Here is a 72089-nt window from a genome sequence, read left to right as displayed (position 1 = left end):
ATCAAAGCTATCAGTGCACAAACCCATACCAAGTGATAACAGGGATTAACATACATGAATACAATGTCTATTGCTCACTGAGGGAACATAGGCTCATTTTAAATCACCACATGTGTGATTTGGCATAGCTTTGTTACACATTCCACATTATGTTGATATTGTGACATGTCTTGCTACTGTATGCTGTGGGAGTTGGAGTCTTGGGAGAAAGCGCTTTGTGAGGGCTCAGGGCACCTCTCTGGAGGGAGCTTATTAACAGGATCAGAGTGAGAGGGGATTGAATTGGAAAAAGAGAAGGCAGAGGCAGAAAAGCGAACCACTACCTTTTTTTTTTGTGTTGACCCAAATCAAGAGCAGTAGTGCACCGTTAATAGCATGGCACATCAAATAAAAAGCCAGTCAACATTTTGAAGATTCTCCCATAGAAGTGACTCCTGTGTGTGTGTCTAACTCGTCAGGTTGTTACTGTATCATAGACAACTACCACCACTTCTAGACACACAACAACGAGCTGCATTGTGGGTTGAACACTGCTAGGCTACATGGAGTGCTGCATTCATGGTCTGTACTGCTGCTGGAATTTATGTAGGAATTTCTGAAGGTTCGTGAAATGTTTTTTCTTGGTTTTTCTTTGCATTTTTGTCAGAACCATGGGCTGGGCCACTTGGCTGCAAGTGGCCCATGGGCTGCAATTTCAATAGGCAGGCCCTAGACTATGTACTACGGTACCATCACAAAACTTTTATTACTAAATGCAACAGTAAAGGCTATAGAGTAATACTTTCCGATAGTTGGTCATCATATTCTGGTTGGAGCTGAGGAAATGTCAGTCAGTCAGTCATTATCCAACCCGCTATACAGTAATCCCTCCTCCATCGCAGGGGTTGCGTTCCAGAGCCACCCGCGAAATAAGAAAATCCGCGAAGTAGAAACCATATGTTTATATGGTTATTTTTATATTGTCATGCTTGGGTCACAGATTTGCGCAGAAACACAGGAGGTTGTAGAGAGACAGGAACGTTATTCAAACACTGCAAACAAACATTTGTCTCTTTTTCAAAAGTTTAAACTGTGCTCCATGACAAGACAGAGCTGACAGTTCCATCTCACAATTAAAAGAATGCAAACATTTCTTCCTCTTCAAAGGAGTGCGTGTCAGGAGCACAGAATGTCACATAGATAGAGAAAACAATCTCTAGCAAACAAATCAATAGGGCTGTTTGGCTTTTAAGTATGCGAAGCACCGCGGCACAAAGCTGTTGAAGGCGGCAGCTCACACCCCCTCCGTCAGGAGCAGGGAGAGAGAGAGAGAGAGAGATAGAGAGAGACAGAGTTTGTTTTTCAGTCAAAAATCAATACGTGCCCTTCGAGCTTTTAAGTATGCAAAGCACCGTGCAGCATGTCATTTCAGGAAGCAGCTGCACAAAAGATAGCAACGTGAAGATAATCTTTCAGCATTTTTAGACGAGCGTCCGTATCGCCTAGGTGTGCGAACAGCCCCCCTGCTCAATCCCCCTAAGTCAGGATCAGAGAAAGTCAGCGCAAGAAAGACAGAGGAAAGTAAGCCGGGTAGCTTCTCAGCCATCTGCCAATAGCATCCCTTGTATGAAATCAACTGGGCAAACCAACTGAGGAAGCATGTACCAGAAATTAAAAGACCCATTGTCCGCAGAAATCCGCGAACCAGCAAAAAATCCGCAATATATATTTAAATATGCTTACATATAAAATCCGCGATGGAGTGAAGCCGTGAAAGGCGAAGCGCGATATAGCGAGGGATCACTGTATTCTAACATAGGGATCTGCTGGAGCCAATCCCAGCCAACACGGGGCAGGGCAGGGCACCAGCCCACCACAGGGCACACACACCAGGGACAATTTAGGATTGCCAATGCACCTAACCTGCATGTCTTTGGACTGTGGGAGGAAACCCACACAGACAAGAGGAGAACATGCAAACTCCATGCAGGGAAGACCCGGGAAGCAAACCCAGGTCTCCTTACTGCGAGGCAGCAGCGCTACCACTGCGCCACTGTGCCGCCCTGAGGAAATGTGCATTGGCCAATTGATTACGTTCTATGAAAGTGAAACCAATATATATATACGTCAGCAATCCAATGAATGCGCTAGCAAACTAATTGATTTGTGCTGAATCCAGTATATTATTTAGTGCATCAGATCAGAAGTAAAGGAAAAAGAAGAGTTGTTTATTTCTGATTGTTTGGTCATTATAAAGTGTACTAGCAGGTTGCTAAAATTTCAATTCCTCAAAACTGATAGGCAAAATGAAAGAAAATGTACATTTTTAGTAAGTTTCCAAACATTTGCAAAGTCATGATAAGTTATCCATTGATGTTTTTCGTTTTAATAAATGGACAATGCTACTTTTGGCAAGCAAGCAGACAAGTATTTGTTTGTTATGAGATGCTGTTTAGGAAAAAAAGTTTATGTTTTTAGTTCAGCTAAATTATAATGCTGGCACATGTATTGGTTTCAACGTAAATCTATCAGATTGCCTGCACATATAGGGATTGTATTTCCGCACAACTCTATCAAATTGTGTGTGCACATATTCGATTAGTTTTTAACATGGCTTTCTCATAACTTCAATTTAGTTTAATCCTGATACTCTGTATATTCAATTAATTATCATAACTATTCATGGTGGCTCTAAAATCCATACTAACCCCTACTCTCTCTTCTGTTTCTTTTCCCGGTTTTCTGTGGTGGCGACCTGCGCCACCACCACCTAATCAACGCACCATGATGTTCCTACATTGATAGATTAAAAGCCAGAAGTCTACATGACCACCATCATCACGTCCTTCCATGAGAACCCTAAATACAAAGAGGACTGATCATTTATGTTAGGTAGACTGCCCAGAGGGGGCTGGGCGGTCTCATGGTCTGGAACCCCTGCAGAATTAAATTTTTTTCTCCAGTCGTCTGGAGTTTTTTTGTTTTTTCTGTCCTCCCTGGCCATCAGACCTTACTCTTATTCTATGTTAATTAGTGATGTCTTATTTTAATTCTTACCTTGTCTTTTTTCTCTTTCTTCATCATGTAAAGCACTTTGAGCTACATTATTTGTATGAAAATGTGCTATATAAATAAATGTTGTTGTTGTTGTTGTTGATTTAGCACAACTTGATCAGTTTATTAGTGCACAAATTGGTTTCCTGGCGCATATACTGGTTTCACTTCAATACAACTTAATCGGCTTGTCAAAGTACATATTGTTTAGTTGGATTCAGCACAATTTTAACAGTTAGCTGGTGCATACGCTGAATTCAGTATGGCCTATGTGGTTTGCTGTCGCACACACTGGTTTAAGTACAGCTCAATCAGTTATCTGGTGCAGGTAATGGATTCAGGACAAGTCTAGCATTTTGCATATGTACATACTACTTTGCTGCCACACATATTGGATACAGTATAACTTGGATGGTTTGTTAGCACATGCACCGAATTCAGGCAGATGCATTGAATTCGGTACAGCTCGATCGGTTAGCTGGTGCAAGCACTGGATTGCTAGTACAGCATTTGATTCATGGCAACTCTTGTCGATTTTCTTGACACAAATACCTGTTTGCTGGCACATTCATTAGATTCAGTACAGCTCGATCTGGAAAACTGTTGGTTTGCTGGCAGATTTATTGGAAAGTAATTTCAGCTTTAGATGGCCTAGATGTGTATAAGACAATAAAAGAATATACAGTAAGTATGAAATGTAAATATTTATTTTATATAAAATAATTAAAAATGCCAAGGCTACTTATGATAATTAATTTTTTTTTCATATCTTAAATGACTACTCAAGAGTGACTTACTAAAATGAATGCTTTTGGACCCCATTGCTTCTGGTCTATGGGTTGTACAGCAAAGGCTGAATTACTTATTTTTATTTCAAACAAGTTTATTAAAAGGAATGGATTTTCTCCCTCAGGTGCTTATTTTTAAATACACTATGTCTTATACGATTATTAGAGTTTAATAGTCACACAGAACAAATCTTTTTGTAAAAATGAAACTATAATTGCTGTAGCAATGTACAATTTACCACTAACCTCTGATTTTTAAAATGATTCAGTGATTTCAGTCTTTACTCATGGCCCATGCCATGTAGGGTTACCAAATGTATTGAGCCAATAAAAAAAGATTGCTTGGCCCCCTTGTCGTTTTTCTTTCTGTGTAAGAGTGGCAGGGGGATCAGTGTCCCACTTGGAATTTGTCTCATTGTGAGACCGGGGAGGGGGTGTTTTTAATTACTTCCATAATGTACATGGCACACTGTTTGAGAACCACTCATCTACAGCATCCATGTGGATTCATCTGATGTTTTTTAAATATAATATACCGTATTAAATAAAAATTAAAAAAGGACATGACTTGAAATAAATAAATCTGGTTGGGAAGGATGAGCCTTATTGTGAAAAATCTAAACCTTAAATAACAGACTCTTCCATGTACAGAGTTTAACAGTGAAGAAGCAATTAAGAAGGTCATTAGGATATTGCATTACATAGCATGATGTGTCAAGAACAAATAAAAAGAAACCATTCTTAAACTATACAAAGCAGCAATTAAATCTCCTCTAGAATACTGTGTTAATTTATGGTCTTTGTATATAACAAAAAACATAATAATCATATAAAGCATAAACTATTTAAAAATTTAGCATCTGATGAAAAAAGATACTTCTTTTGAGTTGATAAACACTTTCAAAATAAAACAACTGATATAAAACTCATACTTTTACTTAAAAACTTTTTATAGAGTGTAAAATAAAGACACAAATCCGCATAAAGCTTTGGGGTTTCCAGCCCCGTATACTGTACAGTTTGCACCAAATTCAATTACAGTCCAGAGAATCATTTACAGATTAACAACCAAACGCCAGTATGGCGGGATGGGGAAAGATTTATAGTGGGGACCGGAATTAATCAGAGGAATGCTGGGTAGGGAGTAGCAATGGACGCTGGGAGTCCTGACGTCATCAGGGGGGAAGGAGAATGCGGAAGTGGCAAGACGTTAGAAGAGTCATGGTGTCGTCGTTTCCTTCTTTCTGGGAAAAAAGAGAGAGAGAGGTTAGTTGCCTACCATTCCCTTTTAGCTGTAGACTTCACGCTACTCCCTGGGTCGTTCTGCGGCTCCCTATGCGCGCATGCGTGACAAGAGAGAGCTGTGCTGAATCCAATATATGCAGCAGTAATCCGACATTTGTGCCTGCAAATTGATAGGGTTGGCCTGAACGTAATATGTGCACCAGCTAACCGATCAGCTGTACTAAATCCAATGCGTGTGCCAATGCATGCTCCAGCAATCTGTTCAAGCTGTCCTGAATCCAGTATGTGTCCGTAAACCAACACGTGTGCCCACAAACCAATAGACTTGCCCTGAATCCAATATATGTTACAGCTAAATGATCGAGCTGTAATCCAAAATGTGTGTCAACTGAATCCAAAGTGTGCACCAGCAATCCAATGTGTGTGCCAACAAATCATTTGAGTTTTCCTGAATCTAATGTATACGCCAGAATACCAAATGAGCTGTGCAGAATCCGATGCATGTGTCAGCTAACTAATAAAGTTATGCTGAATGCAATGTGTGTGTCAGCAAACCAACAAAGTTGTATTGTAGACAAAGCAATATATGGCCCAGCAAACCAATATATGCACCCACAATTCCATCGAGTTGTGCTGAATCCTATATGTACACACTGTGGCAGGCGGCTGGGGGTGGTACCCAGCCAGGACACCCAGAAGGACTGGAGGAGGGCTTACACCTCCTCCAGACCACGAGGGGGCGACCGCCCTGGTGGCTTTGGGGACCACGGGAACAGAGCTTAGAAGCTTAACCCTATAGGGGCCTGTGGTCACCACCAGGGGGCACCCCAATGCCTATAGAGCCCTGGCCCTCTGCACTTCCACCACACCCGGAAGTGCTTGGGGGAAGAAGACCAGGGACACCTGGAGTGCTTCCGGGTACGCAGCCGGTACTTCCGCCACACCAGGAAGGGCCGGCGGAAGCTTATCGGGAGGCACCAGGAGCACGTCTGGGTGAGCATAAAAGGGGCTGCCTCCCTCCATTCGATGGCTGGAGTCGGAAGAGTAGCAGAACAGAGCTCGGAACGAGAGGAGTGGAGGCAGACCTAAGGAGAAAGGCAGTGTGCAAGGAGGCCTGGACTTTGGGGTAGAGTGGTTTGTGTGTGCACTTATTTGTAAATATTACTTGTAAATAACGTGTTGTGGTGCTTTAAATGATGTCTGCCTGTCTGTGTCTGGGCTGTTCCCCACAACCCACAATTTGAGTTGTGCTGAAGTAAAATCCATATATGTGCATACAAACCAATAGAGTTACCCTGAAATTGATACATGTGCCAGCATTTCAGCATAGTCACACTAAAAACATATTCTTTTTTCCTAAGCAGCACCTCATAATTTGGTATGACTCTACTGGTAGATGTGACTTCGTCAGTTCTGTTCATAGTAAGGTTTTCAAACTCTCCCAGGCAACATGTAACCATTAGTTTGCAAAGGCTTACAGTACTGGTTCTATGAAAACAAGAGAAGGAATAACATGTTGTATACTTTAGGTGGTAGTACAGTACTACTGGTTTGTTTCATTTTTTCATTTTAGTTGCCTTTATCTTTTCAGTCTTGCCCATTAACAACACAATGCATCTGAAATGAGAAATACAGGTAACACACATGCATAACTGTAAAGAAAAAACAAAGCAAAGATATTCATTGAGTAACAAAGATGCAACTCACAAGTCTTAAGATTAGTCAGCAGTTTCAAACTACATACTGTACATAGCACCTTCATGAACCTGCTTCATCATAATCAGGTTCACAAGGGCTGGGCCTATCCTGGAAGCAAACGGCACAAGGCAGAAAACAGCCCAGGATACACACATACACACTCTCATTCATACTTCAACCAATTGAGAGCTGCCAGATAAACTAACTTACACATCTTTGGAGATGTAGAAGGAAAACCAGTGAACTTAGAGAGAACCAACATTAACACAGGGAAACATACAGACTGCACACTGACAATAACCAGGTACAGAATTCAAACCCAAGAACGCAGGCTTTATGAGACTGTCCAGTTATTTAAAGCAATAGTTATACACAAAAGGAATAGAAAAAGAAAAATCCATAATACATCTATAAACACATATATCTAATCACATTCAAATCAGGTTTTATGCCGTGAATCAAATTGAAATTAACAGTCAATTTGAACCCTGCAACTTCAGATGGTAGAACAATGTGTAGAAGGGATGAACAGCTTTGACCAGATTGGAAAAAGTGGCAAGAAAGACCAGTATGTGCTGCTGGAGGTATCTGAGGAACATGCCCTACAAAAAATGAAATATAAGCAAGTGGAAAAATACTTCTATCATGACATGAAACCTTGTTCTCCTTTTTGTAAGAATTATTGACATCAAAAAATTTGTATTTACGAATATTTAGCTTATTTTAAGATAACTTGTCAAGCATATTTTGCTTACCCCATTGGCAGATTTCTTTTCTAAATAAAAGCAAACCAACTCCCATTTAAAGTTTTTTGTCAATTTTTCGCATATGCAATTTTTCCAGTGTGCTGCTTTAGATTTTTCTCTTTAGGAGCCACTTTTGTCACAGCACACATGTTAGTGAGTTCTTCTATTTTTGAGGGAAAAAAAACAGAATGTCTCAACTAAAAGAATTGATCTTTTCAGGGATGTTAAAAAGTGATATTCTTGAAGTCAGCTTATTTAAGTGAAGTAGCAGATTGGCTGAACAACTTAAAGAAAAATATGAAATTTATAATATAAAATGCTAAGCTTCTGCTAGGAAGGAAAGTTTTCTCAAAATGAAGTTGGCAATAAGCAAACTTAAATGCATGCCAAAGTGGACAACTTTTTTTTGGTACAGTGATGCATTATTTCACTTTAGGGTAAGCAGCAAATGAGGTTTCATCTTTACTAAGTCATATCTCTTTTCTCTATCTTTTCAGTGGAATATGTGTAAAAGGAAGGGTTTTACCTGCATAATAGGCTAGGTTAGTTGGGGACTCTAAAAAAGGCATTGAAAGAATGGGGAAATGCTTGAGTATGCCCTGAGATAAACTGGCACCCCACTCAGGGATGATACCAGCCTTGCACCAACCAATGTGATTTAAACTGGATGGATGGATAATAAATAACTTTATACTAAATACACAATAGGTTGCATAAATAAAGGAATCTAGTTTCAAATGATTTGTTGAAAATGCTATGAAATGGTGCCTTTATGCTCACTGATGGATTAATACAATTTTTGGCTGTGGAAAGACAATAGATTGTGAGAAATGATATGCTTAAGAAATGCAGATTTTGTGAGTTAAGTGTTACTTCATGACAATGATGAATACTTGAAATTCATAAATAAGTCTAAAGAATGTTTGTTAAATGATTACATTGATTGACACCAAGGTTTTCAAATGTAAATATAAGAAAAATAAAGGGCATGATCTTCAAGTGCAAGAAAACAAAAGGATGATTGTCAATGTAAGGGAAAACAGTAATTAAAGTGAAATAAGAAATGACTGTAACGCATTCTACAGGATGATGGACAAGAGGAAGATGGTAAAGTAGCAAGAATAAGCAATGAAAGTGACAGAAAGAAAGGCAAAGAACTGTGCCTTTGAAAAGAGCAGAGAGAAGGGTCATATGTAAGAAAAATCTTTGACAAGCACAGGTCATCGAGGCCATCCAAAGCTGTCAGAGTCTGTTTTCTAAACTTTTCTAGACATAACTAAGACACATTTAAAAATCTCACAATAACTTAATTTACACGAAAAAACATTGTATACATTGATAAGTGTGTGCCAAACACATCAATTGAATAATTCTGTTATTTCAGGCCAGCATTTGTCAGAAAGTATTTTATCTATTTTGAAAATATCTTCCAGTACTTCGGTTATTCTGTATTTGTAGACTTCAGGCTGTTTATAGCCACTTGGCAATTTGGCCTGCTGGTTAAGGCACTGGATGTAAAACAAAATGTTCACCTCTTACTCATTCTATTACCATTATTCAAGCCACTAAATCTGCAAATTCTTCAACTGAAGCAAATAGTACAGTACATATAAACAATTAGATGTATATCTGTACTTGTGAAACACAATAGAATGGCATTCACTACATAAAAACCATCTGTACATTTTCTCAACCTGCCTCTCTTTGCAGTGAACAAAAGCCTGTCCCAGTAGTGTCAGGTACAAGTTGGTGACCAGTCCCGGACAGGGTATTAGTCTATTGAAGAGCCCTCTCATACGGTACACACAGTCATTTAGCCAATCAAGGCTTAATAATAAACCTACATTTCACATGTTTGAGATGGTGGTTTTCTTGCTGAAAATGCATGTGGACACATAGAATAATTGACACAGACAACAGACAGAAATGTATAACAGAACATACAGAAATGTAAACATATAGAGTGAGGGGATACACATACAGCAAAAGATTGTCAAGAGCAAGGACACCACTAGGATGACACAGGGAAGAGTAGGCATGGTCTCCTAGATAACCTTTGGAGGAGAGAGATTGATGGACAGAGAGAGAAAGAGAAAGAGGGGTTGTGCCTCATGATGGGCACCAGCATGAGAGGGGGGAGAAAGAAAGAAACATGTCCAAAGTGGCAGCACAAGATCGCTCACAGTTCCAGAAGGGAACACATGGGACAGTGATGTTCATCATGTAGAGCAGGCAGCTGTGCTACAGTCTCAGACAACTAGGCCCTTTAAGGCCAATGAAAAGCTTAGGGGGGCAGAGACATTCCTGATTCTGAGGCTTCTGGGGATTCACAGGCAGGGCTTTAAAGCTGTCTGCATACCATCTTGACCATTTAAATGCAGGCTTAGGAATACAAATGAAAATAGAAAACTGGGCTGTTAGAGAGGTTAGGTCCAAAAAGCGAGACAGTCTGGTACTAAACTGGTGGGTAAGTACATATGTCAAACCATACATTAGTCAGGAGTTCAAGACCTGTTTAGCCTGGCATAGTTGGGCATCAGATTTGTTATTTTACTGTAGTTGTTTTTGTTTAATAATAAAGACACCATTTTTGTTAACATTTTTGTTTCCTGTGCCGTCTTCTGAGTATGGAGGTTCTGCCACAGGTACCCCCTCCTATTTATACATATTATATATGTATATGTATATATACTGGAGGACAAAAATGAAATAACCAAGAGATGGAAAGAGTACTTTAGGGAGTTGTACAACAAGCAAAACCCAAGTAACAATTCACTACTTGCAGAGCTAGAAGCACAAAACCAAAACGTAAAGATGGAACATTTCTTGGAAGAGGAAGTCAAGGCATCAGTTAAAGCACTGAAGCAGAGGAAGGCACCAGGAATAGACAACATCACAGCCGAGATGATTCAAGCTGGCAGAGAAAACTCAGTGCTTATGATGCACACACTATGCAATGCGATATATGCAGAGAAAAAGTGCCCAGAGGATTGGGGTAAAGCGATCATAGTACCAATCTACAAGAAAGGTGACAAAAAAAGAGTGTGGCAACTACAGAGGCATCAGTCTACTTAGCATACTAGGAAAAGTTTACACCAAATTGCTACAGCAACGACTTAAACAGCATGTGGAAAATGTTATGTTAGAAGAACAAGTGGGATTCAGAATGGGAAGAAGTACTATAGACCAACTATTTGTGGTCCAACGTCTAGCAGAAAAATTTTGTGAACAAAACCGCACACTATATAATCATTTAATCGATTTTAAGCAGGCGTTTGACAGCGTGTGGCAGGAGGGGCTATGGCATATGCTCAAAACATATGGTATACCAGAACATCTGATCCAACTACTAGAAGACCTATAAAGTAAATCATTTAGTGCAGTTCGTGTGGATGCTGAACTAACGGAATGGTTCAGAGTGACAGTAGGAGTGAGACAAGGCTGCAACTTGTCCCCATACCTATTCAACCTACTACTGGAAGCAGTCATCCAGGAGGCTATTGAAGGAATTGAGGCAGTTGTAAAGACCAATGGTGAAATGGTAAATAACGTTAGATTCGCTGATGACATCGATCTCATTGATGAGACAGATGAACAGTTGCAATTGCTCACTGACAAAATTGACACCACTAGCAGGAGATATGGGCTACTCATCAACAACTCAAAAACAAAAACAATGACAATAAGTAAGTCAAATGCTCAACAACTGAAAATACAGCTTGGAGGAGAAGATCTAGAACAGGTGAAAGAATTTATCTACCTGGGAAGCCTGATATCTCAAGAAGGAAGTTGTACATTGGATATCAAGAAAAGAATCGGACTAGCTTCTTCAGCATTTGGAAAACTAAACAAATTGTGGAAATCCAAGAATATAGCAATCAGTACAAAAGTAACAATGTATGAAACATTGGTTATTCCAGTTTTGTTGTACAGATCAGAATGCTGGTGCCTAAGAAAGGAAGATGAAAGAAGAATAGAAGTCACAGAAATGAGCTCGCTACGGAGGCTTCTTAAAGTAACTAGAATGTACCGAATAAGAAACAAAGACATAAGAAACAGACTACAGCAGGTACAAATGCTAAGTGAACGAATTCGCAAGCGATGACTCCTGTGGTTTGAACATGTCAATAGAAGACGACTACCACAAAGATTCAGGCACTGACACATAATAGGAAGAAGATCTAGAGGACGACAACGAAAACGCTGGATTGATAACATCATTGAAGACCTTGAATCACGGCACATTAGTCTGTGGCAAGCAGTTGATTTAACAGCAGACAGGGCTAGATGGCGACATCTGGTGACCTCATCATTGGCGACAAGCTGATGGAAGGAAAAAAAAAAAAAAAAATATCTATATGTAGCAGTAAAAGTATCCAGTTTTAGTTTTCTATGACTTGTAATGAAAAGCTATTTCAATTTTTGAAATGTGCTTATCAATCCCTGATCAAATACCTTTAGTTTTGTGAAACAATGAATTAAATTTTAACATGGATTGAAAATAACATAGTCAGTTAGGGTTGGTTTTGGCTTTAACATCATGATTCCAGATGGCAGTACTTTTACAGTATGAATATTTATCTCTTAAAGTAGTTTAAGATTGTAGACAAACTCTTTTGTATGATGTATGAATACTAAGAATGAGAAATAAAACACAGATTTTTACTTTTTTTCTCTGTGTTCCATTATGTGTATAGTTACAGCCCTAGCAGGTTAAGTGACTTGGCCAGGGTCACAGAGTGAGCCAGTCGTGGAGATTATACCTGTAATTGCAGTTTACACAGTTTCAGTCCTGACAATGCATTGGTGAATGTAGCACAAAGCTGTTAAATAATGCAATATCTACTCAAAGTAGCCTAAATATTAATGCTCTGGTCTTTTGTGAAAAAGTGTTGTTACATGTTCATCACCTACAGACAAGCATCTTGCAAGGTTTTATGTTGTCCAATATTTCACAGATGGCTGAGTTTGCCCTTTTCTTTAATACGTTTTTATTTTTTGAAGCTTAGCATTGTGTGCTGGTTAGCTCTACTGTTATCCCATACAGTAGTTAAAATTCTTTGTCTGGGTTTAAGCCTTATACAAGTGAGCCTGTGCCATAAGTTGACAAAATTGCTTTGATTAATTTTTTTGGCTATATCTGTTGTCGTTCCTCCCTACGTAGAGTTTGCATGTTCTCCCCATGTCTGCGTGGCTTTTCTCTGGGTGCTCCGTGTGTGTGTGTGTGTGTGTGCGCGCACCCTGCGGTGGGCTGGCGCCCTGCCCACGGTTTGTTTCCTGCCATGCGCCCTGTGTTGGCTGGGATTGGCTCCAGCAGACCCCTGTGACCCTGTAGTTAGAATATAGCGGGTTGGATAATGAATGGATATTGCATTTTTTAGTGACTAGGTGCTATATTTTTTCAGTTGGTTTTCACAAATGATTAGTGCTATTATGCAACATAGTTGTATCAGTTTGACAATGTGATTTCTTTATAATCGTATATAAACGTCTACGCGTAGAAGTGTATGTGTCTGTCCGTCCCAGAAGTGAGAGGTGGAGTAAGGGCTCCACCTCCAGGGATACATAAGTGAGGCCAGCATGTCGGCAAAACGAAACCTCCGAAGAAAGAGTCACTCGCTTAGCGGCAAATACAGAAGCGAGACAAGCACATCAACAAAACGGTATCCCTTTTACTTTTCCTTTCGCCACTAATACACAAGCGAGGAGAGCACGTCGGCAAAACGAAACCACAGAACAAAGACAGTCGATTAGCTGATAATGCTCAAAGGATGCGAGCACGTCAGAAAACGAATCCTCCTCGGAGAGAGATGCCCAGAGTAGTTCCTTTCAATTACCTGACATCTCTAAATTTAAATTTTTACAGCATGGACTTACACAGCTAGTGTCATATAATAATTTGCCACATGAAATTGTGTTCCAAAGTGAAGCATTTTTATAAATCTAAATAAAATATCTTTGTTGTTCTTGTATTTTGAAATGGATCTTACAGTAAGTGGCAACATTCCAAAAATTGCAACAAAGGCTTAAAACAAACCGAGTATGTCCTCTTTGAAGCAGGACAGATTACAATAAGATAATGTGCCTTATATATTTCTAAGCCATGATTTTGACAATGAAGGTAAATTGGAAATAATACATTATATCACATATTTTTAGTAATATTTTGCTTGTAAGGGTATGTTTCCTGTTTGATTGTTAGTGTACAGTGGCCATTGTGAATGGGGTTTTGACATTTTCCACGATGCACCATCGATTGATATTTTTTCTATGTTTTTCAGAAGCTTTGAGCTGCATATGTTTCTCTTTTTGTCTGTCCAATTCAGTTTCATCTATGATTATGTTATGTCATAGCTTGAAACAAATAAGGTTTTTCAAAAAAAGTGTGCAGTGGCAAAGCAGTCAAACCTCTGTGACTGGACATGATTTAAAATGTATACCAGCACCAGTAGCCACATGCATACTCAAATCACAATGTTTTCTTCTGCAATGTATACTAATATGCTGTGCTGATGCATATGTTGAATCACAAATTGACACAGTAGTTTGATGGCAGATGCACACTCAGATAACAAGATTTATTTTTTTCTAAACACCTCATCATACAATATACATAAGGGATGTTTTATAGCCACAGTGTAGTCTCAGACATATTATTTTTTTGAGTGAGTAAAAGTAATTAGTAACTTTTGCTGTTTCTTGTCGGTAGACATTTTTCTCAAGGCCACATTAGATACTTCTGAGTAATGATTTGTAAGAATTTTAAATCAATTTTAAATTATTTTAATAATCACTATAGCATTACTTAATACCACTGCTAGTGCTGTCCTATGTTAATTTGGACTCCAGCAGCATGCATCCATAATCTCCCCCTTGCTTGAAATTGTTTTCATGGTCCATGGCTGAAGTAACTGAAGTGCCAACAGTATTCCAGACTTGTCCTTGATCTTTTACATCACACTTAGTGAAAGACTGTAAGTGTGAAGTTTGTCAGTTTTTATTGTCTAGTTGTCTACAGAACAGAGGCAGCATTTTACATCAGGGTGTGAATATTCAATGATGCCAATAACAGCGGTTGGAAATGATTTTTCAAGAAGAGTGCCACGTAGGCATGTAGGGAGACGAACAGTGAGATGATGTCTGTCTCATTTTAATTTAATTTTTATAATCTTTTTTCTTTTTAAAGCAGTATTTATTTTTGTTTTTGTGTGCAGATCACTATTCAGAAATAATCCTGATGGAAAAAAATTATGTATTCAATAAGTTTTAAAGCCTGTATTTTCATGTTTGGACTTGTACACCTTGAAACCCACCAGAAGAACCAGGCATATTATTTTAAATTTATTAACAAATACTTTACATTTCACAGCACAACTGTGTTGCAAATTAATATATACCTCAATTGTGAAGAAATAACTTTGACTTCAAAATTATTGAACTTATCCTTTAAGAGTATTGTATGAAATTGTGAATGAGAATACAGCCTAAAAGATTTAGCTGCAATAGAATATATTATGAAAGATGGGCAGTCTTGCTGAAACATTTTCTGGAAACCACATCTTATCAGTCTTAAGCAGAAAAGATTTTGATCTATTCAATGCACATTTAACAATATCTAAAGAAATAATAACATACATCAAAAACAACTAAATTGAGATGGACTTCTAAATATTCCATAGCAACATGTGAATTTAAGATATAAAAGAAGAACAATTCTTTAGTCTAGGGGTGTTGGAGTCTGAAATCTACAGACCATACTGTTGAAGCCTGCAGCAAGAAAAGATAATTAGTCAATAAATATTCATGGGATAAACAAAAGATCACTAGCCCATGAAGTATGTTGGTCAATCCTCCATGACACTTTCTAAAAGCTGCTAAAAAATATATAAAACCCTGCATACAAGTATAATCTCATTATCCTATACTCTATAATAATTGTCTGCATTCCCAAGGCAGAACCTATATCACAACTTTTATTTTCTATCTTTTATCTTCTATTTTCTACCTGTTTATTTCAGTCAGGAATCTTTTCGAGATCCCTTAACTGATGAAACACCCTAAGGAAACATCTCAAAGTACTGTACAAATATTTAACTGGCCATTAAAGTTTTGCTACTGTACATGCTGAAAGTTTAGCACAGAATCTCTGTGTTTAGCATCGCTACCTGTCATCTCAAGGAGACTGAGCTATTACTTCAGCCACCAATCCTGCTTAAACACAGACAGAATTTAAGGGGGATGGCAGGGAGTCATAGCCCCCACAACAGATAGACTAAGTTACTAAAATAAATCTCCAATAAAGGCGTTGATTTTTCACTCACATGCTTACGTTTTAAGTTTTATATTTTTTTTAAGAAACGGGCAATGTAAAATATGTTGATAATCTACAAATATGATAATTAAATCCATCCTAAGCAATATCACCAAACCAATCAACATTCTGAACTACATAAATTACGGATTACTCGAGAGAGGTCACTTTAACTTGCATATTTAGTATTCAAAAATTTCCTCTTTTAAATGTTGCATAGCCACTCCCATTGACAAACAAGTCCTCAAGTGGCTATTTAGAAGCTATATAAGGTCATGTGCAGCTGCCTCTGTGCACCCATGTCTTATGGTTGAATATGCTGCCTATGCAAGTGGCAGTCTGAGCAAAACACTGAAACTAAATATTTGGTAACAGTTTTGTTTAGGTAAAAAATAATGCATCTATTACTCATTTATTCTTATGTAACAAGACCTTCACAAAGGCTTCTTTTGGTCTTTGTGACACAAAAAATCAGTAGACTAGTTATTCATCTCAGTACTGTGTGGCATATTGACATGATGGTTCTTTCTTCTTCTTCTTCTTCTTCTTCTTTCGGCTGCTCCCATTAGGGGTTGCCACAGCGGATCAACAAATGAATGAATGATGAATAAACACTTTACTTATGTTTTATAAGTGTTATGAAGACCCAAGAAGTCTTTGGTAAAGTACAAAATAATAAATGAGTAATAGATGCATTTTTGCAGCACCTACATTAAACGGTTACCAAATATTTGATAAACAAAAATGTCTCTCGGATGTAGGTAATACAAACATTAATAGTGCTTCAATATTCCATTAAACGATCCATTTTGTGAACATATTTATCCAGAGCAGGGATGCAGGGAAGGTCATCAGGTACATTTTAGGACCAATTCCTGGACAGGACAACAGCTCATCAAAGGGTGTGAACAGACACACACACATCAAGGGCAAATTTAGCATTGACAACCCACCTAAACTACATGTTTCTGAAAAAAGTAAACCCAATCCTAGAACACTCAATTTGTGAATTTCCCCTTGGGATTAATAAAGTATCTATCTATCTATCTATCTATCTATCTATCTATCTATCTATCTATCTATCTATCTATCTATCTATCTATCTATCTATCTATCTATCTATCTCTATGCCATGCAAGCATTTTCTAACTTGATTAAAAAGCAACATGTTTATTTTGCCATAAGAGCAATAAGCAGACAAAACAAAACAAAAAAAGTTTTCTGCTATTTCAATATCATGAGCAGAAAAGGTGAGCTTTCCAGAATCAAAGTTTTAAACGTGTCATTTCTAGTGTGATTTAGGTTATATTGTAACTTTGTATTACGAACGGTTTATGATATGTGACTTGTGATACGATGTAAATAAGTAGCAGTATGGTTGTGACTTCAAAAAATGCCATTTTTTTATGGTTCATCCACCCTCCAAGACTAAATGTCAAACCCATCCCATTGTTGCAATACTTTATGACTAGCTTACTCTCTGCATACACACTCTTAGGTTAGTTATAAATTGCCCAACATGACTAAACAAATGGGTGTGAATGTTTGACTGTCTGCTGTGATAGTTCCTGTCCTGGATAGGTTTCTGTACCTGGCACTGATGATGCAGATGTTGGCTCCACACAATCATGAAGGAGTGAAAAAGAGACAGCATGGGAAAAAGAAGAGAATATGAAAAAAAGACAGCATTTTGAAAAGCATACATATTATATCAGATAACCAACTTTTTAATTATGTTCAGTATTTATTTAATATAAATGTGAATTCAGCTAGTACAGCAAGTGACAACAAATACACAACCTAAAATTTTTATAATATTTTAGTGTCTACTGCAATTTTTCTTTTTTGTTTGTGTATTTCAAAAGACTTTGGTTACATCTTTGAGGTGTCATTCACTATGTTCATTTTACAGAACATCAGAAAAATGCATCTAAGAGGGTTTTTTATCATTCATGAAGCAGACGTGACATGGGCATGCTATTCTCTGTGTCCCTTGCCTGGCAAAACATCACATAATGTTGGTATTAGCATGAGCTGTCCAGGTGTTTTCCACTAGCCTTCTTTGCCAGAAGCTGGCTTTACAGTACAGTACTTGCAATACAAGTTTCCTTTTTTTTATTGAGGACCATGGAAAACGTAGCAACTTGAAAAGCAAGGACCTGTCATGATGTCTTCCATACGTCTTATTAAGATATTAGTGTGCATTGGGGGGGATACGGAGTCGGGCTGAGGGATTCAGTTGTGATTATCTGCCATCTGTTGTTTTCACTGTCTCCAATTGCATCAGCGTTATGTGAGAAAAGCTCATTCGCCATGGAGTGCAGAATATATATTAAGAGATGGCTTCAACTGAGCAAGTACCCAGATAATCCCTTTAGCACACAGGACAAGACTGCCACCAGCTCTAATTGATTTTGAAATGACTTGCGCTGAATCAGTATAGAAAATGAAAGGTTTTGGATTCCCATGTGCTTTGCAATAAAGGAGCCAGGATGTAAGTCTGATAGCTGATGGTATTGTGGAAAATCTGATAAGAGGCTTAAATCCGTACTAAGGTTCAAAACTAATTTTAATTCCACTGTTAATAGAACACAGTGGATTGTCACCTGGTTAATTATCTCCTGAGATGAGTTTTTGCAAAATGAAAAGTATGATACAGTTTTTTAGGTGTTTTTCTCATCCTATTATTTATTAAATCTCTTTTCTGTAGCTGGAAGGCAGGAAAAAATGGATTATTTCAGTTCCACTGTGGCTATCATTCTGACGTGCCAAATGTTTTTTTTTTCCTTCTTCTTAACACGCCACTGATTATGCTGTCAAAAATATTTTCTTACATCTCAATTTGCAAATGAGGTGACATTTTCATTTTGCAGTCGTAGTTGCACAAGAACTCTTACATTGTACCTATTAGCCTTTTTTTCTTAATGTTTCAAAATTTATTATGGTCCAGTATTTAAAAATAGAAAGCATCTGTTTAAAAACATCTTTAATAAAATATTTTTTCTTACAGCCATATGTTCTTCTTATTGAAATATCCTTGTGTTTTTTTTTGTATTGGATTTTTTTTTACAAATTTGCTGTATGGACCCTGCTGTATAAACCCTATCCTTAAAGTCTTTCTTGAAAGATATTTTTTTTATTTTTAACCTGAAATAACATATTTCTAAATCTCTCTAATGGTTTAGCAGGTGTCATAAACTAGTTACCGTATTTTTCGCACCATAAGACGCACTTTTTTTTCCCCAAAAGAAGGTTGGAAATGTCTGTGCGTCTTATGGTGCGAATATTGTATCACAGACCATGATGTGTATTACCTGACAAAAGTCGACATCCAGGGCTACAGGGCGACAAAACTCACTGTTACGTTACAGGCATTCCCTCTGTGCTTGGAGGAATGTTAGACTCATTGACTCGGCATCTAATCCTTGCGTGTGCGTGAGTTGCGAATATAAACAAAGGCAAGATAGCGTCTACATCTCATGAGGGAGCGCAGCGCATTATCACTGAGTTGGACTCTGGACTCGATAGATTACCAGCCGCTGGACTACTTTAGGCTGTTCTTTCCTGAAGCTGCCTTTCAGCTACTGTCAAACGAGACAAACAGGTATGCAGAGCAATTTTTTGAATCGAGGGCTGTGCTTGCACCGCATTCTCATTTTTCAAACTGGAAACCCACAACAAAACACGAGATGAAGGGCTTTGTGGCATTACAAATATAGATGGGACTAGACTGGCGATATAACTTCAGGGAGCATTGGTCCAAACGTGCTTTGTCTCCTGGTGGTTTTGGACAGGTTATGTCGCGTGATGATAGGTACGTGGTGCTGCAAAGTGATTGTGAGCAACTGAGCTTAATAAATTCTGACACTAGCGATGTGGAGTTCTTGGGGTTTCCATAAAACTAGAAGAATGCTTGAACCTTAAAGTCTCTCCTTATTTGTTAATGACAGTGATGATGTTTCTTAATACCGCTGTTGAATTTACATGGTTGAAATATTATTCTGCTATATTTTATTAAACATATTAGTGCACCATTTGGTTCAGAATATTTTTTTTCTTGTTTTCCTCCTCTAAACCTAGGTGCGTCTAATGGTCAGGTGCGTCTTATGGTGCAAAAAATACGGTATATAATACTTTGATGCACTTGGCATAGTGGTTACTCAAGTCTAATATTTAAATAGAAAAAAGATACATATTTTGCCTGTTTCCTATTCAGCTGCTGTGCTGTTTTCAAATGTTTGGTGTCTGACCATATAATGTATTTATAACAAAGAGAAATGCCATGACAAATTAAAAGTGGTAGGGTAAAAACTTATCAGTGCCCTTTCACAGTGGATAACATAGTCCATACAAGTTGCAAAGCACTGCCTGTGAATAAGTGATGATGTAATTCTCACACATATATATACACAGGTTGTGTTTATACAATTCTAGCATTAGTATAATAACTCAGTTAATTTAAATTATTACTGGATCTAAACCTGTACTATTTGGTTAATAATGTCTGACTATGCATCACTGATAGGTATTGTTCCTTGTAGGAAAAAAGTATGCCCTTAAAGTACAAAATCAGATGGTCAAGGAGGCAAGAGGCAAGGGTAATAAGGTCTGAGAGCTAGCAAAGTCATTATGGGTGGCGGGGGGTGGAAGAAGAGTCAAAAATGTATGTTACTGTCGATCAAAGAGAAGATTTCAAAAAGCAAATAAATTGCAAGGAGTCATGAGTAAATGAAAAATACAAAATCTTGGATGATGATCATTAAGCACTGCCAAATTTTCTACTGGCAGTGCCATGATTTCAGGCGTCAAGTCAAGTTTATACTGTATATAGTGTACACTTGTGTATAATGCACATTCTGATTTAGCCCAAAAATTTCATGTAAAAAAAAATTCATATATAATGCACCCCCTTAAATTTTTAACATACAGCAATAGCGCACTGCATGCAGCAATATTCATTTTTTGTTGATTTATGGCTGAAACCATTGCTTTGTGTGCTTTTCAGAAAGTACCCTGGTAGCCGCTCACTACTCAGTCCCCCACTGACCCCTGCTGCCGGCGCTGCAACAACCAGAGATGGTTAACACATGGCGACAGCAAATTGCATGCAGAAACAGACATTTTATGTTAATTTATGTGAAAACTATTGCTTCAAAATTATGTATAATGAGCACCCAATTTTTAGTGAACTAAAATGAGCGACAATTGTGTGCATTATATGTGAGATTTTACGGTAGTTCAATGACATTTACTTGTGTGAGGTGTGCCAGGATTATATAAATTGCAAGGGATATGGCATTTGTCATAAACCACTTTTGACAATGCGGTGATAATGACTGGAGTAAGTGCCTCCAGCCTGTAGTTACTTAGACAGTCCACGTTTGTTTGCATAGGGATAATCGTTGTCCTTTTGAAGCAGGTAGGAACAACAGATTCTTTCAGAGTCACTGCTAATTGGTTGCTGCATGTTTTTCAAAACGCCCTGAAATTCCATCCAAAACAGGGGCCTCATGTATAAATGGTGCATATGCATGTTTCCATGTTTACTTCGAGATGTATAAAAACTAAACTTGGCCTAAAGCCACACACATTTTCACAGTAGCCTTACACCATACATACGCACTTTTCTGCTTGGGTTTGCAAACCGGAAGCACCCAACATCAAAGCAGTGCTACTGTTGCTGTGTCATTTCCTTTTCTTTTTCAAATTTGCATCCATGACGCAGGTGTTATTAAATACACTGTCGTACATGGCTGGGGGTCAGACCCGGCCGGTACGCCTGGAAGGACTGGGTTGTGGCATATTTGTCCTCCGCGCAACGAGGGGGCAACCGCCCTGGAGTAGAAGAGGCCCACGGAACGGGAGCAGGGAGGCTCAAGACCGTTGGGGCCTCTGGTCACAGCCAGGGGGCGCCCCGAGCCTCATGGAGCCCAGGACTTATTTACTTCCACCACACCCATGGAGGACGATCCTTCCAGGGTCACCCAGAGTGCTTCCGGGTGCTCTCCTGACACTTTCGCCACAAAAGGACGTGACGTCAGGTAGAGCAGCTGGAGCTCATTCCGGGTGAGGATAAGAGGGGCCGCCTCCCTCCAATTAATGAGCTGGAGTCGGGAGCAGGAGCAGGACAAAGCTCCTGGAGAGAGAGAGTACAGGTGGCCCAGGGACAAGGAGAGAGAAGGCCCAGGAGAAGGGAGACTGGGGCTAGAAGCACTGTGTGAGTTGTGCGGGACTGAGTTGTGTTGTTGTGTGGAAGACAATAAACAAGAATTTGGATAAAGATGTGGTCTCCGACTGGTGGTGTCCGGGCAAACTTCACAATGGCGCCCAACATGGGGCCTTCTGCCTGTTCCAAGGCAGGGGATCCATTATCTAAATATTTTGTGTGCTGCCTGGCACCTCAGTCCACCACACACACGCGTCGCATGGATGCGGCCCGCAGACACACTGCGGACGGCTCGCGGATCACCCAGGGGCCACGAGAGATTCGCCACAGCATCGTCTCCCACCTGGGGGGGTATATAGCAGACAGAAAAAACCCGAGCACTGTGGACTTACCAGTAGTCGCTGTTCCCGTGAGAATCGGGGTTGGCACAGCCACGGATACGGCCGGCAGGCTCCGTAGTATTCCAAGAGATGGGATCCAGGAGGTATGTCCAAGGCCCATCGACAGTCGGCCCGTGAGGGTCGGATGTGCCGAGGCCAGCCTTTGTAGTACAGCTGGGGGCTGCCTGGGTCTGTGTCGCTGGCCAGGCTGTGTCGATCTGCACAGCGAGACTGGGACAGCGACGCTGGAGGGAAAGGAGGATCCGCAGCGTCTCAAGAGGCCGCGACAGAGGAGTGGTAGCGGGTGTCGCTACCTGATCTGCGGTACCTACCCAATTTGCGCACGCATGCGCAGAGTTTTACTATTACGACCCTGTCCGATCTGCGTTTTTTTTGCTTTGCGACACGAGTCCCCATCCGATTTGTCTCGCGTATACGCTCTCTGCTTAATTAAAATTCATTTCACAATGCTGCCCGATTTGTTCTGCGCATGTTGAATGTTTTACGACACACGAGAAAAAAAGTTACCACGGGATTTTAATTTCTCGGTCTGCATTAACAAATAGAACTTCCGCCATTCGAGTGAGAAGGAGAAAGAAGAACGCCATAAAGAATAGGAGCATATTGAATTTTTCTCCGGGAAGAAGAATATTTTTCACTTCTTGAAAAAATGAAGACTTTTCAATTTTACAACGACTTGAAAGAATATCTTTTACGGGAAGAATTTAGCAACAATTTAACGGTCAGAGAGCGAAGTGAAATACGACGTGTGTCCGTGAATTTTATGATTAAAGGTACTGTATGTAATGTTTATTGAATGCTTTTCAGTTTTTGAGAATACAGTATATACTGTAATATAATCTAGATATATTTAGAATTATCTGACGTTTTGTTTAATAATTGGAATATTACAAAATTTACCATTTTAAATAGGCTGGTGATTTCAATGAACGCGCATGAATATTTTGAAATATGCAAAACTTTTAATAAATTGTATTATTAAAAAAAACTGCTCAGGTGGACTTTCCTGTTATTTACTGATTTATACTTGATTAATGGATTAGTAGGTTTTCTCTTTTTGGGAATATTAAAATCTGAACTGCCTAGATGTATCTCAGATCAGGTGTCTAAATTTTACAGTTCTTTTAAACAGAGAAGTAAATTGGTATCCACTAACGAATGTTAAAAGTTTTCTAAAGAATTAATTGTTGCTAAGAAGCCTTATATTTACTTTTTAGTGCAGTGTTTATGCAGTATTTTGTGTAGCTAAGTAATTCTTTGTGACCTATAGTTGTGGTTTTATTCATTAAACCCCTCTCCCTGCTGCAACCCTCCACAGAGTGTTAATAAAGGTAAACATAGCAGGAAAATTAATTCATAGATTAGATTTATCCTTCTAAGTCTAGTGACCTAAATTTATGTCACAGTATTCATCAGTGTTAAGAGTAATGACTGAATATATCATTTTGTTCTCTGACAGACCACCAACTTTTTTACACTGGGCCAAACCAACAATACTTTCGTCTCGTTATGAGTGAAGAACAAAAGAGAGCTGTCCTAATGGAGTGTCATGATAATCCTGGAACCGGCAACCATAACGGTGTGAGAGGAACCAGAAACAGAGCTATTGCTGGCTATTTCTGACCAACTCTTACACACGATGTAGCTAATTGGGTAAGTTTTACAAATACTCCAGTGTGAATCTTGAGATACATTGAACGATTCTGCCTCAAGTTGTAGATTATCATGACTTGTGCTAAGAAACAGTAATTGGCTCATATTAAAATGTTGGTCATATGTTTTTGCAAGACCCCTAGAGCTGAGATGTAATTACCAGGCCATTCATACAATTTCCTTAAAGTATCTGATTCTGTGCTTCAATTTTTCTTTTGAGGACTGGTGCAGTTTGTTCTGTCTTTTCAAAATAGATGCCCAATTTTACAGTTCTTCCATAAACCCTTAGTGTGTCAAGAAGGATCACGTGGGCAGGTAACTGTGTGTGTTAAATTTTTTCTAGTAATCCAAAGAGTAGACTAGGTGGTCCTCTGTTCCTTCCTTGCCAAGAGACCAATCGAGTAATAATTATGATGTCACCCTCACAAAGTTGGTTTTGCACCATAGCAAGATTTAGTTGTCAATAGCCCTGTTTTATCATCCTCTGGTAACTAGTTGTTTAGGATGATTTTCCTTCGTAATATGCTTGTTTTTTTGTAGTATTCTTTTCTTCTTGTTATCCTTGCTGCTGTCCCTAATTTCTTTGTGAGTTACTAAAGTTATTTCCAAATCTATTGTAGCTTTACAAGTGTTAAATTATTTCTTATCTACAAAGTAAGCATATGATGCAAAATTTCATTCAGTTTGTATCTCTTGTTTTAGGTGAGATGTTGTCACCGCTGTCAGCTGAATGATCCCATCAAGGCACCAGTCTTGCTTTCTATCAAAGTAATGGCTGGCTTCCGGTTTGTGAAATAAAATCAAATGAGGGTAATGATTTAATGGCAAACATTTTATCAGGTGAAAGAAGCTTGGGAGGTGGTAGGTCTGGATCTCTTTGGCCCAATGTGTGAAACTGCCAGAAGAAACAAGTATGTGTTGACCATGACTGACCTCTACACAAAGTGGATCGTTGCTGAGCCTCTACAAACTAAATCAGTGAGTGAAGTGTCTGCAGCCATTATATGGAAGCTGTACACATTTGGCCTGGTTAGGAAGATCATTACTGACCAAGGAAAAGAGTTTGTCAACAAGGTACTGTTGAAAAAAATGCTTTTTATTTTTAAATTGAAACATTTCTTGAAAAAGTCCATTATTTATAAACCCATTTTTTATCCCTTGTGTGAACTACTGAAGCAATTCTGTTGATTCTTCGTCCACAGTTAAATGAGAATATCTTTGGAGTCCTAAAAATAAAGCATGCTGTCTCCAGTGCTTACCATCCTCAGACAAATGGGCAGGTAATTGTGTGTGTTTAATTTTTCAATTCATGTTGGATGTTGTTGGTAACTGAAAAAAGATTATTTGTTAAATGTTTGTAAATAATTTTGAAATAAACAGGATGAAAGAACAAATCAAAATATCAAACGTGCACTGAGAAAATATGTTAATGAGAGCCACAATGATTGGGACCTCCATCTTCCTACAGTTGTATATGGCATCAATACGGCTAGGCAGGTGGGTACACATGTCCCGGTTGACAATCTTCTAATGCGTTTGACCTTTCATTTGTCCTAATGCAGTGTGCTAATGGTGAACTTTTTATAACCAGTCTTCAACAAGGTACACTCCATATTTCTTGCTTTTTCACCGACATCCACGCTTACCAGAAGTTTCAAACGCCTGTCCAATGGGAGAAACTATTGACATTGGAGATCCAGAAGAAGACATTGACACCAGAGTTAAAGAAATGAAAGCTTTGAATGAAAAGGTCCGTGCCCTAAAAAAGACTTAATCAATATAGCCTATGAAATATTACAGAATTTAAAGTTTAATGCTTGCTTTTGCAGATTATCAAGAATATTGAGAAGGCGCAGACAAGACAACAGAGGTCTTATGGAAACTGTAAAAGGAAGTTGGTGAAAATGTGTACAATCAATGTTGGGGATCCTGTCCATGTTTCTGAAAACCCAAAAAAGCAGTGTCTGAAACCGAGCCTTGCCAGCCGTCATCAAGGGCCTTTTACTGTATCCAGCATCTCTTCAAAAGGTGTCGCTACAGTCATGAAAGACGACGGAAAGCACCATTAGCTCAATGTCTCACGTCTGAGGCCGTACTACAGTTTGGAAAGTAAGGGTGTTACCTGAGTTTCTGATCTGGATAAATGTTTTAACTTCAATGAATGTTGCTGTAGAAACTGGTCCAAAAGAACAGAAATTTTAAATTCCTGCTATTTGTAACAAACAGAATGAAATTTTAAGTTTGTTTTTTAATCTATTATATCAGATCGTGGGCCAACTAAGGATTACTGTCTTCAGGACCATCGATATTGGATATCTTCTCAAGCGAATGATCATCCCTATGCTTGCTTAGGAGATAAGTGGGAGAAGGATTTGAAACCTTTTCAGGATGAATTGGAAAGTGACCTGTCACCTTTGCATTATTGCTTGGTTAACGGAAATGTAATTGTGGTTTTACAGCCAGCTTGCAGAGTGTTTTTATGAACATCTTTTATTAACTTCTACAATAATTACTTCTGTGTTTAGCTGAAGTATGTCCTGGACTCACATCGTCCCTCAGCAGAACTGATTGTCAAGGATGGAAATATCTGCCTTACACGTGAGGACTTCTGGAGTCTTGGGTTAAACTGGTGCATAGATTCCAATGTAAGTGTATTCACTTTTTGGTATTTTTACTCATTAATAGAACCCTCTAAGAAAACTTGAATTAAATATTACTTACTTGCATAATTGATTTATTTAATCCGTTAATTTGTTCTAGATTGGAAATGCCTGCTTCAAGATAGTACAAGAAGCAGCCCAAACACATGTAATTTATTTTTGTGTCTCATTCACTGACCTTTGTTGGATAAAATATTGTTTCTATATTGGTTTATTTCTTTATAATTCTTTAATTCTGTTTTTAACAGGGGAAAGATATTCACATTGTGGATATATATGTGGTGCCCACATGGAAAACCAAGAATGTGGACCCACTTGTTGGTTTGCCAGTAAGTTTCGAGTTCAGTATTTATTTGTTCATTTATATTCATAATTGTGTGTTAATATTTATATCTCAATAATTACAGGACAACCTGGGTTCAAAAGATGCCATATTGTTTCCTGCTTGGAGCAGGCAACAAGATCAAGTGGATCACTATTTGCTATGTGTTGAGTTTCAATTTCTTACATGCAACTACAATAATTTTTATTATATTATTTTGACAAATCATAGCACTGTTAACCATGTATTCATATGGAAACATTTCAGGTTTTACTGGTAGCTGAAAGGGAGATATTATTTTTAGATTCTCTTCGCCCTGATGGTTTTGGAGATGAGACCTACAGAACCATATTTAGGTTTGGAAATAATTGCCATTCTTGTTTAATGATGGCCCTTGTTCAATGGGTACAAGTTCCAGTCATGGCCTTGTTCTATGGCCAGATGTTCTAGTTGTAGTCTTGTTCTATGACTACAGGTTTTGGTTGTGATTTTGTTCTGTGGTTACAGGTTAAGGTTGTGGCCTTGTTTTATGGTCTGAGGTTCCAGTTCTGACCTCTTATTATAGTTACAGGTTCCCATTTTGGCCTTGTTCTTTGGTCAGCGGTTTTACTTGCTGTCTTATTCTAAGGCTGCAGGTTATATTTCAGATTTGATCTGTGGTTACAGGTTTGGGTTGCACCCTTGTTCTATGGTTACAGGTTACAGTTGCGGCCTTGTTCTTTGGCCAGAGGTGTCCAGTTTTGGCCACATTCTTTGGGTACAAGTTTCTTTTAAGGTTTGACCTAGAGACAGTTGTTTAATCAACAGCAGGATTATAATATTGTGTTTTCATTTAATTTTTCAGACAAATTGCAACCCGTATTGACCCAGGACCTTGGAGTGAGAAGCTGGGCAGACATTTAGAAGTAAATGCTTTTATTCTTTTAGAGCAGGGGTACTCAATCACGGTCCTGGAGGTCCGCAGTGGCTGCAGGTTTTTGTTCTAACCCGGTTGCTTAACTAGAAAGCAATTCTTGCCAATAATTTAATTTCATGGCTCGTTAGTGCTTTAACTCTACTATGTCAGGTCATTCTCATATCCTGGATTTTCTTCCTCTTTCTAAGGATATCATCCGAATGATCTGAACGCTAAAATGGACAAGTGATTCTTAGTCCTTCACTTTTTTCTCTTCACTTTCCTTCCAAATATTTAATTAAACCAATTAGTGTACGATAAATACAGAGGTGTAAATGGTAACAAGCTAAATGGAGAAATGCTGGTCTCTTTTGTCATTTGCATGTTACTGCTAATAAGGAGCAAATAAAAACCAAGACTACAGCTGTTTAAGACTAAAATAAGCAATAAGGGTTCAAAATCTTAACGAGCGAGACAACTAAACTGAAGCAGAAGTGTTACTTGAGCAGTAAGTGCTTCTTATTAAGCAACTGGGTTGGAGCAAAAACCTGCAGCCACTGCGGACCTCCAGGACCATGATTGAGTACCCCTGTTTTAGAGTGTTGTCTGTTGACTGCTTAACGTTGTACATCATCTGTCACATTGATTGGCATTCTTCACAACATTCACTTATGACCTCTATAGATATTCAATAATGTGTATTTTCCAGGACTTTCCTCAGCAGACCTCTGGAAACTATTGTGGCATCCTCATGGTTAGTGTCTGCTTTTCGCAAACATTTTCATCTTTCAAAATCTCTTTCAAAGTCTGAGAAAATGATTTAGACTGTTTGTATTTTACAGTATGCCCTTTGCCTCTGCACACGTACTAGATTTACGTTCACTAAGGTAAATTATTTCTTATTATAAAGAAAAGCTCAGGTATTTGTCCCATTTGTCTAATTATTGCACTATTTATTTTCTTTTCCTTTTTCAAAGTGACATACCATTGATCCGCCATTAGTGGTGCATCCTACTGATGGAGAGGTTTCAGATAGAGGGGTATGACATTTCTGCAATGTTTTAGTGTCTCATTGCATTATCGCAATTAAACACACAAAAAAATAACATCTTCATTGTTTACAAGACATGGCCAACGGTTTGCTTACTGGAGCGATGAGGCTGTTGAGTTGTTGCAAGGCACTCTTCAGCCTCTTTTTAGAGTGTCTGGGCGAATCTCTTCAACTGTCCCATCTCACATGCAAGCTGTGAGTGACCGGGTGGCAGATGAGAAGAAGCTGGTAGACTTCATTGTAGAAGCACAAGGCTCCCAGCAGCATTTGTCGGTATGTTATTGAATTATTAGCAAAGTCCATGGTTCAGATTTTATAGAGTTACTACATGTCAATAAATATGCCAAACTATAATTTAAGGATTGTGTTGGAAGTGGACACCTCACGCTGGACTGCCATTGCCCAAAGCCATCAGTAAAGGTGTGGTGTGCTACTCATGTAGTACAGGGACAGAACTTGGTACCTGGTCTTGTAATATTTCATTCACTTTTTACTTAAGTGATTGGTGTGAGACCATTTAAGGGTAGATAAAGTTAACTTAAATATAAGGGGAGAAAGGGTGCTCTTTAATAATAACCTATCACTTAATGCATTTACAAGCAACATTGGCCTTTTTTTGTTTGTTTCTTGAACACAAAGGATACTCCATGGTAATGAGCTTTCCAAGTGGCTGGATAGATTCCAGGAAAAGTCGTCATCTTTCCGAGTGCCTGTGTACCTGGAGTCTGACGAACAACAGGATGCCCTTTTCTCATATATTGAGAGATTTCTGAGAACTGTACAAACAGCATTCCCTATTAGAGATTGTGTGCAGTTCATTCTGGATGTCTTATTCCCTGAGGTAAGACTGCTGGGGTGGCCTGTTATGTAAATAATTAGTGCACCAGATGATCTGTAGTCTTCTGCCCACTTCAATATAGCAATGTGTTTTTTCTTATGCAACTATGCAATTTTTTTTTCTCCCCAACATTAGACCACAATATCTTAGTCTGTGTGTGAATCCTCGCAATCACAGTAACTGTTGTTTTTCTCATTGTATGAGTTTCAATAGAAACAAAACCAGGCTGTTTCATTTGCAAAATAAAGCACATATTCTTAGGGGTATTATGCTTTGTTACTGGGTAATTGGTGTATGCCTTCACTTATAATGTGATGTGGTCACATTTCAGTTACATGCAAGCAACTTTTGTATTCTGTTCTTTCTTACTTTTGGATAGTCCATCATCCATGCCCTGGCTACTCTACAGGGTGTATCAGGACAGGAGGCAGAAGTCTTATTTCTTGGTGGCCCAGAATACAGTATCAGGTAAAAGTCAAGTCTATGAATGTATGAAGTAAGTGTTTAAACATTTCTTGTTTATTATTTTTATATTTTACTTGCCCTAGTGAAGTGGAAGAATTTAACCGAAAGATAGGGCAGCAATTAAAGAAGGAGAGAATGCTGTGATATCTTTTGGAATAGAAGATGATGCTACTGCCCAGTGCTTACAGAATCCTTCATTTGAGTCTTGGGTCTGAATCTACTGCGTCATTGCCAAGTATTCTGGGGTAATGTATCTTGTTTTGTTTACATTTTGTTTTTCTCCATATTCCAAGCTCATTTACTTGACCTTAGCTTTAATAAACTAGATGGCTGTCTCCTTCACAATTGATTTTAAAGTACTATACTATTCATTACATAAAAAGCTCTGAACAATTTAGTCCCTTCCTGTATTTGGTACTGTCTCTCCCCCAACAGTCAGTGTAATCTTTAATCCACAACCACTAATTTCCTTATAAAAGAACTGGTGAAGCAGCTTGCACATGTATACCAAAAATATAGAATGCCAGCTATAAATGAAAATCCATCCATTCATCCACCCTCTTCCGCTTATCCGAAGTCGGGTCACAGGGGCAGCAGCTTGAGCAGAGATGCCCAGACTTCCCTCTCCCCGGCCACTTCTTCTAGCTCTTCCGGGAGAATCCCGAGGCGTTCCCAGGCCAGCAGGGAGACAGTCCCTCCAGCGTGTCCTGGGTTTTCCCCGGGGCCTCCTCCCAGTTGGACGTGCCCAGAACACCTCACCAGGGAGGCGTCCAGGAGGCATCCTGATCAGATGCCCGAGCCACTATAAATGAAAAACCTTTCAAAATACTTTTAAAACTCCATTTTTAAACTTAACCTCTGCTTAATTCCCACTTCTATAAGTTTATGATTTACTTCTGGTTTATGAATGAAACTTCATACACTAATAATGTAATAACCATTGTTTTTTTGCTGTTTTCTTTTTTTTGTCCGGTGATGCCCTTTGCCATGCACCCTGGTCAAGTCTTGTGCAACTGACTGTGGTGCTGAAGAGAGAAGATTTCTGAAGACCCTCTTGAAATGGAGCTGCAATTAGATTAACACTACAACAGTATGCTTGCTGAGAATGTCCACAGGGGCCTGGGGAGGCTGTGACCTTGTGACCCTGAGACGTTGTTTTGTCAAGCATCCTGACCAACTAGACCTTTTTGTGTTCTTCAACAGGGCCATCTGACCATCAGATATATTTAAGGAGAAGGACCTTTCAATTTTCCTCATGTACTTTTTAATTGTATATATATTTTTTCATTTTCATAAAGTTATATATATTTGTTAAGCAGTTTAGCAGTTTGGGCTTTATTAGTATTAAAATATGTTAGAGAAGTTATTTGTGGAATAATTTTAATAATCAAAATAGCAAAACAATGTAATTTAAAATGTTCTGTGCTCTGGGTAAAATATGTTAAAGCTATGTGGTGATTTTTTACTTTTTTTATTTTTGTACATTTGACAAATGGTTTTTTTAGGTGCATTGTTCTCACATTGTTCACTTTGTTGTTCTCATAACATTTATTCAATAAAATTTGCATGAAAAGTGTGTTTCCTTTTTCATTATTCAGTTATTAACTCACATTTAAGACACTATATGGGTGAATAAAAGCCATTTAAATTTCAGTTCAAGACGAGCAATAGTATCACAGAAGATGGTGCTGGGGTTGTGCTTTATGTGGATTAGACATGAAATGAAGATTTCTTTTTCTTGAAAAAGACTGTTTAAGCAATCCACTAGTATCACCGCAACAAAGTTTTGTAAACCATGATGCCCTATGACATGTGTAGTTCATTAATAATAATATGTAAAGTTATTATTAAAGAGTTTTTCCAGGGATGAAAAGTGCATCAACAGTTAATTTTTACATATATACACACTTATTTTGACTAACTGCATGACAGCCTGGTACAACAGCTGCACCAAACCTGCCAAAAAAGCCCTGTAATGGATCATAAAAACATCACAAGACGTTCAATGGAACTGAACTGCAATCACTTGATCATCGATACAAGATTCCCTGTGTAAGAAGGGCTAAAAACATCATCAAGGAGAACACTCATCTTGGACAGAACTTGTTTGAGCTTCTCCCATCTGGCAGGCATTTCAGATATATAAATGCAAATAATTATTATTATTATTATTATCAATCTGTATGCTACAAATAGACAAAAAAAAAAACTTTTTTCCAACTGCTATAAACTTATTGAACTCGTATATCTCCTCAATCTGAAATTGTTTTCATTGATCATGTACAATTAATGTAGGTAGTGTAGGTAATGTGTAATCTATACTGCTGTGCATTTATGCAATAATAATCCATCCTGGTTACTTTAATATTATGTATGGCATCTTGCCAATATTTTCAACATATTTTGTATGATTACTCAGTTTTTAGTTCATTATTTATTTATTGTATTGTTATATATCTGAACTATTTGACATTGGAATTTAAATGCAACGTGAAGTTGATACGAGTAATTTCGTTGCATTACTCAATGACAATAAAGTACTTGAATACATCTATTTTTAAAACTGTCATTTATTTTTTATATGTAGACTATAATAACATATACAATGATTAAATACTTCTTTGTACAATGGGAACTGAAAAAAGAAGTGCTATGTAAACTAAACAAAGCGATCTCAGTGATAAACAATTAACATTTATAATGAGGAGTACGACAAGCTTAATTCAGCCCTGAAAACAGAACGTACAATGAATATTTAATAATATTATCATTATGGTCAACTACTACGGCATTTAAATGAAAATACTGTACTGCCCGTTGTGTATCGACATGCGCAGTTGAGAGCCGTAAAGCAAAATGTTTAGTATATATATTTTTTATTATTAAGCGCATGCAGAGTGTGTTATTGCATACGTATTGAACGAATACGTCATCGCTCACTTTCCGGTGCTGCCCAATCTGTTTAACGCATGCGTGAACACTTTACGGCATGCTAGGCTTTCAATATGCCTGCGCACACAAATCGGGTAGGCACACAGATCGGGTAGCGACAGCGGGTCTTGTCAAACCCTCGGGAGAAGGGAGAAAATGGCGCTGGACCGGAAGTCCATCCCCGTGACAGGCAAGGGATTGGACGGCGTGTCTTACGTAGCCGCCGATGATTGGATAGAGGTGGGATGAAGGAACGTCCATCTCGAGCAAATGGAGGGCCTAAGAGAACCCGGAAGAGAGTTCCAGGGAGCGCAGCCGGCGATCAGGACCGATGAAATGGTAAGTCCTTCGCTGGCTAACGTTCCCTTTGTGCCCGTGACTTGGCGTGAGCCGGAGGATTCCCTTAGGTCCGTCGAGTCCCTTTTACAGGTGATGCACGGCCTTCGTGACTATTATATCGAGCTGAAGAGGACGGCGATTGCATCACGTCAGGGGGCAGAAGAATGAGGCGCCGGATTCTCTGGCCGGAGGTTCGTGGCGATGCAGGTGAGTGGGACTTGCGTCGTAAATAGAAAAGGAAAGGCGAGCGAATGTTTCACGGTATCGTGCAGTTCCGGTGAACGAGTAGCCGCCGGTTCGACAGTGGAGGCGACGAGAAGGGCTGATTGCCTGGGAGGGGTGGTGCCTAGACGTTGGCTGATGAGTGCCGTGGGTCCTAGTGCACCATCGCCGGCGCCAGCATCAGTTGCGTGTCGATACACACGGGTGCAGACGCCGAGGGGTCTCTTCCTTTCCTGTAGGGAGGCTCAAGCCGTCAGGACACCCCAGAAGAAAGGGGAGGGCCCGAGGAATAAAGCTCACAGAGTGAGACGTGAGCTCACGTACGGAGACGGGCAGGCTTCTGCGCGTGCAGAGGGAAGTCCCAAAGCCAGCGGGGACATCTGATGTGCAAGTGGTCCCAACAAAAGGAGCATGTAACCTGCGGAGGGGGTGCAAAAAAGGCAAGTCACGGGGTGCCAGTCGACGGGGGGAGCCCTGCCAGTGCACAGCTCAGAGGGACGCCAGGGGATTGCGTCCAGGCAGCGTCTCTGCCCCCTTTTCTATCTATGTTGCAGGACCGGGCCCTGGACGAGCCGTAGGACCCTCTTCGTTGGGAACCCACCCTCACAGGGTGAGCCGCTCCGCCCGACAAGTCTTCGCTGGCAATGGGGTAGTGTCGTACATGGCTGGGGGTCAGACCCGGCCGGGATGCCTGGAAGGACTGGGTTGTGGCATATTTGTCCTCCGGGCCACAAGGGGGCAACCACCCTGGAGTAGAAGAGGCCCACGGAAGGGGAGCAGGGAGGCTCAAGACCGTTGGGGCCTCTGGTCACTGCCAGGGGGCGCCCTGAGCCTCATGGAGCCCAGGACTTATTTACTTCCACCACACCCATGGAGGATGATCCTTCCAGGGTCACCCGGAGTGCTTCCGGGTGCTCTCCTGACGCTTCCGTAACACCAGGACGTGACATCAGGTAGAGCAGCTGGAGCTCATCCGGGTGAGGATAAGAGGGGCCGCCTCCCTCCAATCAATGAGCTGGAGTCGGGAGCAAACTTCACAACACCGAAATTAACTGCATATTATTTACAAATTTAAGGCACTTGATTGTAATCATTCTGTAACAATATAATGGTGCATGGTATGGCCAAGCTAATCCAACTACCATAGCTACTTTAGCGTTGATAAAAGACACTGCAAGTGAAAGAATTAGAAGAGAGCGCATATTTATCGATGACGATGACTGATTTAGTTTTTCAAGAGCTACCCTCTTGGGGCTGTGTACTGAACTGGGGCCAGCTTTACAAAGGCAGACTTTGAGGAATTGTGCTCTACCTGCTCCTTTGCAAGTTCTGTCCATTCTTGGCTTTTTAGCCACACGAGCTTGACAATGTGAACTTGTGAACATCTCAGCTGTATAGAATGGTATTATCTGCTTGTTACTAAGATATACTGTATAAGATTTCCTTACACTGTGGGTGAACTGGGAAACATCAACACGCATTTAGCAGCAATGGCTGGTTTTCCAATTGTAATCGAAGACGTCAACTGCACGCACATTGCTATTGCTATGATGCTGGACAAGTTGCATCAGCTTGGGATGAATCACCAAAAGAATGAGCTGGCATTACATATAGCAGGAAAACCTATAAGAATGGCAACTCTTCACAGTCATGGGTGCTTTTGTGTGGCAAAAGGCAAGCAGTCCTTTTATGGATAGCGAGTCACCTCAAAGAGCCATGTAAAGAGCGGAGAGTCTGTCCATTGTGGCACTTGGTGCCGATGCTTCACTATAGAAAGCATTTCCACTCTATTAATGTGCTGCTCTATAGTCCAAAGAAAGTGTGTTGAAATGTGCAAGTATGTGGCATGCAGCATAATGTGGCACACAATCGTGGCATGCCCATACCTGAAAAGATACGGTATGATGAACCAGACCCTGACCCACCAAATGATCAGCCAAATCGTACACTGTTACAACTTCTTTTGAATGTAATTAGCAGAATGTAAAAACAGGTAATCAAACGTGGCAATTATTTTTTAACCAATTCACGTATTTTGTGGTCTGTATCACATAGTACAGACCTTATACTCCTTAGTTCATTAGCCACATCTCTTACATCATCCACTATTGCATTTTATGACTCCAGTACAGTGTCTGTTTGCACACAGGCAATGTGGTTCCAAGTCAGAGGTGTGAGTGAAATCAGCACCCAAACACGTGCTAGGCACAACAGCACTATAACCACCTGGAGTTGTGTCCTCGGCATGGGAGTCAGCTTAAATAAACAGATGGCGGTCTATGACTTGCCTTTTCATGGAGACTTTGAAATCTGAACACTGCTTTTTTATTTCGAGTATTTGGTGACTTTCCGAACCTGAAGTTTTGAGTGTCTCTGACATGCTGTATCACTGTATCAACCTCCTTTTGTTGCTTATACCACTGCTCCCATGTTCCCGGTTAACCATTTGCTTAACTGTTACCAGTTGGAGATAATACATGAATCAAAACCTTGCATATTTCTGTAAAAATCATTTAAACAACAACCTTCTCTGTTATGTACAACCTTCTAAATATAAATTCCTAGCTATAGTGAAGGAATAAGAAAAAAGAAAAAAAATACTGATTGAGAGCAAAACATTTTATTTTGGGTTGTTTCCATTTCAACTAACATTAAGAATGAGGAAGACTGACACTGTTCAGCCTTAAAATTTACATCAAATAAAACTGCATTTTTCACTGAATCCAAAATGTCAAAGAAATAATTTGTAGTAGTTGAGAAATGGATTCAGTACACCTAAATCTATAAAGTACACCGTTTTCTTTTTTTTTTATTTTTTGTTTGTGTGTACAAACAAAGTGTAATTACAGACCAGTGTAATTAGAGAAACAAACTGCTAAGGTTAAAACTCCAGAATCACAACAGTAAGAAACCGTATATAGACCTTTGTCTTTATTTTTGCATAAAGATATATTTTATTTCAGTGTGTAAAAAATAAATAACTCTTGATTGTTCTGCTTCATATCTCTGTGATGAAAATAAACCTTTCAAAAGAGAAACATTTCTTGACTTTGTGCTTTAATCCTATGTAGACAACATTGCACTTTTATTTTAATCAAATAGTGCAGAATTCTTATTTTAAAGTACTTAAAAAATAAACATGTATTAGAAGAAACATGGTTTGTTGTTTAATTTTTAACTACATATATAAATGTACATAAATATTTGATATAAATGTCTAAATACAACTCATCGTAATGTGTTTTCATGGAAAAAATATATTTAAAAAGATTTGTAGAATTAAAGGAAACTAAAAAAACTTTAAATATATTCTCTTATCCACTTTTAACACTTGTGGAGCAGGTTTGGTTCAGAGCCGTATAAAAATTGCAACCCTGCACAATATGTACTTGGTTGCCATTTTTGAAGTGACTGATTAAATATTTCTACATCTCCATTTGCCTGTGGGTTATAATAAGTTGTCTTACAATGTTCGATATCTTGGTCTTTTAGGTATGATATGAATTCTACTGAGATTAACCCGGGACCATTGTCAGTTGTAATTAAAGATGGAAGTCCAAAATGAGCTATAAGAGCATCCAGTATGAAAATTACAGCCAATGAAGTGAATGTGCTCACAAGAACATCTTCAAGCCACTTAGAGTGCAGATCATATATGATCACAAGAAAAAGATGGTGTGGGGAGCACTATGAAGTTCACCAAAGATGTAAAGTTGCATGCACTTTCAAATGTGCTGGCCACTAAACGGGCTGAAGGAGTGGAGAAGTAGGTGATCCTGTCTTTCCACTAGCCAGTCAAGCATGGCAGTCCTTAACAAGAACTTTGATATTGTGGTTAATACCTGGCCACCATACCCAAAACCAGTACCTCTGTTTCATTTTCACAATTCCTAGGAGTCCCTCATGAGCCGTCAGTGAAATACAAGACTGCAAACTTTGTGCCAGCACAGCACAATAATCCTGAGCAATGCAGGTGTCATTCCATAATAACAGCTCCTCTTTCACACATACAAATGAAATCAGCTTATCCGATACATGTTTGGAGCAGCCCTCTTTTATGTAAAAGCATAGTAAGTTAAAAAAAAGGTATCCTCTTCTGAAGCCTAGTGGAGCTCTGTAAATGATGTAATGTCCTGGAGAGGCCCGTACAGCAGTCAAATAAAGTCATATTCCGTTTCAGCTTGGGTATGAAGTGGCTCCAGTATTAGTGTAAAACGTGACAGTAGGTCATCTACTACATTTTCCCATTATATTGTTGTAGGCGATTAAGACACCCCATGCAACTGAAGGGGCTTGTGTCCTATTACAAATGTTTACAGCAAGGAAGTGATGGCTTGATGGTCTCTCTCCAGAACGAACAGTCTAACATACAAATATATATGCCATGGCTCACAATCCTAGATGCATGCCAAAGTTTCAAGTTCCCTGGCAGAGTAATTTTATTTAGCTAAGCTCAGTGCCTTTCACCAAATTCAACAGGCTTTTCTACCCCCTCTTCCATCTGTGAAAGAACAGCTCCCAAGGCAAAGGCAGAGGCATCGTAAGTAGCTATGGTAGTACCGTCAGGGTTAAAATGAGAGAGAACTGGTGCAGTTTTGAGTTGTTGCTTCAGGAGATAGAATGCAGAAGTCCAAGCCCATGATGTATAATTTTTTAGATACTCACATAGTTGGGGCCATGATAGCCGAATATTGTTGCAGGAATTGAAAATAATAGAATGTCATGCCTAAAAATTAAGCAAATTGTGTGGCTGAAGTGGGTTCAGGAATATAAGAACATAAGAAATTTGACAAAGGAGAGGAGGCCATTCAGTCCATTAAGTCTGTTTGTTTACTTAATAATTAAGCAGCCGCAATATCTTATCCAGCTTCTTCTTAAATTTTTTAAGGTTTCTGATTCAAGTACATGTCTCTGTAGATTGTTCCAGAGTACCACAACTCTTTGCATAAAGAAGTGCTTCCGGTTTCAGTTTTAAATGCACTTCCCCTTAATTTCTACTGATGTCCTCAAGTATGTGATTCACTGTTAAGGAAGACTGTAGGCGAGTTGGTCTTGTCCATTACAGGAGATGGACGTCTGAAGCAGAGCTCCGTTAGCAGCGGCTTTATTTTCTCACGTATTTCTTATTATTTAGAGATATCCTGTATTTAACCGACCCGAGGAACTTCCACTACAGTATATAAACATGAGTAACAAGAAGAGAGGTCAGAAAGAACCGGAAAAGAAACTTAAAACTACATCAAAATCTAGACAGACATCAAGCCCAAGTGCGAGGTACGGCCTCTCGGAGACTGACCTGGAACTGGCAGACGAATGCGCAGACTTCCTACAACAACAACACAAACATTTATTTATATAGCACATTTTCATACAAAAAGTAGCTCTAAGTGCTTTACATAATGAAGAAAATAAAAATAAAAGACAAAATAAATTAAAATAAGACAACATCAGTTAACATAGAAAAGGAGTAAGGTCCGATGGCCAGGGTGGACAGAAAAAAAAAAAAAAAAACTCCAGAAAGCTGGAGAAAAAAATAAAATCTGCAGGGGTTCCAGGCCACAAGACCACCCAGTCCCCTCTGGGCATTCTACCTAACATAAATAAAATAGTCCTCTTTGTAGTTAGGGTTCTCACAGAGTCACTTGATGCTGATGGTCATACAGACTTCTGGCTTTTAATCCATCCATCATTGTTGGAACATCATAGTGCTTTGAGTAGATGGTGGTGGGGCAAGCCGCCACCAAAAGGACACCGGAAAAGGAAACAGAAGAGAGAGTAGGGGTTAGTTCAGATTTTACAGCCACCATGAATAGTTATTATAATGAATTGGATATACAGAGTATCAGGATTTAAATTACAGTGAAGTTATGAGAAGGCCATGTTAAAGTAATGTGTTTTCAGCAGTTTTTTAAAGTGCTCCACTGTATTAGCCTGGCGAATTCCTCCTGGCAGGCTATTCCAGATTTTAGGTGCATAACAGCAGAAGGCCGTCTCACCACTTCTTTTAAGTTTTGCTCTTGGAATTCTAAGGAGACACTCAGTTGAGGATCTGAGGTTGCGATTTGGAATATAAGACGTCAGACATTCCGATATATAAGATGGGGTGAGATTATTTAAGGCTTTATAAACCATAAGCAGAATTTTAAAGTCAATCCTGAATGACACAGGTAACCAGTATAGTGACATCAAAACTGGAGAGATGTGTTCAGATTTTCTTTTCCTGGTAAGGATTCTAGCAGCTGCATTCTGCACTAGTTGCAAACGATTTATGTCTTTTTTGGGTATCCTGAGAGGATTGCATTACAGTAATCTAGTCGACTGAAAACAAACGCGTGAACTAATTTCTCAGCATCTTTCAATGATATAAGAGGTCTAACTTTTGCTATGTTTCTTAAGTGAAAAAATGCTATCCTAGTGATCTGATTAATATGCGATTTAAAATTTAGATTACAGTCAACATTTACCCCTAAGCTTTTTACCTCCGTTTTGACTTTTAATCCTAATGCATCCATTGGATATGGATAGCCTCATTGTATCCATTATTGCCAATCACTAAGATTTCAGCTTTCTCTTTATTTAATTTGAGAAAGTTACTATTCATCCATTCTGAAATACAAGTTAGACATTGTGTTAGTGAATCAAGAGAATCGGGGTCATCAGGTGCAATTGATAAATACAGCTGTGTGTCATCAGCATAGCTGTGGTAGCTCACGTTGTGCCCTGAGATAATCTGACCAAATGGAAGCATGCAGATTGAGAAGAGCAGCGGACCCAGGATAGAGCCTTGTGGAACACCATATAGGATATCATGTGTCTTTGAGTTGTAATTACCACAACTAACAAAGAATTTTCTCCCTGCCGAGTAGGATTCAAACCAATTTAAGACGCTGCTAGAGAGGCCCACCCATTGACTAAGGCAATTTCTCAGAATATTATGATCAATGGTGTCAAATACGGCACTCAGATCTAAGAGGATGAGAACAGATAAATGACCTCTGTCTGCATTTATCCGCAAATCATTTACTACTTTAACGAGTGCAGTTTCTGTGCTGTGATTTGTTCTAAAACCTGACTGAAATTTATCAAGAATAGCATGTTTATTGAGGTGCTCATTTAACTGCATAATGACTACCTTCCCTAGAATTCTCTAGCGGTCCTAGGACCTCGCTCCACTGCACCGTCTCCAGTTGAAAGCAAAAATGGGAGCGAAGATGCAAGTGATGCAGGTCACGATGGATCGCCGATTTCAGAAGAAGATCAATCAAAAGTGGAAATGGCCCTGCACTACGTGCTCTCATGAGCATGAAAGCCAAAGCGATCTGTCCGAACTGAAAGAGATGATTGCAACACTGGCGGCTGCCACCTCCACAGCCGTAACTGAGCTTAAGAAGGAGCTTAAGGGGCTTAAGAAGGATAACAAAGACCAGGAAATGCGTCTATTTAATCGTTTTGATTCTACCTTTAAAGGTATAGTGGGGAAAATAGAGGACCACATTGAAGAAAATAGATCCAAACTGAAAAAACTTGTCGATCAGCTGGATAACGTTAAGCAGTCATTCACGGCTCAAATTGAAACAGCGGAACAATTGGCATCTAACGCAGATGAAAAAGCAAAAAACTCGGAGACAGACTTGCAGCCCTGGAGGATGGGTGCAGAAGGAATAATATTAGAATCGAAGGTCTACCTGAGAAACGAGAAAGTACAAACCCAGTGAAATTTGCAGTAGAATTACTCTCTAAAATAATTGGAGATGACTTTAAACCAGATACCAAAATAGCAGCAGCTTATCGTATACGCAGTTCAAATACCTTTAAACCTAGGTCTTTTATTGTTCGCTTTGAGCGACTATGATGTAAGCTTGATTTGATGGCAGTTCTCAGACACAAGCAAGAGATTATATTTGAAAATAATCTCATTCGTATTTTCCCTGACTTCTCACTTTTAACAGCTGCAAAACAGGCAGCCTTCTTCAACATTAAACAGCTGTTACGGAAAGCCGATATCAAATACAGCCTCTTGTATCCCGCCAAACTGAAAGTGAAAGTGCGTGGCCAATATTATGTATTTTCAAGCAAGGAGGAAGCTGAAAAGGAATTAAAGAAGCTGTTCCCGGCACTCTTTTGAAAGACAATAATGAGCCGTGCCCTGTCATGGCATGGCAAGGAGCTATCACCTGCTGTCTGATCCACTTGTAAAGATATGGGTATTATAATCATACATCCTTTTCTTTACTTGGATCCTATATGTTTATGTTTTAATTACAGTTATAGACGTGAGTGTGTGGAAGTAATTAAAGTAGGGTTTGTTTTTGTTTTTTTTTTTGTTTTTTTTTTACTACCCTAAAGAAGACTGTCATACCCTTGGTTTATTATTATTTCTATTATTGCATTAGGATTCACTATGCTTATCTTAGACCACTTTTTAACACCATTTCCAGGGTTCATTATTTTGTTATCTTATTATTTTAAAATTGCTGAAGATTATATTTTAAGCTTAAAGACTGTTAATGATTATATTTTGGCAGATTGTATTTAAACTTTGGGGGTGGGGGGATAAGCGGGGGAGAGAAGGAGAGTAGGCTTTATCTAATCTATCCTTTTAATCCTTATAATTATAACTATCAACGCAACAATATGCTGTATGGCAATAACTCGTGGGGAAATTGGAAATTAAGATTAAAACTGCCTCACTACCAGTTAAGACTATAAAATGACATTAAAAATTCAGAATCAATGTCTCCATGATGGGACAGTTAATTTTGTGAGCTGGAATGTTAAAGGCATGAATCACGAATTAAAGAGAAAGAAAGTATGCTCTCACCTAACAGGCTTAAATGCTAAAGTAGTATTTTTACAGGAGACCCACTTACTAAGCAAGGATCAATTCCAGCTACAAAAAGACTGAACTGGACAAATGTTCCTTTCTAGCTTTACAAAGAAAACTAGAGGTGTGGGAATTCTCATACATAGAACAGTCCCATTTGTAGCATGAGATGTAGTATCGGATCCTGAAGGGAGATATGTGATGGTCATGGTCAACTTATTTAACTGTAAAATGATTTTGACAAATGTTTATGCACCCAATGTCGATGTTAAGGAATTCATGGAAAATCTATTTGCATCCATTCCCAATGTGAACACTCATAAAATTATAATGGCTGGGGACTTTAATTGTGTTTTAAATCCACTCTTAGATAGGACTCCTGCCACAGGGGGACGACATCTAACACTGCAAAGACAATTACATAGTTTGTAACCGACCACAACTTATCAGACCCCTGGAGGTTTCTAAACCCAAACTCAAGAACATATTCGTTCTACTCACCAGTGCATCATAGCTACTCAAGAATCGATTATTTCTTTATAGATAATAATTTCTTGCCTACGATTAAATCTTGTAAATATGACACAATTGTTATCTCCGATCATGCACCTCTAGTTTTGGAGCTAAAATCATTATGCGCCCCACACTCACCTTGCAGATGGCGCCTTAACCCACTTCTATTAGCAGACGAGAACTGTACAGAATTTATATCCAAACAAATTAGTTTCTTCCTAGAGACAAACACACCCTCAGAGGTCTCTGCAGGAACACTCTGGGAAACTCTACAGGCCTTCTTAAGAGGACAGATTATTTCATATCATTCCCACAGTAATACAGTCGATCCTTGATATACGACCTGTTGACATGCGAACAACTTGATTTACGACCAAAATTTTTGTTTTGATTTACGACCAACATCTTGCGTTACGACCTGAATGCGGTCACGTGTATCTGCTTGCACGATTGTAAACAAACAGCCGAGAGCGTTCATAAGCGTCAGTCGGAGCCCAGATACATGTGTTTGTGGACATGATTTCGGGATTTCGGTCAGTGCAGTGATTTATATAATTTACTTCAATAATTGCTAAGGAAGGAAGAGAAGGTAACGAAGGTAAAGAAAGCGAGCACAATCGAAACAAAGAAGGAAATTGTGCGGAAATATGAGAGTGGTGTTCGTGTGACCGATCTCACTAATATGTACAGCATGTCAAAATCTACCACCTCGACAATTTTACAAAGAAAAATTTGTATAAGGAGGCTCCTTTCAAACAATGACCACCTTCCATTTCATTCTCTTCCTCCTCCCTTCCTGCAGCCCATAGATGTCAACTTAAATGGTGAGTACAGTATGAAATTTTTGCTTCCGGTAGGCTAGGCACTTTTTATAACTTTTTGGGTTAGTACATAGAAAAATTATTGGTGTTTTGGAAAATGATGTACATTATACAACCCTTTTTTATTATGAAAAGGTTAAGTAAGTGTTGCTGTGGGAGATTCGGAACGCATTATGGGTATTTCCATTATTTCTTATGGGAAAAATAGTGTTGACTTACAACCAACTTGAGTTACAACCCGCCCTTGCGAACGAATTGAGTTCGTAAGTCAAGGGTCCACTGTAAATTAGAAACCAAGAAAGTGTCAGAGCTAAGAAGCGAAATTACTAGAATAGATTAAGAATAAGCCAGGCGTCCAAGTGAGGCTCTTCATAGGAAAAGGCAGGCTCTGCATACAGAACTCAACATCTTGACAACTAAAGAAATTGAACAATTTATTTATAAATCAAGACATCATTACTACGAACACGGAGAGAAAGCTAATAAGCTTTTAGCTCAACAAATCCACAAGCAAGAAGTTCGCAATGCAATCCCATTAATCACCAACACCAATGAAGATGAAATCACTGAACATAAAAATATAATGCATAGATACTTTTAGTGCTGAGGAACTGGATAAACCTCTGACCCTATCAGAATTACAAGATGATATAAAGTCACTTCAAGGCGGGAAATCAGCAGGCCCTGATGGCTACCCTATGGAATTTTATAAGAAATTCTCCACTCAGCTAGCTCCCCTCTTATTGGCAACATTTACAGAAGCTAGACACAATCAAATTCTACCTCAAACTTTTTGTCAAGCATTAATCACCGTCTTTCCTAAACAAAAGAAGGACTTGTTACAATGTGCATCATACAGACCAATTTCACTTCTGAATAATGATGTTAATATACTCTCAAAAATCATAGCTAGAAGGATGGAGAAAGTGCTGCCTTCGGTAATATCACAGGATCAAACTGGATTTATTTAAGGCCGACACTTATCTTTCAATCTCTGATGCCTGTTTAATGTAATATATTCACCAGCAAAGTCAAATACCCCAGAGATATTATTATCATTGGATACAGAAAAAGCATTTGATATGATTGAATGGAACTACCTTTTCACTGCATTGGAGAAATTTGGGTTTGGCCCGAATATTTGTGCATGGATCAAACTACTGTATACCAGTCCAGAAGCCTCAGTCTGTATTACGAACATTTGTTTAGACTACTTTAAACTAGAACGTGGCACCAGACAAGGATTCCCTTTGTCACCACTGCTGTTTGCAATCGCCATTGAACCACTGGCGGTCCACTGTTGAAATTCTTATCAGTTAAAGGGGATTATCCGAGAAGGACTGGAACAGAAAATTTTTCTATATGCAGATGATATGGTTTTATATATATCAGACCCAGAAAACACTGTGCCTGAAGTTTTAACAGCACTTTCAGATTTTCAAAAGATTTCTGGTCTCAGAATTAATTTGAATAAAAGTATACTCTTTCCAGTGAATTCACAAGCATATTATTAGATTGGACACCCTACCTTTTACCATAGCAGATCAGTTTAAATACCTAGGGGTAAATATCACAAGTAAACATAAAGCTCTTTATCAACAAAATTTTGCCATCTGTATGGAAAAAATTAAGCAAGACTTGCATAGATGGTCAACCCTTCATCTCACTCTAGCCGGAAGAATTAACGTTAAGATGAATTATCCTTCCTAAACTTTTTTTTATTTCAAAACATCCCAATATATATCAATAAATAATTTTTAAGCAATTAGATTCAACCATAACCTCATTTATTTGGAACTCAAAACATTCACGTATCCGAAGAGCGACCCTACAAAGACCTCAGGCAGAAGGTGGCATGGCTCTACCTAATTTTCAGTTTTATTACTGGGCAGCAAACACACAAGCCATAAAAACTTTGACACAAATAAATGAACATACACAGGCCTGGTCTGCAATAGAAGTAAAATCCTGCAGCACTTCTTTATATTCCCTGCTCTGCGCTCCAATAAATGCAAGTTATCGCAAATATACTAATAACCCAATTGTGCTTCACTCACTCAGAACATGGAACCAAATTAGAAAGCAATTTAAGATGGAAAATCTTCAATCTGTGGCACCCCTGCAAGAGAACCACCTCTTTCAACTCTCGCAAACATATCCAGTTTTTAATATCTGGAAAAGATTTGGGATTAAATTGCTCAGAGATCTTTATATAGCCAATATTTTTGCACCCTTTGAACAATTACATTCCAAATTTAACCTTCTTTCACTATCGTCAAATTAGAAACTTTGTCAAATAGAACACCTGGAAAAAATGCTGGAAAAAATATTGCTCAACTTTGAGGACTTAGACACCATTTCTGCAATATATAAAATTTTATTAGAGTCCCTTCCTTTTAAAGATCCAAGAGGACAATGGGAAAAATATCTCTTAATTAATATATCAGAAAAGGAGTGGAAGATAGCAATGCAGAGAATTCACTCGAGCTCCATATGCACAAAGCATAGAATTATTCAACTCAAAATTATATATGGAGCTCATGTGTCTCGCTTAAAACTGTCCAAAATGTTTCCAGGGCAAGATCCAACCTGCGAACACTGTAACCAAGCTCCTGCCTCACTGCGTCACATGTTTTGGGCATGTACCAAATTAACATCATTTTGGACCAAAATTTTTAAGTGCCTTTCAGACAGCCCTGGTGTCATAATCCCTCTTAATCCACTAACAGTTGTGTTTGGTGTTCTTCCAGATGAGCTTAAAGTGGAGAAGGACAAACAAACTGTGATTGCATTCACGACACTTTTGGCACGCAGACTGATTTTGTTAAATTGGAAGAATCCTAACTCTCCTCTAATAAGTCAGTGGGAAACAGATGTTTTATATTATTTGAAATTGGAAAAAATCAAATTCTCAGTTAGGGGATCTGTACAGAATTTTTTTCAAAACCTGGCAGGATTTAATCAATAATATTTTAGAATAAGAAGAAATAATTATTTCTGCATTTCTTTTCCTTTTCTATTTATCTTTTTTTTTTGCCCTATTAAACTCAATAATTTAGGCATGTTTACAAGCCTTAACACTAGAATTACCAGAGCCTACGAAAAAACTCGTAAATCCATCCCACCTTAAATCGCGTCTTAGATCCGTTTGCACCTCTCCGCCAGAGTCCTTTGTCATCTAAATGTGCTGATAAACAAAAGCTACTAGCAGCCAGCTATTCCATCCCCCCATCTCAGCATTGCACCACGCAAGCTGTTGTATCAACCACCAACTGTAACTTGCTTTCTTTATTCTTCGGTTATAGTCTTGAATAAAAGTACACTTTTATTTATGTGAAAACAGCTGTGTCAGATGGGGTTGTATGGATTGATAAGCAGCTAAGAACTGCTGATTTCAAATGACGGTGAGATACGAAGAAGGCAGCCTTGCCAGCGTTTGTATGTCAGAACCCTTTTGGGGGGGGGGGGGGGGGGGCGGTAGTATGCATCGTGGTACACTGCAGACCTATAGTGCGTCTTTATGTCAGATGGGTTGATTCTGAATGAGACTGCGAGAATGAAAAGTGAATTAAAAAAAAAAAAGCTAACCTTTACCAGTATCATAAGTTACACCGGCTGTTACAGACTGAAATCAAATTTATGTTGTTATTCTTAAATTGTAAGAATAAGAGCAGGTCATTTCTCGAAGTGGAGCCGTGCGGGATCGAACTCGCCACCCTCTGATCCCCAGTCAGGAGCAGATACCATTACGCCACCACTGCGGTTGTAGTAAGAATGTCAATGTGGCATGCTAACGCGGCTTTTTTTTTTTGTGCAGTTATATTTTCGAATAAAAGCACACGTGTTCTCTTATTTGTACCTTTTGTGAAAGTGTTTCTTTGATATATGGACTTCAGGCTTCATACGTTATATAGTTTATGCCTACATTTTGTCACTTACTATTAGAATATGAAAAACGTTTCTGTTTTAGAAATGTGCTTGCACAGACTACTATAGAAACGGAACACACATGAAATGCATGTATTCCAAATAACACTATATTATTTCCACTCTAAAACTCCACTTTAATCCCAGAACATCAAATCAAGGCAAGCCATGAGCTAGGAGAAATTTGTTCTAAGTCGGTGGGGCGATGGAATAGCTGGCTGCTAGTAGCTTTTGTTTATCAGCACATTTAGATGACAAAGGACTCTGGCGGAGAGGTGCAAACGGATCTAAGACGCGATTTAAGGTGGGACGGATTTACGAGTTTTTTCGTAGGCTCTGGTAATTCTAGTGTTAAGTATTACTCCTTTGGCCATGCTCACCTTCTCAGGGGTGGGGTTTGATGTGCTTTCAATCCTATTTTTTGTAAAAATAGATCTATATGTACGGAATGATTATAATAAAATTAATAAAAAAAAAAATTGGACTGCAAGGGATCAGCACCATGTGCTGGTAAGTGAAACCCAACAAAATCAAATTCTTATGCTGTAAAGATACACTTCTCTCCATTCAAAGTGGGGTTCTGCTTTTTGAACTGTTGCAACACATGGTGTAGCCACTCATCATGAACAGAGAGGCCTGGTCCATGCAATACAATGTCATCAAAATGCACGCATACCCCAGGGATTCCAGCAAACATTAATGACTTTATTTTTTGAAAATAACTTGGCACTGAGCAAAGCCCAAATAACATAAAAGTATATTTGAACACTCTAAGGCACAGGTGTCAGACTCCAGGCCTGGAGGGCCGCAGTGGCTGCAGGTTTTCATTCTAACCCTTTTCCTAATCTGTGACCAGTTTTCACTGCTAATTCACCTTTTTCCCCTTTATTTTAACAGCCATGTTAGAATGATTCAGCCCTCTGAATTGATTTGTTTTCTCATTAAATGACAGCCAAACAGAAATGAGATGTGAAATGAGCCAACAGATAACCAGCTTAAACTGGGGCTTTAAATTCCAACCAGTTTCTTAATGAGAAGCAGATGCTTGCTGTTAATTAAACTCGTTATTTAATTCCACGGCTTGTTGCTGCTCTCGTTGTACAACAGCAGACATTTCCAAAACTGTTGATTTTCTGTTTTTTATAAGAACATCGTCAAAGTGTTTTGGTGAGTTGAGAGATCAACCTTACTGACACCATCACCTTTCTTTATTTTCAGATATTGTGTGATGTGGTGGCTTGTTTTGTGTCTCATTATTGTTTGGCTGCTAATTAAGGAAAAAGAAACAACTAAAAGGCCTGAATCAAGTTAATTAAAAATTAATTAGCAGAAAAAATTGGTCACTAATTAAAAAGATGGTTAGAATGAAAACCTGCAGCCACTGCGTCCCTCCAGGACTGGAGTTCGACACCCCTGCTCTAAGGTATGCAACAAATCGAATAAGATCCCCACTACTACCACTACCATGTGATGGTATCTGTGCTGATTTAAGCGGGAAATCCTGTCAGCTGCGTCACATTCTGCACTGCTGATTAGTCCTGGCATGCAATTTCTATCTCTTTCTCTGTTGTGAGTTCATGAGATTCAATTAATAATCTCTCTCCCCATATGGAAAAACACAGTAAGGATTTAATATGACCAGAATGCTAAATTAGTAAATGTTACCATTTAGAATTTTATAGTATAAGTAGTATATGTTCTATATTTGTCATATCCTTTTCAAAGAGGGCATGGTTTATTTCTTGTACGATTATGGTCACTTTCTTAGAAAAACTAACACATGAAAACCATATGGCATTTATGTAACATATATATTTAGATATATATCTAAAACTAAATCTTACAAAATGTTCCCATATAAGTACATCATTTCTATATTTTTTTTCATAAGATATGTATATGATTGATTGTATGGAATTAACACGTCTCATATAAAAGGATATATGAGCATTAAAGTAGGTTTTAATATTACTTCTATTAAAAAACTACTATGTCATAAGGACACAATTATTACCTGTCATATAGTGTATGCAAGTTATTAAAGCACTCCTAAATTCAACTCCTATAAACCTGAAATCCTGTTGTTTATAATTATCAACCAGTTTCAGAACAGGTCCCTCCCTTCATCCAATTACAGCCTATGATTTTTCTAAATGGACACAAACAGCACTGGCTCTCCAAGAATGGATGTCTGAAATCCTTAAAAATACACCACAAAACATCAATGAAAAAAGGAATTTCACATATTTATTTCCCTAATAAATACAGGACAATGTAGCCACAGCTGCCTCAAATACATACACGAAGAAAGAATGTGAAACGAATTTATTGTTTAGCAGGTGCATCAGACAAAAGTGAAGAACACCACTGTAACATATAACACTAAACACTAATATAAAATAGCAGTGAAACATCAGGGTGTTGTTTTCCATGGTACTTTTTTCATCTCTCTGAGCTCTGCAAGCTTGGCATTTATTGTTATTCCAATCATTAATGGATGCCTCTGCAAAAAGTAAAAGAGTGAAATACAGAAGAGTTAAGTCTAATTTAACTTGTTTTGCTGGACATGCACATGTTAATGATATCATCAGAAATTGGCACATAAGAAAAAGGGACCGATATCCACCCACCAGAACACCTGAACTACACCTTAAATATATAACTCCACAGTACTTTAAAACCTCTGAAATTTTAATAAGCAGTCAAATCATAATAAAAATCTTCATTTGGTACAGTACAGTACAGATAAAGAAACATATGCAGATGAAAGTACAGATAGGGAAAGAAACATGACGAGTTAGTCATTAATACTTCCTGACGTTACAGTTAATTTTGCTGACAGTTGTATCCAAACAGTGTTAACATTGTGTAATAGTTACTTACACAAGACGCAACACTATACTGTTCAGCAGAACGGGTTAACAGACATTACTGTTACATTAACTAAAGCAGAAATTTTAATTAACCATAGACAACCTTGCCTGCTTTTTGGCATTTTGTTAGCAGAAAACTCCAAGGTGAACTTTTAAACTGTCTAGATATCCAACTTCCGGTCACCGTGTGCCTTTCTTTTTGTGAACTGCCACCCTGCCTGGAACATGGAGTGCATGTGTACCACCTCAGAACATAGTTCACGATCATGAGAATGTTCTGGCTCTGTTGTTTCATAAGATTTGTGGCAGTTTGTTTCAGATAAAAAAGACAGAAGGTTTAAATAAAGTAACATAAACTTGCAATGTCAAAGTGAAAGCTTTAGTGTATGTGCCAAGATGAAGAGGTACAGAAACAAAAGAAAATCCCAACTCATACATAACACAATCAAAGAAATGGTGAAGTTAATTTGTGAACTATGTTGTTTGCAATCATTTTATATTGCATACTCATCTTATTTTGTGTGTGTGTGCGTGCGTGTGCGTGTGTGTGCGTGTGTGTGTGTGTGTGTGTGAAAACATAATAAAGGAAAATATACAAAGTAACGGTCTTATATTAAAATGATTGGTGGTAAAATAAAACTAACTTTACACTGAAGATAACATCCACCAACAATAATGAGGAGTATTCCAAAAATCTTTTTTTTTCCTGCTAACTGCTGCTTTTATAGTTACTAAATACGTACATTTCATAGTTGTTTTCCCATAATGAGCAAATATTGCATTTTTTTATACATCCATGAAGTATTGTATTTCTTGCCATAAACCTAGATATAACACATATGGATTGCAGTGGGAAAGAGAATATTATATGACCTGAATAAACTTATCTCTATATATAATCTTCATTTGGATCTTGATCTTTGTTTGTCTGCGAATGAATTAGAAGAAGCACTAGATGGCAGTAGAGAGACAGCTAAAACATAGGCATTGCATTAAGAATCTCCTCCAGGCGTATACTTCTGAAGACTGTAGTACTCCAGTCACACCTCAAAACACAGACATTCAAACTAAACAAATTGTTGTGCTTTAAATTAACTAATCTTTATATATAATCTTCATTTGGATCTTGATCTTTCTTTGTCCACGAATTCCACGCATGCGTAGACCACCTTCTAGTTTAGTACGTTGTTGTTACTCACGGATGTCAACAATGTGCCGGAATAACGAAAGGGGTGGTGGACAGTGTTACGCTGGTTAGCTCCTGAGGCCTGGTTACAGAATGAGATTGCTGAAGATAAAAGGTACGTGCCTACGTAACATATGAATGAAAGAAAGACAGTGGGTAAAATGAATGACAACGTAACAGCACGTTCCGGAAATTATTATTGTTACGTTGTAGCCAGCGAGTGCTGCGTGTCTCACAGTTGTACCATGGCTTGCTCACATGTCAGTGAAGTGATCCCTATTTACGCTTTAAAGAGCCTGGATACCTATGTGTCCCCCTTTTATAACCATTGCTCCGTGTATATTGCCTTACTCTTTGGATTGCCACAAAGCAACCTGCGAGATTGGAGAAAGGTTGAGAAGAGATTGTGAGAGGAAACAACAGCGTCGTGAAAACGAGACGGACTATGAACGGAGAGAAGCAGAAATGGTCCTACACCACCACATAATTACTATTCGGACAGTGATTCCGAGTAGGCCGTTCCTATCGAATCAATGTCCAAGGGTTTTCTTTTGTAATTTTGTTTCCCTTATAAAAAATCATAATGCTGTGCGACGAAGGGCCCAGTTCACGACTGGCAGCCACGTTTAAACAGGGAACCCTTCACAGACAACTTTAACACGCGCAATGTAGTTGGGCGCACATGGCTAGTATTATGTATTTTACAATAATAAATTGTAGCAACTAAAACTATATGAACACCAGGGGTCGTTGTTGCCCCGTTAAACCCAACAGAGAGACACCGACACCGGGTAAAAGCACTAAGAAGTATTCTTTTTGTTCTTTTTTCCCTCTGTAGTGCCTCCAAAGCACCCTAGCCACAGCAAATACAAATAAATCAAAACAGAAACACAATACTTTTCCTCCTCTCCTCCCAGCAGCTCTGTCACACTCCCTCCCAACTCCGTCTTGCCTGTTGGGTTCCCATCCGTCCTTTAAATAGTCTTTGACCCGGAAGTGCTTCTGTCCTTCTGACCACGTGACTGGTTGGCATTTCCAGGTCTAAGAAAGAACAGGGATTTTCTTCCGCCCGGAAGTACTTCGGGGCTTCTGTCCTCGTGATTACCTCGTATTTCCGGGCTATAGTGAAAGAATATGTCCCCAGGTCCTTTGACAGCTCCTCCTGGTGGCACCCACGGCACCCAGCAGGGCTGTGTGTCCGAACTCCATTTCCCATAGTGCCCTGCGGGAATCCGGGATACCACTGCACTCCAGGGAAGCTGCCATCTAGAATCTTGAGGGAAGCAGTGTTGGCAAGTAGCTGCCTTCCCCCATCCTTCTATTCCAGGGTCGTCCTGGTCAGGTTGAGCTGCTGGCCATCCATCACAACTGATTAATTGTTGATTTTTTAAGTGCACATTTATTACATGTATAAAAAGTGACATTAAAATGCTTATACACTTCAGTTGTTAACTACTGTATAGATTTAAATTTTGACTTCTTTTTAGTTATTAAGAAAATGACTTGGTGATAAATTAAGCTAAATATTTAGGTGTTACATGTACAGTGGAACCTCGGTTCACGACCATAATTCGTTCCAAAACTCTGGTCGTAAACTGATTTGGTCATGAACCCCATAGGATTGTATGTAAATACAATTAATCCGTTCCAGACCGTACAAACTGTATGTAAATATATATTTTTTTAATTTTTAAGCACAAATATAGTTAATTATACCATAGAATGCACAGCGTAATAGTAAACTAAATGTAAAAACATTGAATAACACTGAGAAAACCTTGAACAACAGAGAAAACTAACACTGCAATAGTTTGCGCTATAGTGCTAGGAACCGCTTGCTAAAAACACTTTTTTTTAATGAGTTTTAAGCACAGGGGAAAAAATGAACATTTGAAAAATCCGTAATTTAATAAACCACCATGAAAAGTAACATTGCAACAATGCAGGCTACGAACCGATCACCGTAAACAACTGAAAACAAAAACAAGCCTTCTCTACCTTATGCGTCCCTCGCTCTCTCTCTCTATCTGTTTCTCTCTCTCTTTTGCGAGCCTGGAGCGCCTGTGTGTGTGTGTGTCTCTCTAGCGCGCTCCTGTGTGTGTGTGCGCCTCTCTCTCGCGCTCCTGTGTGTGTGCGCGTCTGTCTCTCTCTCGCACTGCCTGTGTGTATGCGTGTCTGTCTCTCTCTGGCGCTGCCTGTGTGCGTGCGCGGCTCTCTCTCTCTCTGCCTGTGTGTGTGCGCGGCTCTATCTCTCTCTCGCTGCCTGTGTGTGTGTGCGCGGTTCTCTCTCGCGCTGCCTGTGTGTGTGTGTGGCTCTCTCTATCACGCTGCCTGTGTGTGTGCACGGCTCTCTCTCTCGCACTGTCTGTGTGTGTGCTGCCTGTGTGTGTGTCTTGCGCTCTCGCTTTCTCGCTCTCTCTCTTGCTCGCTGCACAGGAAATGCACAGGGAAAGACTGAACATGTACAAACCGAAAGGGAACCTGGCTTGTTCGTATACCGAGTGTGTGGTCGTGAACCGAAGCAAAAGTTTGGCGAACTTTTTGGTCGTAAACCGATTTGTACAGTACCGAGACGTTCGTGAACCGAGGTTCCACTGTATGTTCCAGTTATGTTTTCTTCATATAATCTATTATTATATATCAGTACATGTATCACTTGCACAATGCATGTATATTAAGCACTACATTTATTTAGTAAGTATTGGGCAGGAACATGAACAACCATATACTGAACTTTTATGATTTATACAAAACATATTAAATTATACTTAGTTTTTCTAGAACTTTTTCATATGGGTCTTAATAGTGCACCATGTGTTTTCTTAATAAGCTTGTCTTGTTTCATCTCGTTCTGAAGTGCACCATAATTGCAGCGTCCTACTAATGTGTGTAATAAGGCTGAATATTGTTAGATTGAATCACCAACCAGTTGCAAAGTTAGTATATCTTATAAAAAAATCACACAGCCAGTAAAATGTGCTATGCATAAGTCATTTAGATTTGTCAATTACTGAATTCAGTCAAAGAAACATGCAAAACAAACTACAACACTCAACAGAGATATGGAGACAATCAAATAACATGATTAGGCTGTCCACATTTCAGGCTATTTCTGACATGTTTTAGAGTTAAAATTTTTCTGCTGTATTTATTTGAGTTCTGTTTACAGTGTTCTTTGATGATGTTACTTACACATGCACTGATGGGTGAAGTCACGGGTGTTATTATTATACGCTGTACAGTATAAACATATCTATCACTATACAGTATATACATATCACTTTAAGGCCATTCTTTGTGCTTTGTTTGGTGAAGAGAGCAAAAAATGTGATTCCTAAAAAAGACAAAAGGCCTTTTGTTTGTGGTTTTCATTTGTAATTGAAATGTAAGACTGAAGTCCCCCATTCTTGCTAAGTTTCACCAGCAAATTTTGGCACTCCAGCAAGTTAAATTTAAATGTGTGATTGTGTGAATCCTATCATGGCTGACTCCTGCCTTCTGCGTGATGGTGTAGGGTGTCCAACTCACTGAATGTTGGACTCATAACAGTTAATCCATGTCATGTATCATAATCAATGATGGAAACAGTTGTTAAGTAAATACATAATTTTATTGACCAAGTGTAACGTTTCTTAAGTTTTGGAAAATGACAAAGATGGAAGGATATAAATACTATCGAGGGTTGAAAATCAAAAAACTAAAAAGTTTAAAGTCTTTTCAATTTCACATCTGTTAAGAAATTCATGTCTTGCAAGATATGTAAAAATGAGAACACTACGTACTGTAATTGAGAATAACCATTATCATCTGAAATGAAAACACATCATAGTAACTGTGATTCTTCACTCACATTTGGGGATAATTGATCAGCATTTAAAATGTTTATCTGACCGGGCTGAGTCATCAGCAATATGCCAAAATTGCTTTGCAGAGTATTTTTTGATGATAGCAATGGCAACTTATTTCATTTCTTGTCAACAGTTAACAATGGTTTCAGTCTTCTGCCCATCCTTTTCTTTTGATAGTACCCATTAAAGTGTTAAGACAGATTTTACCCTTAATAAAAAGACATGTTGTTACTCACTTTTTTGGGAAATGAAATTTCAGAACACACTTGTAATTTTGTAATGAATGAGGTAATTTTGCAAGGAGTACTTTTTTGTATTTAAATAAAATGCATTTTTGCACAAATGTTTCATTTTTTAAAACTCCTCAGTTAATTAGAATAATTGGTTAAATAAATGATTAGCAAAGTAATTGGTAGCCTCCTTAGCATTAGACTTGAGTGTTACTTGGGCTATGAAAACCGTGCTAAAAGCATTAGTGCCGAGTGTCACTCGGGCAATTGTACAGATGCATCTTGCGTATGTGTTGCCCGAGAATTACTTGGGCTGTAAAAGTGCTGTCAACATAAGCATTACTTGTGCAACGTTATAAACGTGATGTCCGAACATGACATGGGCAAAGGTGTCTTTGCGTCTTCTCCTCTAACCTGTAAGTGTAATCAGTAACCCCCTTCATAATAATGACATCTCGTAAGAAATGTTTTTCAGTAGCCCAGGTGTGCTCTTGCTAGTGATCCAAGCAGTGATGTTGAGGATGAGGATTCTCATCAGCAGTGATGAGGAAGTGAATCTGTCCTAAGGTGGTGAAACTTAAAACGATCAGTGAGCCCGAAAGTGATTCTGATAAATCCAAAAGTGACCCTTGCATCTGGCTGTCTGTTGATGAGGAATAAAAGTGGACGTTGACAGCCAAGATCCATTCACTCACCTGAAGTATTTCTGGATGATGATGTGATCGACAGAATTATTGTTGAGATGAATCGTTATGCTGAACAGTGTCGGGTAAATAACCACACACTTAAGTAGTTTTCCCGTTCAAAAAGATTGGAACCAGTAACTACTGATGATATCTGGGCCTTTGTAGGCTTATTGATATTGCAAGGACTTGTATTAAAACATGAGCAGCGATAGTACTGGTCCAAGAACAAAACTTTGGCAACACCCTTCTTTGGAGAAATTATGTCTGAGCGTAGGTTTTCACTAATTATGAAATATCGGCACTTTACCAACAATGAAGACTTTGATGAGAATACCCATCCAGCACCCAGACTGAAGAAAATTTGGGAGATATACCAGGCCATTGTAGAAAAATTTCAGGGTCTACATTCCAGAGTATGATGTCGGCATCAATGAAAGTCTCATGGGTTATAAGGGCAGACTGTCATGGATACAGTACATCACGTCAAAAAGAGCAAGATTTGGCATAAAGTTTTACAAGCTTTGTGAATCTAAAACAAGATACATTTAGAATTCAGTTTTGTACACAGGGAAAGGGACAATGTTTGTATCTGAAGTACAATCAGCACAGTGGTGCTACGTCATTGGTGCTGACTTTGATAGATGCTCCGCTGGATCAAGGTTACTGTGTAACCATGTACAATTTTTATACTTCGCCAGAGCTATTTGACATCTTGCTGCAAAGAAAGACTGACAGATATGGAATAGTGCATCTCATCCATTCTGGCATGCCTGAAGACTTTGGCAGAGATAAATTACAGTGATGTGCACTAGTAGCTTGGCACAAGAGTAAAATGCTTGTGCTGAAATGGAAGGACAAGAATGATGTTTGTCTTCTTAGCCCTGTACATAATGCAGCTATAGTCAATGTACAAGCAAAAGGCAACAAACAGGTTATGAAGTCTTGTGCTGTGGTCTACTACAATAGCACGATGGGTGGCGCGGATCCTGCGGATCAAGAATTGATTTTTCTATCCCGTTATGTGGAGGCAACAAAAGAAATACTATAAAAAGATATGTTGTCATCTGGTGGAACAGTGCATTTGGAATGCATTTGTCTTATAGAAACAAAAAGCTGGCGGAACTGTGTCTCATGCAAACTTTACATGCCAGCTTGTAGAACAAATCATTGCCATGCATCCACCGTCCTCTACACTACCGCTAAAGACACGCTGTCGACCCAGCACATCACGGATCAATCCAGAGTGCATTATTGGTAGACATTTTATTGATTATATACCTCCAACAGAAAAAAGAACAAAGTCCAACTCATACCTGTGCAGTGTGCTGTTCAAAAACCAAAAATCTGAAAAGAAACACACTATTATTGTCTCAACTGTGACACTGGATTATGTCTTTCACTGTGCTTTAAGATTTACCACATAAAATCATTTTGAAATTATATGTTTTGGCATCATTAGTAGTATTATTATTGCTGTTATTATTTTGTTATTATTGTTCATTTCATATTATTATTTTTATTCATCATTACTGTTATTACTTATATCATTATTATGCTTTTGAGATTTAATAAAAATGTAATTTTTCAAGCTAAAAAAATGCAACATTATCCATCCATCCATTTTCTAACCCGCTGAATCCAAATACAGGGTCACGGGGGTCTGCTGGAGCCAATCCCGGCCAACACAGGGCACAAGGCAGGAACCAACCCTGGGCAGGGTGCCAACCCACCGCAGGACACACACAAACACACCCACACACCAAGGCCAATTTAGAATCTTTGGACTGTGGGAGGAAACCCACGCAGACACGGGGAGAACATGCAAACTCCATGCAGGGAGGACCCGGGAAGTGAACCCAGGTCTCCCAACTGCGAGGCAGCAGCGCTACCCACTGTGCCATCGTGCCGCCCATGCAACATTATTTACATGTTATTTGTGGAATACAATGCAACAATAAGGAGGCTAATTGCACCCATGAAATTAAGAGAATGGATAAATGGATGGAAATTGTACTTGTGTAGTGAAATGTTGGTATAGTGGTTAATGCTGCTGAGTTCCTAATTACTGTCAGTGTGAACTTTCCAAATTCTTCTCATGCCCACATAGATTTTCTCCAAGTACTCCAGTCCTAATGATCAGAAGGTTGGGCTAATTGGAAACCCTAAATTGTCCTGGGTTGAGTAAGTCCCAATGTGATCAATGTGTGCCTCATAATGTACTTGCATCTCATTTCCAGATGCTGAATTCTCTCTTTCTGCTAGGTTAGGATTTGCATTCTCACAAACCCATAATGAAAATCTCAGACCAGCAATTTGCTTTTAAATCATAAAGATTTACTTTCTTCCTTGTGTCAGTATTGCCAAATTAGGCTCTGGCACTGCACAAAACTTGAAGGAGAAAAGGCTCAAACTATGGAAAGCTGCATGATTGCAATTAGTAGTTTTACATATGACTATTTAATTGAAAACTGGTACCCTTAACTTTCTCAAAGTGAGTGTAAGGAATGATTGAGATGGTTGATGCATCTGCCAAGCAGGTTTGTGGTTTTTCAGACATGCTACATTTCAGGATTTTGTGCTTGTCATTTTCAATTGATTTGTTTGCATTTACAGTGAGTGTTAAAATAACTTCCTGTATAAATTGTGTTTTCTATTTAAATAAACAGCAATATGCACCCTATTTTAAATCAATTTAGGATTCCATTTAAGCCTGTATTTGAAAAGTGTCATGGCATTATTCAAAATACTTGCACATTTTGATGACATTATATTATGACTGTCTGAAGTTTCATAAATGTTTAATGGAAAATTTATTCAAACTTCTATTGAACTTACTAATGCTTAGAGATTTCTTTTGGTTTTGTACATTAGCACAGAGAGTTGCTGACTTGCTGAAAGCCACAAGGATCCTCTGTGCAGACACAGATAATCCCATTTTTATATATCACAATGATGAATACTTTGGAAACATATCTCAATATATATGATTTAAAGTGTAAAAATGCTATTCTTTATTTCAAGATTTTAACGACTATTGCAACATTTTAATGTTGCTGGATAAAATGAGGATTATCAACAAACATGATCAGCAAATTTTCTGCTTATTCGAATCTGTCACCATTTGGGACTGCACCAAACCCTCTATGGCATGGAGAAAAAAAGACTCCAGAGGATGTCAATAAAAAATCCTTTATTAACAAAAAAATGTGACGCATAAGTGAACATTTAATATACCAGAAGGAGAAAATGAATAAATAAGGTTTTTATATTTTTTAAATAAACCTGTCTTTCACTTGCTTAAATCCTCAACAAACATATTTCTTGAAAATTCAGCCTACACTTCTAGAAATTACAAAGGACTGAGCCTCAACAGAGTTTGTGAAAGTTATCAGTTATTTTGTGGACAGATACGCACATTTGCACAGGGACTCTTATAAAGTGTGCTGATACCTGTTACCTGAAGAACGCAGACAAGTCCCTATGTACAAATGAGTTGTATCCATGTGCCCAATTTTATATTACAACCAACAATATACAGTAATCCCTCGCTACTTCGCAGTTCACTTTTCGCGGATTCACGACTTCGCGGATTTTATATGTAAGCATATCTAAGTATATAACGCGGATTTTTCGCTGCTTTGCGGGTTTCTGCGGACAATGCGTCTTTTTACTTCTGGTACTTGCTATCTCAGTTGGTTTGCCCAGTTGATTTCATACAAGAGATGCTATTGGCGGATGGCTGAGAAGCTACCCAATCAGAGCATGCAGTTAAGTTCCTGTGTGCTGCTGATTGGCTCAGGGACGGAGTGTTGCATTAACCAGGAAGTCTCATCTCACTCATTCAGCATTAACATGCTACTGATTCAGGGGCCGTGTCCAAGCGCCAACAGAAGATGCAAATGATTGCAGAAAAGGTAAACGTTTTGGATATGTTGAAGGAAGGGAACAGCTACACCATTACAGCATCAATGAGCCCACGATTCTTTTTATTTAAAAAGGAGGAAAAGCATATAAGATCTACGGCCGCAGTGTCCTTTAACCAGGGCGCAAAACGAGTTGCAAGTGGATGTGATAAAGCAGTAGTCTGGATGGAATCTGCTTTAGGAATCTTTGCAACAAGGTCAACGACGTCATGACCGCCTACAAGCTGCTACATGTACTTCGCTATACAGTAAGTGTAAACTTATCTACCGATTTCATATTGCTTAGCAGTTGTCCCTGTTATTAATAGAGTAAAGGGTGGGTTGTAAACAATACAGGGAGGGTTTAAAAACGTCCAAATACACGTTAAATAATTAAATAAATATGGTGTCCCTACTTCGTGGAAATTCAGTTATTGTGGTCGGCCTTGTGAGGGATTACTGTAAACAAAGGTAGGCTGTGTGTGGGTAAAGGTTGAAAACATACAAGAACCAAGAAAATGGTTCCTTGTGTACTACCGAATACAATTCAAAATACTGCTCTTAGCATTTAAAGTTCTCCACAACCTTTCACCTCTCTATCTTACTGACCTTCTACAGACTTACACTCCCTTTCGCTCCCTCAGATCCTCATCTGAAACTCTACTTTCTGTACGACACATCAAACTCTGTTCTATGGGAGCATTCTCTTGTAGTGCCCCTCAACTATGGAATTCTCTTCCTTCTCATATCTGTCAGCTAGACTGAATAACATGTTTTTAAACCACCCTCAAAACATATTTCTTCAAACAGGCATACCAATTATGTGTATACCACTGTTACAGCCTGTTATTGTTGACGTTTGCTACTACCGCTGTACCATTATTGCTATTTGATTTTATTGTCCTCTTTGTTTTTATACTTTTATTATTTTGGCATAATTTCATTGGTGACCTTGAGTGTTAAGAAAGGCACCTATTAAATAAAATGTATTATAATTTTTATTATTACTAAAATACATTTCTAAGAGATACTTTGGATCTTCGCCTGAGTCATGTGTGTACTACTATATTGGTGGTTGTAGGCATATTTTATAAAGTGGCTGCTGGAAAAAACATTCTATGTGAGTCTGTCTCCTACTTTCTCTTCTGTTCTTTTTCTGGTTTTCTGTGGTAGTGATCTGCGCCACCACCACCTGATCGAAGCACCATGATGTCCCTACATTGATGGATTAAAGGCCAGAAGTCCACATAACCATCATCATCAAGTTCTTCCATGAGAACCCTAAATACCATGAGGACTGATTGAGGTCATTTATGTTAGGCAGAATGCCTAGAGGGGGCTGGGTGGTCTCGTGGCTTGGAACCCCTGCAGATTTTTTTCTTTTTTCTCCAGTCGTCTGGAGTTTTTTTTTTTTTTGTTTTTTCTGTCCTCCCTGGCCATCGGACCTTACTTTTACTCTATGTTAATTAGTGTTCCCTAATTTTAATTCTTATTTATTCTCTTCTTTTTTCTCTTTCTTCATCATGTAAAGCACTTTGAGCTACATTATATGTAAGAAAATGTGCTATATAAATATATGTTGTTGTTGTTGTGAATGTTTGAGTATACATTTACTGTTCAACCAAGACTTTCTGTACAATTTCTTTTCAGCACAATTACCATGGAGATGATGAGATCAGGGTGGCACAGTGGCGCAGTCGTAGCGCTGCTGCCTCGCAGTAAGGAGACCTGGGTTCACTTCCTGGGTCCTCCCTGCATGGAGCTTGCATGTTCTCCCTGTGTCTGCGTGGGTTTCCTCCGGGTGCTCCAGTTTCCTCCCACAGTCCAAAGACATGCAGGTTAGATACATTGGCGATCCTAAATTGTCCCTAGTGTGTGCTTGATGTGTGTGTGTGTCCTGCAGTGGATTGGCACCCTGCCTGGGATTGGTTCCCTGCCTTGCGCCCTGTGTTGGCTGGGATTGGCTCCAGCGGACCCCCGTGACCCTGTGTTTGGATTCAGCGTGTTGGATAATGGATGGATGGATGATGAGATCATATGACAGTTAAACCTTTTAACTGTAGTATTTATATATAAGAATCTCCTACTTAATGAAAAGATGTTTGCCAAAGACTTTTAATCTAGATATTTCAGAAATTTTAGATCTATAAAGATTTAGGGTGTGTTACGGATTATACCATTTATCTGTATATTAATTGGTGCAAACTAATGTATTTTTACTTGTGTTGTGCAGATTATCTTGGCTTTATAAACTAAATGCTTTTCCATGCATATTCAGTTTTGTATATTAAAGCTACTGTAGCTGTTCATATACAAGGCTCCCTCAGACTTGTTGTAATAAAAGACATCCATTTTGAAACATTGTGATAGTGATCTTGACTGTTATTGAAATAGATTCCACCAACAGTGGCTTACTTCATTCCTCTAAAAAGAGTTACCTTTAGTTAGTGAATTAGCAAATATCTATATTATGGATGTCTTAAGATTACATGGATTTCCTAATTCACTTCCTTATGAAGGAGGACCTAAATTTATTTCTCCATTTTTGAAGGAGTTTACATTCAAAACTTGAAATATAACTGAATTTCATTCCTGGATATTATCCAGAAAGAAAATGTTATACTAAACAAGTTTACCAGGATTCTAGAAATATATCCACTGTAATAATAATGATTTCCAGATCAAATGGAGAGATATCATTTAACACCACGTTTCCCAACCTTGGGGTCACAACCCCAAGTGGGGAAACCTGATATGTTAATGGTGTCACAAGAAAATATTTTAAAATAGAAAAAAACAAACAATGTATTGAATAGGAAGTGAATGTCAATATTTCGTACAGCCGGGGTCACGAACAAGCTCAGGATTTTAAAATGGGGTCACAAACCAAAAAAGCTTGGTAACCTATGCTTTAATAGAACATTTCCGAAATTTATCTCATAATACAGGTCATTCACTGTATGACTATGTCCACAGGTATAAACATTCTGTTCTTGCTGTTACTACTAGTGTTTTTGACTGTAATTCAGTAATTTTAGGTTGTCTTGCTTTCTACAATGCTAGAACTTGTTGAAAGCCCATCACATCAAAGAAAAGGTGTAGCTATCTACTTGTGACCTTCTGCTGAGAGTTCCTTCAATTGTGAAACAAATAAATTTTCTAACTTATAGGGTAATGCGTTGTAACTAATTGTTGGCTACATACTATTCTGAACGTCCCCTTTTTAAAGACAGTATTCTCTACTATTAACACACTTCTCCATCTTAATTTCCTCCTCCTGTCCAAGTTGATAGACAAACTATATTACAAAACTCAAAATATTTTGAATTCTTGCCTGCTTTATTTGAGAATACACTAAAATGTAGTTAATTGGCAAGGGTACGATGGCAAGGATAATTGATGGGTTCTAGTTAGGGACAGCCATGCTCCTGCCTTGCTGCAGCAATTTCGTTGATGCCATTTTTTAAATCATGATAGACATATCTGTAGCCTGTGTTTTTGAGGGGAACTCTGTCAGGAATTAGACAATTTTACGATTTTGAGATTATTTAGGTGTTTTCTCTCAGGCCGGCAATAGGAACTATTACAGAATTTTACTTACTTATGCTTTATTTGACAAATTTTCCTGTTTCTATGAATGTCAGGCTTGTTGTGACAGCGAACATTCTCACTGTCTTAATATCTTCCTATTATTTACACTGCTTTCTTTGTTGCCTTATACTATGTTCTTGAATGTTCAATGGAAACAACTTCCTGTGTGAAATGTTCATTATAAAACAAAGACTGATTGATAACATCTGGTAAATAATCAGTCACTCCTTTTCACTTGTGAAAAGACATGTTTGCTCTAACAATGATCTTATAGCTAAAGTGAATGACAGAAGTCAGGGCAATAATATTAAATTGCATTCTGATTAAAGAAAGGCAAGAAAAGCATACTACAGGATGTTTAGGCTTAAAAAAACTTCTTTTTATAGTTCAGTCAAAATAAGTTACTTGTTATCTTGTGTTGAACATACTAGAGTGTAAAGCAGAGTGATGTGTGTTATGTATTTCTTGGCACTGCTTCAAGACCAGCTTCTGCAAATTATCCTTGATGGCTTACATGTATTCTGTGATGGTTTAGAGCAGGCAGTTATCTATGAATTAGAGGTGTGCAATTAGTGAAAGATTTTTTTCTTTTTAAGTGAATCTTTTTAGTGAATGAAATGAAGTGATTCACTAGAGATGGATGATTCTTTCAATTGATTTTCGTGTTCATTTTGTTTCTTTTGCTGAAAAAGTGTCATTTAAACAGAACACTATGTTCGATTTTCTGAATGACTGTGAAACATTAATACTGATTGAGTGAAATGAATGACACTTGAACTAAACAGCCTCAGTAATTCAGGAAAATAAATGTCACTTGCATGTCATATGATGGTCAAATGAAAATAATCATGTTGAAATAAAGTAATAAGTTAAAAGAATATCAATTAAGTAAAACAAATGTAATTACAGGATTAAACCACACATAACATGTATTTGTATGTGTATTTATAAATCTTAAGTGCATCTAAATGTTAAATTTCTGTTCCCTTATGGAGTGCATTAGGTTAAATTCAGATAATATCTAGAGGTGTTGCCTATTTACTTAGCGTACTTGATATATAATCAGTTAATACTATGACAAGTAAAATATTAATTCAAAAGAAAACCATAACAGCCTCATATAAGATCACTGATAAGAATGAGTTCCTGATGCCCACAGAACCAGTGCTGTTCAAGCCACCAGTCTTTGTCACTCTGCCTGAACCCTTAACTGTCCAGTCTTTCCTGCCTCCAAGTTGTCCTCATTGGGGGTGCTCCTGATTTGCTGCCTAAGTCTTTGCAGAAGGTGTTAAGGCTTTGCGTCTATGTTAACAGGGAGCATGTCAGTTTTGTTGCTTGAGGCCCTGCCTGGAGGGGGCCTTCCAGAGTCGTTGTTCACCTCCTTACTATGGAAAACATTTGATTCTAGTACTACACCTCCAGGAGGAGGCATCCTAAAGTTGTATGCTGTGACTCTGATTGTGTGTATTTCAGACTTCTAAAATCCATATCCCTGGGTTTTGTCTTGTTTAACCTTTTCCATTTATTTTTTAATTGTTAACTGTTTCTGTTTGTATCTATCTCTGTCATTTCTGTATTATTCCTTAATTGAATCAGTTTTTAATTTTTATTGTCATGTTTTAGTTTGTTGATTCATAGGGACATTATTGTCAAATGTAGCAACAAGCAACACAAAATGTATATCAAAATTAGCTTTTGTGTTTAATATTGTTATTTATTTTTCATTAATATTTATTTGTTGTTCTAGTTTAATTATTAACAGAGCAAGATGCAGAAGACAGGATGATATGGAAGAAGATGATCTGCTGTGGCAACCCCTAATCGGAGTGAAAGAAGAATAAGAAGTTCTAGTTTATTTATCTTAATGTGGTTTAATTCACTCAGTTAACAGATCTGGAGGGGAAGCATCTAATTCATTTACAGTCCTCAAAGGCTACAGTAATTAGGGCTTCAGTTACCTGAGGTCGATCTAAGATCTTTGAAGCCATGACCTCTTTGCTGTGGCATTAGTTGCTTCTGCAACTGTGTTCTTCAGCTCCTCTTATGTGTTCTGTTTTACTTATAGCACTTCTGCGGTATTTTGAACATTTTTTGATTTAAGTGTTTTGTTTTTGAATACTGCTTAGCTCTGACTATTTTGAGAATTGTGGATAAAGAATTATTGGTTTAGGTGCTTATTTTGTTTGTTTTTTGTTCAACAATTTTTTTTGTATTTTCCCCTTTTTTAATGTTATTTGGATTTTAATGTTTGAATGTTGGTTTTGACCTGGCAAGGTGGTTTGGTCTTCCTATTTGAGAATTAAATCCATTAAACTATCTTCTAAACCTGCTTATCTAATGTGGGGTTGTAGGTAAGCTGAAGCCTTTCTTAGCAAGCAATGGCTGCAAGGCAGAGACAATTCCTGGACTAATAGCCAGCTCATACACGCATAAACACACAAATACATTTCAGAGGTCAATTTAGCATTGCCAGTTCACCTAACCTGCATGTCTGTGGTCTATGGAAAGAAACAGGAGCACCCTGAGGAACCCCATACAGAGAAAACAGGCAGGGAACCTAGGACTTAAACCTCAGTCTCCTTGTTGAGAGACAGCAGCATGATGTATCACTGTGCCACCCTAGAATAAAATCCTAACAAAGCAAGGAGTTTCTTGCCTGTGAACTACTTTAATTTTCTGGAAGTATTTATTTAACAATATTTTAGTAAAAAAATGTATGCACATGCAAATAAATTATTTTCCATTTGGATTATTTGACACAAGTAATGTGAGATTATTTTGTTGATGTTTTTGATATTGTTTGCTGTTGTCCAGCACTGGTTACTAGTGTCTCATTTTTTATCAGAAACATTAAAAACAAAAAACAAGATTATTTTTTTTAGTCCATCACTACAAACTGCAAGTTAAGTAACATAACTTCAAAAATATATATTTTTCTAGATAAGATTATCAGAATTGGAAAAACAATATTATGATGACTAATTTGAGTTTGCTAATAAACATTTTAATAATAGGTTAAATAAGTAGTAAACTCATCTTAGTAATTACATTTTTGAAACATTTTAAACTAAGCATATTCAGAGTATTTTGCCTAGTTTTGATTAACCTGGGACAAAAAGAAGAGTACAACATACAGTAGGTAAACCCTGACAGAATCCAATGAATCTTTATTGTATAGCTTGAAAACATTGCACTACCCTACAACTTCACTTAAGCAGAGATTCTTCAGGAGAAAAAAGTGAAGGCAAATCTGTATCTTATATTTATCTGTGTTTGGGAAAACTTTTTGTCACTTTTTGTTTCTAAGTGTACCTTTCCTGTGAAACTAAGACTTTCTGTACCATTTCTTTCTAGCACATTTCCCATGGAGAGGATGAAATCATATGACATTTAAATGTTTTAACTGTAGTATATATAAAAAAGTTCCTCTTTAATGAAAAGATGTTTGCCAATGACATTTGAGCTAGATTGATATCTTGGGACCTTTCAATCTGTAAAGGTACAGGGTATGTATGGTTTTTACTATTTATTTGTATGTTGATTGTTGCAAATGAATGTATTTCTTAGCTGTGTTGTGCAAATTACTATGGCTTTATAAATGAAATGCACTTCCATATTTACTCAGTCTTGTATAATGAACTGAGCTCAGGCTTGTAATAAATGATGTCAAACTTGGAAACACTGTGGTGGGTTGGCACCCTGCCTGGGATTGGTTCCTGCTTTGTGCCCTGTGTTGGCTGGGATTAGCCCCAGCAGACCCCCGTGACCCTGTGTTCGGATTCAGCGGGTTGGAAAATGGATGGATGGATGGAACTTGGAAACATCATAGTGGTGATTTTGACATATTTAAGAGAATGTTTCCCAACAGTCTCAGTACTGGTTCTAATAAACCTTTTATCTTAATCTAGGTGCATTTTCATTTTTTCTTTTGTTTATTTTACACATTGAATACTTACAAAGTAAAAACAATAGACGTCATATTACTTTATTTTATAATGGAGACTAAAATATAATATAACAAATTGTGTTGCGTTTATCTTTAAATGTCTACAGAATTGCATGTAAACAGCACAGCTCGAAATTCTTCTCCTGAGCTTGCAGAATTTGCAGCCTGGTGATGTCTTGAAATGACATATTGCTGAAATAAGCATAATAGTTTTTTTAAAACAGTTTATTTTAAAAATCAATGTATATAAGTATGAAAATGGAAAAAAAAACATAGCTGCCAATATCAGGCTGCCATAGCACACCTTTCACCTTTTATTGAACTGGTTGTGTTCTTTGATGCTTTCTCAGTGCAGCTGGCATATAGCATATTGCATGCCAGCTGGCTTAAAATGCACCAGACTACTTTGCTCCTTTGTCTTCAGAATATGTTGGTAATTCCTAGAATAAAGTTTTCTATAATTGGTAATTGTACCTGAGCACAATAGCTTACCCCATGGTTTGCCATTTTGTTGTTGGAAAATGGTCAAATGTAAATATGTATCACTTATTAGATTTTTTTTAAAGTTGATGTTAAATAAAGGACTTTTATTAACAAGACTGAGGTCCAATTTAATAGAACTATAGTGTAAATTGATTCTTAACACTCTTTGGATGAAGTGGCAGTGTTTAAGCTGTTTTAAATTGTTTTTTCTTTCTTTTTTTTTACTGACAGTGTGGTTCAAGTCTTATTACTTTATATAAGAATCAGAAAGCACACCTCTCTTTATTGCCCTTTTGACATTCATATCAAAAAGATAAAAATTTATACTGTAGATATACTTGAAGTATCTTTTTTGAAAACAGAATAATTATATATGAACGCATCAGGCTTGCACAGTCAAATAGATAGAGCGATAATCACATACCTGTGTTAATTTGCATAACTCATCCACATGCAAATAAATGTTATACATTAAAGCTTTTATTTGCCTACAGAGTTTATATATACGTATTGTATTCAGAATGAGATGATTACTGCTAAGCTGCTGCATAACCCAACAAATATCTGGCGTTGTAACAGCTTTGCTAAATACAATATTACCAGTAAGTATGTAATTGGTATATTCATTTGTATCATGTTTTGCATTTAATAATACTAATATTATTCAGAATCTCTTGATATGCAATTCAAGATGAGTGAATTTACGCTAGTGATATAATTATGATGGGGTAAGCTATCTGGGTTCTGCAATAATCACCATAACAATGGTTTAAAAATGTAAATCATTTTAATTAATTTAACTGGAGACAGTGAAAGAAAAGCAAAATGACATATTGCATTTTTATATAGTAAGGTGTCCCTTTAAAGGGTCATATTACATGAATGTATGTGGAGATTTACTATAGTACACTTAAAAAATAACAAGTGTTGTCAACACAAAGCACAGGTTGTGTTTATTTTGGAGGTGGTGGAGCCGTTCAGTAAGGAGAGGGCTGAGTGAGGGAAAGAGCTCAGCTATCACCACCAATAAGCATTCCACTCCCAGTGTTGAGAATCACCATCTGCTTGGCAAAACCTGGACACCTCATATAGCTCAGGCTGATAGTAATGGCTTCTGAGAGCTGTTGTGATTCAGTCATTGTAGGTTCACAGCTGAGAGCTGAGATGGCACATGGTGTCTGTGAATCCATGGCAAAACAGATTTGTAGGGGTACAGAACATTTCCATTGGGTCAGAAATTTACAGAAATGGTACTGATCTGCAGTGACAAAAAACTGTTGCCTGGCAGTGTCTCTTCTATAATATAAGAAGTTTGACACTTGAGACTAGTTGGCTAAATATCTAATTAAGCTGTTAGGGTTTCTGTTTCATCTACATGATTTGGTAGATCTTTGGCAGTTCTAGTGTGCTCAGGTACGTAATTCACTATTTCATTGAATTTCTTTGATTATCCTTAGCGGTCAGAGACAGATAAATTTGAATGTCGTCTGCATAATAGTGATACATAATATTGCGTTTCTCCAAGACATTGAAGATTTAAGGTGAATTTAAACGAGGTTCCTGTCATCTTATTTACTTTAAAGCTTCTCCACTTTTGCCAGTTAACTACAAAGCTACCCCTCTGCTAAGTTTTATCTGGTTATAAAACACATATCTTTTCTATTACAATGCTCAGTACAAACAAATATATTCATCATACAGTAATTAATGCTGTCTCAAATAAATGTAAAGAAATATTAAGATAATGACATTGGAAAGGCAAAGTGAAGAATCCTAAATTAAGCAAAATATAATTGAGCGCCTGGGCCCATACAGTGAGTTATGGTAGTAAGCTTTGAGCAGTTGAATAACTTCAATAAAATGTATACTTTGTTCTGAAGTCACTCTGCAAAGGGTTTGGTGTTTTTATATTTATTTTTTCAATTGATGTATTTGAGAGCGGCAGTGAATTCTCTGTTCTACTAGAATGACTCTAACTAGATGAACACATTCCTAGGCTTATACAGACATAGATAACAAAGACAGCTAACAAGTAGTAAACCATCCTATAGTCTGTGGAAAGTTACTAGGAAAGTTAAACACAAAGTTCATTTATCACATGAATCAAACTACATTTAAGTGTTTCAGGTGAGGCTAAAGGAAATCCTTTGTTCTACAGTAACAATATATATGAATAAAATTGTTTTTTTATATATACATAGCAATTAGAAAGCCAGATAGTGTAAGAGTTTTGGGGCACCTTGTGGCTAATGCCCAAATAATCTAAAAATGATTTTGAAAAAAACTACAACGTAAAATGCGTAAAAGTGTAAAATGCAAAACAAATCTTCCATTCAGTTCAGGTTGACTGCCCAAGATGGTGACTTTTCCGTTGCCAGGGGTTCTGAGAGAAAGGGCTGGGTCCAGGTGGATGGACCCCAGAAGTGATGTCAGAGGTGGAAAGCTGTCAATCTTCCTTTCTGCAAAGAGAGGCTGTTAGTACAACACCATCTCATGTCTTGGCAGAGTATTTCCATCACCCATTTCCTTCACAAGATTCATTACAATATTCAACGTAATAGTTTGAAATAAAGCAAGATTTATGATGGTATAAAATGTCAAGAGATTTTATATTCTAAACTTTCTTCAGCAAATGTCTGCATTTTACTGCAATCTGGCAAACTCAGGCAGTGATTATTTTCATAAAAATACACTCTTTAGATGCCATATCTAGCATCTGCTGTATTTACTGCTGCAATAAAGTACTGCTGCCTCTTGTCATAATCTAGCAGATAGCAAAAATATATATTTTTGCTCATTTTTAGTTGATTTACCTTAATTTAATAATCAGCAATTGAGTGGCTAAGATAGAGTATATACAAAAAATTGCAAACAAAATGGTATTTCTCAAGTAAAAGGTTTCCAAATTATTGTATGAACAAAAGTGGAGAACCAGACTTGCAAACTGAGGTTTTACTAAGGTCATAACCAAAATGTCAAAGGCAAACTGTACAATTTTCCTTCTGCACTGAGCACAAAGGTGTTTTAAAGCTCTTTAATGTTTTCCCAGAATACATGTTGATATTCATCTCAATACACTTTTTCATTTTTTCTAAACATTACATTTTATTGTGTTCATTTTTAGTTCTAGGAAGTTCTTTTTATGGGCCTTTTTCTCTAGTTCCTTTCTTTTTTGCCCATAGATTGGCAGTATACAGGCCATCTAGTCCTCATTAAAGACCTGACATAGAAGTTCTTCCTGCCTTTGTCCTTCTTTGAAAAATAGTGCCTATGAAGTGACGTGTTTGCAGATGCTAATGTGTCTTAACCCTGTACAAAGCACTCACCGTGACATCATTAGTTTGCTATGCAAAAATACCCAAAATGTAAATGAAGTTTAAAAGAAGACAGATACATTTAGAGTCTTCTCAACAAATTCTGAATGTACTGTAAAGATCAGCAGATTTTGAGAATGTTACCTTAAATTTTAAATGTGTCAGCTGACTTATTATTTAA

At 38.1% G+C, this 72089-nt stretch overlaps 1 long non-coding RNA gene across 2 annotated transcripts; it reads left to right on the top strand.

Annotated features, from left to right (window-relative positions):
- The first annotated feature begins 22845 nt into the window (after positions 1–22845).
- Positions 22846–30703, top strand: LOC114648723 (uncharacterized). Of its 2 annotated transcripts, XR_007934417.1 has the most exons (10): positions 22846–23161; positions 23848–24041; positions 24744–25321; positions 26567–26686; positions 26802–27928; positions 28628–28678; positions 28761–28958; positions 29044–29810; positions 30187–30275; positions 30356–30703. It is a non-coding gene; the product is annotated as an uncharacterized LOC114648723 (long non-coding RNA). The 2 variants fall into 2 exon arrangements; XR_007934418.1 differs by lacking the exons at positions 26567–26686; positions 26802–27928; positions 28628–28678; ... (2 more) ...; positions 30187–30275; positions 30356–30703 and adding exons at positions 25422–25538; positions 25633–25791; positions 25871–26150; positions 26307–26456 and having other exon boundaries at positions 22848–23161.
- Positions 30704–72089: the final 41386 nt, after the last annotated feature.

The sequence above is a fragment of the Erpetoichthys calabaricus genome, chromosome 3 (assembly GCF_900747795.2).
Source record: "Erpetoichthys calabaricus chromosome 3, fErpCal1.3, whole genome shotgun sequence".
In the NCBI taxonomy this organism is placed as follows: Eukaryota; Metazoa; Chordata; class Cladistia; order Polypteriformes; family Polypteridae; genus Erpetoichthys; species Erpetoichthys calabaricus.
The sequence above is the reverse complement of the archived record's forward strand: the minus strand, read 5'-3'. Positions and strand labels throughout refer to the sequence as shown.